Genomic DNA, 72,089 nt, shown 5'->3' with positions numbered 1-72,089 from the left:
TAAAAATATTTAGTAATTTCATTCACCTTCTAGTTACAAAGTTCATTTATATCAACATTACACATATAGGAGTAGATTTGAATTTTTTCTGCCATTTACTTCCTCCCTGTTGAGGTCAGTTAGATAGATAGATATGGAATAATTACCAAAATCAGGATTTCAAAATTCGATTTGGCTGCTTCGCTGAATTTTACAAAATAATTTGCTTTGTGACTAATTACTATGTCACAAAGTGCATTTTTTTTTCTAGGTAGCGGGTGCAATGACAGGGAACTGCGATATCGCCGCCCCCATCATTATACCCCTCAGATGCCGCGATCATACATGATCGCGCATCTTAGTTTAAAAACAGTGTAAAATTAACAATAAAAAAAACTATTACATCAAAATGACCGCCTCCATTTGCTCGCGACGCCAGCTGCCGCCATCTTGCTTGAAGATCTCGACCGAAATCCCGTGCGACACGAGATTATGTCATCACGCCGGCTGGCGTGGTGAAGTATGACGTCATCACGCCGGCTGGCGTGATGATGTAATCTCGAGCCGAATGGGATTTCGGCCGAGATCTTCAAGCAAGATGGAGGCTGGTGGCCCGTCGCAAGCGAATGGAGGTGGTCAGTTAGAATTTATTTTGTTTTTTTATACTATTTCAGGATCAATCGATTCGCTGACACGAAGCACGAGGAAATTCGGCTTCTAGGCGAATCAAATTTATCCTGAAATTCTGATCGATTTCCACTTTGTGGGATTTGATTCGCTCATCTCTATAAACTACATTAAAAGATGTTGAAGACTATGACCAAGATCATTGTTTCCTTTGAAATCGTGTTTGTAAAATACTTGAACTGTTCTCTGTGGAGATAAGCTAGTCTGTACAAACCAACTTTGAATTTGCTGAATGATTAATCACAACAATAAAATTGTGCGTTTGTTTTCCTAAATTGATTTTTCACTCAGACCTGGCATTGAAAACTGATATATGTAGATTAATTTATTCCACAGAGAACTTTTGCAGTGTTCCTGGGAGATATTAAAGGGATATTGTTTTTATTTTGATGCAAGTAACCAGAGCTCAAAGTACATACCAAAAGAATATCAAAAGCCATTACAATAGTCTAAGGAAATATTTTAACTTTGGTTTCACTGTAAAATAAAACAGAGAGGTGAGAATGCCACTTGTTACACTCTTCCATACTTACAATATGGGGACAGGAGGGAAAAATGTAAAGATAACCTGCTGGAAAGCCCTTTAAAGGATTCAATTTTCTCAGAATACAAAATGGATGCAATCTTGAACCTTCCAGTAAAAAAGTATACGTTACATGTGAGCCTATAGTGATGGATGGCCAATGGATGGTAATCATTGGATGTAGTGTTGAGAGAATCGAAGGACTTCGATCCAAATTTCAGGGAAAATTCTATTCACCGCAAAGCAATGTCGGTAAAAAAAATTCATACATACCTCATGCATTTGATCACGACAAGTCATCTGGCGCCATGTTGATTGAATATCTCTTCCAAAATCCCATGCACAATGACGTAGGATGTCATCACGCCGGCTGACGTCATCACGGGCTGCCCAAAATTTTGCGCTACATCTTTAATCAAGATGGCAGCGGCTGGTTTGTCGCAGTCAAATGGATGAGGTAAGTATGATTTAATTAATTCATTTTTTTTTATTTTATACTGTGTTATTACTGTCAGATAAGGGATACAATGACAGGGAGCAGAACAATCACCGCTCTTTGTCATTGCACCCGCTACTTACAAAGAAATGCATTTTGTGACAAAGTAATTTATCACAAAGTGAATTTTTGATTTTAATTCAGCGAAGCAGCCAAATTTTATAATACTTAGGTCATCACTAATTGGATTATACATTCTTGTTTTCATCTTGTGCAACACATCTTGGGATAGAGTATGTCAAGTCAAAGGGTTTGTTGTACATATTGATGACCTCCTCTGCCGATTGGCCATTTTAAGAGGAGGTGGCTCTCCTATGAACACTGCTTCCTCTTCATGGTTACATTGCGCATCATCTCTGAAGTCTTGGCGGTCCAGTGTAATTACAAATGTCTGATCCTTTCATTTGAATGGAATAAGCACTTGTAATAACTCTGAGCTGCTGTAAGCGAGACAACGCACAGTGTAATCTGGAAGAGGAAACAACGCTCGAAGGAGCACTGTCTAATTTGGAAACAGTTGATCAGAGTCTGTGCCAGGAGTGGTTCCCCCACCAATGGGATATTGACTGGCTGCACAACCCCTTTAAGGGAGGACACATCTGTATTTGTTCATTACTTTGATGGTAGCGGTGAATGGAGAGGTGGCTATGCTTCCATTCACTGCTATAGGACTTCTGAAAATAGCTGAACACTCTCTCTCGTCTATTTTCACATCGCTCATAGTGATAAATGGAGAGCAGGTGGTGAATGCGCGATGTGCTCTTCTTCACTTCAGGAGTCCCTTTCACTAGATAAGTGCCACCTCTAGGACTTACTCCTATCTCACATGGAGGGCATATTCTAGCTATATGCAATCAATGACCAAGATGGGCCAACCCCTTTAAGGCAGTTGTCTAGAATTTTTCAAATTGATGGCTTATCCCCAGGTTAGGCCATGAATATCAGATCAGCATGTGTCTGCAACTCTGCACCCACCAGCTATTTGGGAGTTTGGGCAGTGGAACTATTCAACTCCATCCATTGTTTTGTAGACACATCTGGTTACTGCAGCTATTCTGAAGTTAGGCCATCATTATCAAAATACTGGACAACCACCCCTAATTCGAGCTGTACACTAAATCTGTATGCAATGATCTCCCAGTGACAGCTGAAGGTAGCCATCATGATGTCAAGGCAAGAAGGAGGATTTGTTGAGTACCCCAACCCGCAGAGATTTTTTTAAACCCAGACAGAAAGACAGAAAGAAAAATAATAAGCAGTACTAATTTAAACAGTATCTCAAATGTAATATGAGAAAAGCATTTAATACATAAATTACATAAATAAAAATATAATTTTTGAGACCAAAGTCCCACAAAGCCATACTAATTAAACAGAAAAACATGTTAATTAAAAAGATATGGAAGTGAAAACATAAGCATCTGTACCAGTGGACAGTGCTAATGAAAATATGTAGACACTGTTTAATGTAATATCTATTGAAGCCCTGCGATTATAGACTATATTTATGAAATGGTAACTTAATTAACTGCCTGCCAAGATGAGGATATTTTGGATCTTCAGTCATCAGTGGCAAATTATTTTCAGGTTCCATAGCATGCCTGCAAACCATGACAGCTTAGGCCAATCTTGACCCTGCTGCTGCAGAGGTGAAGCAAATTAAGACACCCTATGCTGTAAAATGCTGAAAACAGGTGGAGTGCTAAGTGGAGAGATAAAGGGAATGGGGCTCACTCCTTCACCCCATCAGCCCACACTATACAATTAAGGGGTACTGAGGGCTTGTCATGGCAGCTTGGGGCCTAAAAATTTCAGGGCCTAATAGGCATTATGTCAAATATACTATACAGCATTTGATACACTACATACATACATGGGTGATCATAGGATCACAGGTTCAAGTCAATACTGGGAGTGAGAAAAAAGAAGTCTAGGGAACTGGTGGCCATAACTCCTTGCTCATAGTTTGCTCTTCCATAAACAGTTCATGAACCTATGCCAGTGAGTCTCGTGAGGTGCGGCATGTTGCTCCATCTTGTTGGAAAAAGCAGGACAATTTTTTCTTCTGGCATTAGTTGGTTGTGAAACTGTTAAAAAATGTCCAGGTAAATTGCGGTATTCACAGTTGATTTGAAGAAAATTATTCTGATTGGTTGTTATGGACAACTAAGCCAGATTTAGTATGAGGCGGATTAACTTTTTTGTGGGCCACCCTGTATATATATAGCGACTTACCTGCTGGGTTTTTAATTAGCACCAAGATCTTACGAATTACTACTAAAGATATGTTGGTTTTAAATCTGACTTACAATTAGAGTAAACAAGAAATGGGTAATATTAGCAGAATAGGTGAAAAGTTTGAATTAGAAGCAAATACTTTTATTTATTTTATCAGTTTATCATTCAGTTACCAATAACATATGTAAAAATTATTTTACATGCCATTGGGTATCCAATTATCGTTGTTCCGCAAATTTCAAAACGCGCGCGGACGCCATCCGTGTTTTGCAGAACCGCAATTTTGCGGACCGCAAAACACACCACGATTGTGTGCATGTAGCCTAACCCACATTTTATTCAGGATTTTCTTAGTATTGTAAGGTTTATATACTTTGTGTTGTTGTCACAGGTGTTTCATGAAATTGTGACCTGATGGGGTGACTTGAGGACTAGAGTTAAAAAACGGTGTAGGGTATAGGCAGGCTGCTTCAAGTTTTTGAATTCTTAATGCTAGTTAGTCTTATAAATCTTCTCTAAGTGTTATCTAAAGATTGTAGTAAATTGGATACGTAGCGACAATTATACACAAACTAGTGTATAAAAAGTGTTTTTTCAAATATCTAATTCCCAGCATACTTAGGATTTCCATTAAAGTAAATTACTCAAGACATTGAAACCCCAACAAGGAGTAGGCACGGGGCTCATATTTTCAATCATTTATCCTCATTTATGCTCCAAATCCCATATCTTCCATTAGAAATATTTGTCTGAGACCAGAAGTGACCATGAGTCTTTGCCAAATTGCTAAACACATTCAGAATCAAACAGCTTTGCAGTCTTTTGCAAATAGAATGTCTTTTTGATTCAATCAGACATTTGCTTTTTTGTTTCCAAGATTGTATCCAAGCTATTATGTATCTCACTCAAAGTATAAATCAGGAACCTAAGAATGAAAAATGGTATTTTGTGCTGTGATCTGGCAGGAGTTTCTCGTTGGTTAGAATTTAACCTTGAAAACTGCTGGGAAAAAAGCTTGATACAAAGCATAAAAATAAGTAATGCATGAAAACTTTATGGGCTTGACTTCAGATGAAACCTAAATCTTATTATGAAGATGTGGCCTTTATTACTGACACCTCTTTATCTGGGACCAAATAAACAGTATGGCTAATGGAGATGTTGCTGCAGGTACCTGCAAAAATAATGTTCTCTCACAACGTGCTCCTTTAAATGTCACACTGAACACGTAGACCAGACGTTGTTTCATCTAGTAGTACTTCTTCAACAAACTTTTATGTGAGGGGGTATGGGGACACTATCCATTGAACATACTCTCAGTAATAAAACTAGAAGGAATCGATTCCTGCTAAGATCTCACAAAAGTTAAAGCTTTGCTCTACATTGTTTTCCAAGATGTCTCCATTGGAATTGGCCATGGACAAGTAATTGTAAGGTTCACAGTACTATATTCAACCGAGGTGATCAACGTTGTAAGGTAGGTTCTAGAGATGCTGCCCAAATACAAAAAAATAGGTTGAGTATAAAGCAGAAAAGATAGAAACAGAGTAAAAGTATATAAGGTATGCAATCTAAGTTGTGCAAAATTACATTTCAGTAGAAACTACATTTTTGGGTTATGCTCTTGGTAATACTAATAGGGTTGGACTGTTGTTGATTAAAAAAGATGTCCCATGAAAAATATTCTGCAGCTTTCAAACCAGCACCTGGATCAGAATAGTTTTTTAGTTGCATGTAATTAAAAATTTGAGGTTGGCATTGCAAACATTGTTATAAGGCTGCCATTATGGCACTGCTATAATTTTTATCCGCACTGGCATGGGAGTTTAACCAAGACTGATTGAGAACTCATAAGCTTAACATTCAAAATTGGTTCTTACTAGTGTTACGCGAATCGAAGTTCAAGATGTAGATTTCGAACCGAATTTCAGGAAAAATTTGATTTGCAGCAAAGCCGAATTTCTTCATGGTTACGGGTAATAAATACATTTTCCCTAAAATGGCGGTAAAAAAATTATACTCACCTCATCCATTTGCGTGCAAAGAGTCTGCCATAGCCATCTTGATTTATGATCCCATGCAAACACTTGTGTGTGGTGATGACGTCACCAGACCCGCCAGTGTGATGATGTCATCATGCATCTTGCAAGATTTTGTGCTAGAGGGCTGCAAAAGGAAGCAAAATAAGGTAAAAGCAGGACAATTGCACTGCAAACAAATGTGGATAGGGAAATGAATTAAAATAACATAGAATAAGAAAGAAAAGTAAAAAAATAATTATCTTGAAGTAGGAGGCGGAGGTCAAAGTTGAGTAGGAGGTTGAGGAGGTGGTGAACATGGCGGTGTAGGTGGAAACGGTGGTGGAGGAGGAGGAGGTAGCCAACACTATTTTTGTAGTTTTTTTCTTTTTCTTTATTTTTCTTTTTTTTATAAATTTGGGATAACCCCAAAACATTGGGAAATATAAAAAAGAAAACAAAGAGAATGTGCGCTGGGGTACAACAATGGCTGAGTACAGCCGGTATACTTGTCTATTCTGCACAAGGTACAGACCAGTCTTGTGTTAATCATCCCTGGTTCATTTTAATAAATGGGATCTTGTCCACATTGGCTGTGGACAGGCGGCTGCGCTTGTCTGTGATCACTCCCCTTGCCGTGCTAAACACATGTTGGGACAATACACTGGCCGCAGGGCAGGCCAGCACCTCCAAGGCGTAAAGGGCAAGCTCCGGCTATGTGCCCAATTTGGAGACCCAGAAGTTGAATGGGGCAGACCCATTAGTCAGTATGTGTAGGTGTGTGCACACATACTGTTCAACAATGTTGCTGAAATGCTGCCTCCTGCTAAGACGTTCCATACATATCAGCTGGTGGTGCTGGTTGTTGTGGCGTGCTGACAAAGCTTTTCCACATTTCGGCCATGCTAAACCTCCATTCTGAGGTGCTGGCGGTGCCCCAGCTGCGCTGGCGACTTCTTCCTCCTCCCCTACCTTTGTCTTGTGCTTCAACTGAGCCCCCGGTGTCAGGTGGGAATGCCTTCAGCAGCGAGTCTACCAGCGTATGCTTGTACTTGCGCATCTTCCGATCACGCTTCAGTGATGGAATTAAGGATGACATGCTGTCCTTGTAGCGGCGATCCAGCAGGGTGGACACCCAGTAATCAGCACTGGTTAGAATGTGGGCAAGTTGGCGGTCGTTGCGCAGGCACTGCAGCATGTAGTCGCTCATGTGTGCCAGGCTGCCCAGAGGCAATGACATGCTGTGAGAGGTGTATCATCTGTGTCCTCTGTATCCCCCCAGCCCCGCTCCAGTGATGCCCATGAGCTGCTTTGGGTGCCACCCTGCTGTGAACACAGTACCTCATCATCATCCTCCTCCTCATCATCCTCAGAACTGTGCCGTGGCTGGACAATTGTGTATCTGGCCTATGTTGGTTCAGGAACCCACCCTCCGAGCCACTTGAATGACTGGCCTGATAACCGTAGAAATGATCTCTCTTCCTCCTCCTCTTCCTCCTGTGCCACATCCAATTCCATCATCGCCCAAAGCATTTTTCCAAGGAGACTTAGAAGTGGGATAGTAACGCTGAGGACTGTGTCATCGGCACTGGCCATGTTGGTGGAGTACTCGAAACAGCGCAATGCGGCACACGCGTCCCGCATGGAGGCCCACTCGTTGGTAGTGAAGTGGTGCTGTTCCGCAGAGCAACTCACCCATGCGTGCTGCAAGTGAAACTCCACTATCGCCTGCTGCTGCTCGCATTTTCTCTCCAGCATATGCAAGGTGAAATTCCACCTTGTAGACATGTCGCATATGAGGCAGTGAGCGGGAAGGCCGAAGTCACGCTGCAGCGCAGACAGACGAGCAGCAGCAGGGTGAGAACACCGAAGCGGGCACAGAAGGACCGCACTTTCTGCAGCAGCTCTGACATATTGGGGAAATATTTCAGGAACCTCTGCACCATTAAATTCAGCACATGCGCCAGGCAAGGGATGTGCGTCAAACTAACTAGGCCCAGAGCTGCTACGAGATTTTGCCAATTATCGCACACCACCAGGCCGGGCTTGAGGCTCAGTGGCACCAACCACTCATCGGTCTGTTGTTCCATGCCCGTCCGCAGCTCTTGTGTGGTGTGGGGTTTTTCCCCTAAACAGATGAGTTTCAAAACAGCCTGCTGTAATTTCCCCCTGGCTGTGCTGAAGTTGGTGGTGAAGGTGTTACGCTGACCAGATGAGGAGGTGAAAGAGGAGGAAGCGGAGGAGGAGGAAGAGGCAACAGGAGGCAAAGAGAAATGTCCTGCAATCCTTGGTGGCGGAAGGACATGTGCCAAACTGCTATCAGTCTCAATCCCAGCCACCACTGCATTCATTCAGTGTGCAGTTAGGGAGATATAACATCCCTGCCCGTGCTAACTAGTCCACGTATTGGTGTTTATGTGGACCTTGCCACAGATGGCATTGCGCAGTGCACACCTAATTTTGTCCACCACTTGGTTGTGTAGGGCGGGCATGACTTGCCTGGAAAAGTAGTGGCGGCTGGGAACCACATACTGTGGGACAGCCACCGCCATATGTTTTTTAAAAATCTCTGTCTCCACCAGACGGAATGACAGCATTTCAAAGGCCAGGAATTTTGAAATGCTGGCATTCAGGACCAGGGATCGCTGGTGGGTAGGTTGTCAGTCAGACTACCATCACCCTCACTGATCAGCTGATTTAAGAAGCCATGGTTACCCATTACGTTTTGCATTCCATTTATTGTTTACCTTGCTCCATACTTTTCCTACTGGCTAGACCTGGTATTACAGCTCTCTGCAACTTCCTCATATTCATGTGCTGTAATAAACTTACCTCTTTAGTAATAGGATGCAATGCTCTGTTTCTCCCTGCAGTGGGTGTGTGCTGGGGGAGATGCAGTGAGCTGATTAGCTGAGCTGCTCTAGTACTTTGTACTAGTGTTTCTGACTAATGGAGTGCCGAGCCATAGACCTACTGTATCAGGTTCTGATCCAGGGACTCAGCACTCTATTTAAATCCCACCCTGGCCATATACCAGTGATATTCCCTGTTCCTGCATTTGCTTTCTGATTTAGCTGTACTTCTTACCCCCACTTGTCTTCTGAACACTCTCTGTCTCTTGCTTGCTACTGCGTAGCCCGTCTGGTTCTGACCCATTGCCAGGGGCGGGCTGGGCCGGGAGGCAATTGCCCCCCAGGCCACCCTAAAAAAACGGCTTCGCTGCTGATGGAGGTAAGTATTAGTGTTTTTTTTTTTCTTTGCGGGGGGAGCTGGCACTATGGGGGGATGGCACTATAGGGAGGCTGGCACTATGGGGGTAGCTTGCACTATGGGGGGTAGCTGGCACTATGGGGGGCTGGCACTATGGGTGGAGCTGGCACTATGGGTGGAGCTGGCACTATGGGGGAGGTGGCACTATGGGGGAGCTGGCACTATGGGGGGCTGGCACTATGGGGAGAGCTGGCACTATAGGGGGTCTGGGACTATGGGGGGGAGCTTGCACTATGAGGGGCGCTTGAACTATGGGAGGAGCTGGCACTATGGGGGCATTTCTTACTGGCACATTATGGGGGGCACCATGGGGAAAAGGAGCACTATGTGGGTATCTGGGGGCTCTAAAGGGGCTTTTTTAAATTATTGGCACATTATTGGGGGCACTATAGGGGAGAGCGGCACTATGGGGCATCTGGTGTTACTATTTGGGCATTATTTGGGGGCACTATGGGGAAGTGGGGCCTCTAAAGGGGCCTTTTGTATTGGCACATTATGGGGGCACTATGGCATTTGGTGGCACTAAGGGGGAATTTTTTACTGGCACATTATGGGAGGCACTATAGGGGAGAGCGGCACTTTGGGGCATTATTTGGGGGCACTATGGGGGAGTGGAGCACTATTAGGGCATATGGTGGAACTAAGAAGGGGCATTTTTTACTGGCACATTGTGGGGGAGAGGAGCACTATAGAGGCATCTTCTGGGGGCACTAGGAAGGAGAATTTTTTTACTGGCATATTATGGGGGACACTATGGGGAAGGGGGAGAGAAGCACTATGATGGCATTTACTGGGGCACTATATAGGGGTATTTTATACTGGCATACATTATGGGGACATTAGCCCAACTGCAGGCACTAAGCGGGGGTATTTCATGTACTGTCATATTATAGGGAGAATTAGTACTACTAGGGGGTATTATGTGGAGCTTTACTACTACTGGGGCGCTATGAGGAACATGATTACTAGGGCACTATAGGGGCATTATTACTACTAAGTGTGCTCTGGCAGAGAATTATTACTATTGGTGGGATTTTAGGGAGCACTGTTACTTTGGGGGCACCCTGGCATAGTATCAGCTCAGCACAATTATTTTTGGGGGACATTATCTTTATACTATTAGTATCTGGGTACAGTTAGTTTTTAGAGCACTGTGTGCCAATAATTGTTTAAGGGGGAACTATCTGTGTGGTAGTAGTAGTATTAGTGGGACTGTTTCTGCAGTATAGTATTGGGGGCACAGCGGGCACAGTATTGGGGACACTGTCTGTGTGGTAGTAGTATTTTCAGGGGGACTGTTTCTGCAGTATAGTATTGGGGGCACAGTGGGCACAGTATTGGGGGCACTATCTGTGTGGTTGTAGTATTTCCAGGGGGACTATTTCTGCAGTATAGTATTGGGGGTGGCAGGAAAGGGTGTTCAGAAGATGCGAAGATGATGGAAATGTGGGAAACTAATGTCTGTTTCTCAATCTCTGCAGAGACAGGAGATGGCAGAAAAATAATTATGGCGGTCTGGTCTGAATGGAGAAGATAAATAAAGAGAACGTCTACAACAAAGGTGACATCACTGGATGTAAGAGGTATGTGGGGGTATGTAGGAGAGGAGATGCTCCGGCTTCTCCTCCTGCCATTTGCAGAAGGAGGATTCAAAGCTGGGTGAGGACGGCGAAAGGGGGCAACAGGCCACGGGCGGGTGGCAGATGGTGGGGGGAACCACAGGCCTTGAGCAGGATCTGGGGAGGCAGGAGAGCAGAGGAGCTTCCTGGCTGTAGCCTGCTGTTGCTTATTGTATAATGTGAAGCAGGCAGTGAGGCCAGGCCTCCCCTCTCTGTATGATGTGTAGAGACAGGCCTCAACTATAGAATTTCAGCTGTAAAGTGTTTGTTGGGAGTGGCCTATTATATGTAGGAGGGGCTTTTAATAATGGGCATGGCTAAAATGGGCCACTTGACTGGATTTGCCCCCCAGGAATAAGGCTGCCAGCCCTCCCCTGCCCGTTGCTGTGCGACTCTGCTTTATTGTTTGTTGTCTGTTGGTGTTTGTCTATCTCTGCACCTTTTTAGAACAGGGACTGTCATTCAGTTGAGGTTCTGCCAAGTAGGGCTTATACTGTAAGTAGGTAGAAAAAGAGGGCTGGGTTCTAGGTTAGGGCTCACTGTTCTTGTCTGTTCCTACCTACAGGCGTTACATGTGCATTAAAAAAAAAGACAAATGTTTAAAAAAAAACGATAGTGAGTGCAGATTCACATTAGTGTTGGGTGTGAATATTCGAATCGGCAATATTAATTGCGAATATCAGCACTTCGAGAATTCGTGAATATTTTGAATATAGTGATATATATTCATAATTTCGAATATTCTCCATTTTTTTCATCAGTAACCTCCCTTTTTGCTTGTGGCCCAATGAGAAGGATGCAATGTATTTGTCTGAGCTTAGCAACATCCCTAGCAACCAATAGGAAAGTTGTCTACCCCTTACTATATAAGAACCTCCCCAGCAGCCATTTTCTGTAGTTTTTTAATGTTCTAAGAGAGAGAGAGAGAGAGAGAGAGCAGTGACATTGATGTGCTCTGTGCTTTCCACACTGCATTAGATAGTTAGATAGCTTATATATATATATATATATATATATATATATATACAGTACAGACCAAAGGTTTGGACACACCTTCTCATTCAAAGAGTTTTCTTTATTTTCATGACTATGAAAATTGTAGATTTACACTGAAGGCATCAAAACTATGAATTAACACATGTGGAATTATATACATAACAAAAAAGTGTGAAACAACTGAAAATATGTAATATTCTAGGTTCTTCAAAGTAGCCACCTTTTGCTTTGATTACTGCTTTGCACACTCTTGGCATTCTCTTGATGAGCTTCAAGAGGTAGTCACCTGAAATGGTTTCCACTTCACAGGTGTGCCCTGTCAGGTTTAATAAGTGGGATTTGTTGCCTTAGAAATGGGGTTGGGACCATCAGTTGCGTTGTAGAGAAGTCAGGTGAATACACAGCTGATAGTCCTACTGAATAGACTGTTAGAATTTGTATTATGGCAAGAAAAAGGCAGCTAAGTAAAGAAAAACGAGTGGCCATCATGACTTTAAATAATGAAGGTCAGTCAGTCCGAAAAATTGGGAAAACTTTGAAAGTGTCCCCAAGTGCAGTCACAAAAACCATCAAGCGCTACAAAGAAACTGGCTCACATGCAGACCGCCCCAGGAAAGGAAGACCAAGAGTCACCTCTGCTGCGGAGGATAAGTTCATCCGAGTCACCAGCTTTAGAAATCGCTGGTTAACAGCAGCTCAGATTAGAGGCCAGGTCAATGCCACACAGAGTTCTAGCAGCAGACAGATCTCTAGAAAAACTGTTAAGAGGAGACTGTGTGAATCAGGCCTTCATGGTAGAATATCTGCTAGGAAACCACTGCTAAGGACAGGCAACAAGCATAAGAGACTTGTTTGGGCTAAAGAACACAAGGAATGGACATTAGACCAGTGGAAATCTGTGCTTTGGTCTGATGAGTCCAAATTTGAGATCTTTGGTTCCAACCACCGTCTCTTTGTGCAACGCAGAAAAGGTGAATGGATGGACTCTAAATGCCTGGTTCCCACCATGAAGCATGGAGGAGGAGGTGTGATGGTGTGGGGGTGATTTGCTGGTGACACTGTTGGGGATTTATTCAAAATTGAAGGCATACTGAACCAGCATGGCTACCACAGCATCTTGCAGTGGCATGCTATTCCATCCGGTTTGCGTTTAGTTGGACCATCATTTATTTTTCAACAGGACAATGACCCCAAACACACCTCCAGGCTGTGTAAGGGCTATTTGACCATGAAGGAGAGTGATGGGGTGCTGCGCCAGATGACCTGGCCTCCACAGTCACCGGACCTGAACCCAATCAAGATGGTTTGGGGTGAGCTGGACCGCAGAGTGAAGGCAAAAGGGCCAACAAGTGCTAAGCATCTCTGGGAACTCCTTCAAGACTGTTGGAAGACCATTTCAGGTGATAACCTCTTGAAGCTCATCAAGAGAATGCCAAGAGTGTGCAAAGCAGTAATCAAAGCAAAATGTGGCTACTTTGAAGAACCTAGAATATGACATATTTTCAGTTGTTTCACACTTTTTTGTTATGTATATAATTCCACATGTGTTAATTGATAGTTTTGATGCCTTCAGTGTGAATCTACAATTTTCATAGTCATGAAAATAAAGAAAACTCTTTGAATGAGAAGGTGTGTCTGTACTGTGTCTGTACTGTATATATATATATATATATATATATATATATATATTACAGATAGTCAGTGTAGGTTATATCCTGATATAATGTAGCTGTTGCAGTGCAGGGTGTTAGGTAGTGTGATAGGTTCTGCTGTCCATACATAAATGCAGACCTGCTAAAATGTGAAGTTTCATGTATTTCGCCAAAATATTTGCATCAATAGTGCCGATTAGCGCAATTGCGAATATATTGGAGCACTTTAACTGCATATAAAGCTATTGTAATGTTCTGCCGCGCCAACCATTTTCTCCAGTCTCAGGAAACTTCTAGCAGCTGACAAAATGTAGCAAAAGTGACCCACGCCTGTATTTTGCGCACATTACGCGAATATTACATTGTCGATTTTTCGCAATCAAGAAGATAATCTCGAATTTGAGAATATGTGATGAATATTAACCCAAATATATGACAAATATTCGCCCAAATATTTGTGAAATATCGCAAATTCGAATACAGCCCCTGCCCCTCATCGCTAATACACATAAAGTAAAAATAACCAAAGCTCTCCAAGATGATTCAAATATTGTGAGGGAATCAACTCATTAACTACTTACTCCACTATAGGTGAAAGTGATACAAGATCCACTTACCCATTTCCCTGCCCCTGACAAAAATATGGTACAGCATTTAGGATCTTAAATTTTTTTGGTATTTCCTAGAGAAATTTTAAAAATTAAAATTTGATTCTGGTCCAATTTGGCCCAATCATCCTTCCAATTCTACTGGGGTCTGAACAAGTTTAACCTGAATCTAAGCTGCTCTGGTTGCCTGGAGAAGGCTCTCTCTTTTGTGTCCCTATTTTTGCAGAAAATACATTTAGTAAAGGCTAGAGATGAGCACATTTTTTTAAAATTCAAATCCAAACTGATTAGGCCAAATTTACAATTTGATTTAAATTGGGTCAGAAAATTTTGACCTAAATCAAAGTGTTCTGTTTGCCTGGAAAAGTCTGTCCCTCGCTCCACATTTTTATGACTTGCTCTCTTTCTCTCAACCAAATTGACTCACACAAAATTCAGGTTCATCAGAAATTTTTGAACAATTCAGGTCAAATTTTTGAATTTGTCAACTGATTTTCTCATCTCTACTTTTATCAATAGGTGAAAGATTTGAACCAGCAATATTAGCTGGCTGATCTGTGTTTTCCATGGCCACCGTGGAGAGCAGGGTTATTCTTATGAGCATATCATAGAATCCTGCCCTAATTGTATTACTATGGGTGGATAGGGAGGGGGGTGCTTGCTCTGGTCACAGTGATGGTCTGATTGAGAAAGTTAAATGGGTTATCTGGTAATTAGTATTGATGACTGCTGATCAGCTGTTATAAGAGGCCTGCACTCCATGAGCACAGCGGCCTCTTCCTTGGCCATGTGACATCACCGTACATTGGTCACATGGCCTAGTTGCACCTCAGCCCCATTGAATAGAATGGGGCTGAGATGCAATACATGCACAACTGCTGTACAATGTATGGCGCTGTGCTTAGAAGGCTGCCAGGGGCCAGCTGCGTTCACCAGAGCTCTAGTGAGCACGGCTGCTCCCTGTAATAGCAGATCGGCGGGATGCCGGGACTTGGACCCCTGCCGAATCTGATAATGATGACCTATCCTGAGGATAGATCATCATTATATTTACCAGGATAAGCCCTCTCAGCGACACTGTCTAATAGTCCAACTCCAAACAAAGAGGACTTTAAAGAGCCAGGACAAGAAGCAGTAAAATATATGGGACGACTTCAAAAAATTATTTCCAGAAACCATCCACCCATTTTTTATTTTAAAAAGGACATAGAATATTCATATATGGGCTGTTGATATTTGATAAAAATAATTTGTTGGAAGTGTCCCTTTAAAATTATAAGAAGCTTGCTCCAAGCCGGAGCCTGCTAAGCAAAGCATGAGTCTTTGATAGCGTTCCAAAAATGCTTCTGAATTCCTCATATGGCGACAGGAATAAACTGTGGATAATGGGATACTTGTTAGCATTGTTAGGAAAAGAAGAATAACATTAATATCTTGTAAACAGAATGAAAGTCATGGACACAGGTGATCAATCTCTGGTAGAATGCAGTTAATGCCGGGGTGCAGATGGTCCTCTATTTGAAAACATAATTGACTTTGCATTCAGAAGCTTTGTACGCAAACATAACCTGAAGAAGAAGAGCTGGAAGCAGAAAAGAAAGCTAGCCAGCATAAACAGCGGTAATCAGACTTTTTAATTTTTATTCAATATTGGAATTAGATAGGCAATGAAGGTTAAAGGGATAGCAAATAAAGGAGGGTGAAGTAACTTTTATAGCATAGTATACAATTGCAGAAATGGATTATAAAGTCTATATCAAGAATGTTGTAGTATAATATAAGGCAGCGTTCCTCATTGTCGGACTGGGATTCCTAGGGCCTACCTGTAAAATGTATTATGGGGCCCAATTTAAAGCTACATGCAAATACTATCTGCTCTAACAGCGGTAGGCAGGATCAAGGCTCTCAAGATAATTGATTATGGGAATCCTGCAGTGACTTCAAAAAGGCAGGTCCCTGGGGAAAGGTAATGTCTTGCCTCTGTGACTCGAAGTCTTCTCCACCACCCGATGTGCCTATAATAAACTGGGTAGTCTATTAAATGATGTACATATTTTTTTTTTTGGTCTTTCCCCATCAGTGAGTCAGGAGGCACATGTGGCTCTCAGGAACCTTTCATGTGGCCAAATGCTTGTTGGCAACTACTGTTGTGTTTTCTAATATCTACATAGATTCCTAACATGACCTTCAGCATAGAACTGTGATGGACCAGGGATCTGGTAGGCAATGGGGCATTAGGTTGTTGAAAGGGATTGTCCCATTAACACATCTTATCCCCTATCCACAGAATGGGGGATGTGTCTGATCCGTGGGGGTCCCCATTGATCATGAGAACAGGGGATCTTGCTTCTCCCATTTAAATAGTGCTGCAGTCAAGCATGTGCGCTGCTGCTCAATGTAAAGCTATGGGACTGACGGTGCAAAGTGCAGACCCATAGAGTTGAATGAAGTGGCGAAAATGCATGTGAGTTTGCCGCACCATTCAAACTCAGAGCACAGGCCACCATTCTTCTGATCAGCGGCGGGACCAAGTGGTTGGAACTCCCGCCAAACAGACACATATCCCCTACTCTATGGATAAGGAATGAGTGTTGCAATGGGACAATCACTTTTACCCCAGCAGAGGAAAAATACAGTACACACGGGTATACAGGCTGACAAAAAACTAAAATAACATGGCACTAGTCTATGGGTACAACCACAAGGTCAGGTTTCTGCATGCAGTTTTGGAAGCCAAAGCAGGAATGAATAAAAAATAAAAGAGAAGTTGTATCTGTCCTTTTATACTTTATCTCCTTTCATGATCTACTTCTGATTTTGACTTTCAAACCTGTATCAGGAAACCTGACCGTATGTCCGCACCCTAATGGCAGAAAACAAACAATACAACAGCGCTCTGCAAACACTAAAAACAAAGTAAATACAACAGTTCCATACTCACTATGGAAAATGTACTAATGCTAATGCTGCATAATAAATGTGAGATTCTTGGCAAATACATTTTGTACAAAATTATTTGTGCCTGTCTGCCAATGACAAGGTGATCTCTTTAGGACAGTATACTAAATACCACATTCACTGGTGCCATACCGGCCTTTATTAAATTAAGGAAATGCAGGCTCCACATGCATGCTGAGCTCACACAATATTTTACCCCTTGAGGTATCATTCCAGAGGCACATACATTTGGCAGTTGCTGTAAAGAGGCACAAAGCTCAGTCGGCCATGTTTAATCATTTATTTTTAAGGTGTTCATCTGATGGGGTGAATCATGTGATATCATTATAGAGCTGGTCGATACAGATGGGGTGATACCTAATATGTCTATTTTTAATTTTTTCCCTATTTTTTACAATTTTATATGACTTCATTATGGGAAAGGGTGCTCTTTTTTACTTGGAACTATTTTTATTATGTAAGACTTTTTTTAAAAAAAAACACTTTTTTTCTATTTTTGTCCCAATGTGAGACTTCAACTTTTAGGGATGTGATCCCCTCTGTGATCCCCTCTGCAATGCATTACAATGCATTGGCTGTCAGTGTATTACCAGTGTCATTCACTGACAGCCTGCATGGGAAACCCAGCCAGGGGCCTGTGTATCACAGGCTTCGTTAGACCAGTGTTTCCCAACCAGTGAGCCTCCAGCTGTTGCAAAACTACACCTCCCAGCATGCCCGCACAGCCAAAGGCTGTCCAGGCATGCTGGGAGTTGTAGTTTTGCAACAGCTGGAGGCACACTGGTTGGGAAAAACTGCGTTAGATGACTAGCCACCATGCTTATTAAGGCATCGGGCTTCCTTCACAGCCATCAGGTGTCTGTCACTGCAGCATGGGGACCCGATGAGGACTCGTACCCTTCGCAAATACCTTCTATGTCATAGTCAGTGCTGACTGCAGAATAGAAAGGGTTAATCTGCCGGCATCTGTTTTTATAGCAATGCCAGTAGATATAGCAGGGCCCGGCTGTGCCTGCCCGATCACTATGACGTACTATTACTTCAAATTGCGGGAAGTTACTTCTAGCTATGACTAGTGTTGGGTGCGAATATTCGAATCACAAATATTCATCGCGAATATCAGCACTTCGAGAATTCGCAAATATTATGGAATATTGTGATATATATTTGTAATTTTGAATATTCTAGATTTTCTTTCATCAGTAACCGCCCTTCTTGCTTGTGGGCCAATGAGAAGGCTGCAATGTCTTTGTCTGAGCTTAGCAACATCCCTAGCAACCAATAGGAAAGTTGCCTCCCCCTTACTATATAAGAACCTCCCCAGCAGCCCTTGTATGCAGTATTTTGTTCTGTTGTCCATACATACATGCAGTCCTGCTAAAATGAAAATTTTCACGTATTTCGCCAAAATATTTGCATCATTAGTGCCAATTTCGCAATCGCGAATATATTGGAGCACTCTATCTGCATATTAAGCTATTGTAATGTTCTGCCGTGCCAACCATTTTCTCCAGTCTCAGGAAACTTCTAGCAGCTTGAAAAATTTAGCTATAGTGACCCACGCCTGTGTTTAGCACGCATTACATGAATATTACATTGCCGATTTTTCGCAATCAAGAAAATAATCTCAAATTTGTGAACTCGTGAATATATGACAAATATTCTACCAAATATTTGCGAAATATCGCAAATTTGAATATTGCCCCTGCCGCTCATCACTAGCTATGACGTAATAGTACTTTATGTGTCGGAAAGGGGTTAATAAAACTATATCCAGTCTATGATCTAAATCCAATCTCTATTCTGCCCTGATAGTTTTCTGCAGTGTACCGGTGAAAGGAAAATATATCAACCCTGTTTAGCCTACAAAAGATTGAGTAGACTCAATACGACCGATGGTTTGGGTACTGTATGATATTTGCATGGATTTTCAACCTCTGGATGCAAGTGTTTCCATTCACTGAAAGTAAGCAGAGGGATGGAAATGTTGAGTATATTATGGTTAAACTTTATTTACATAAAACTTGTAAATCTCCTGTAGAGACCTTTGGTAAGGTGTGCAAGCCTACACGTCCTATAGAAATATCTTTATTGATACAGTTGTTTACCTGTTATTAAGAAGTAAAAGCATAAAAAATATCATAAAAATTGTAACAAACATTTTTCCTAAAGGTGTTTTTACATTAAGAAAATGTATTGCCTTCCTCACTTCATTTTCTGATTGCAGATATATAATTTATTCTTGGATATTATATCATTTTACGGTGTAGCAATGTAGCAGGAGACTTTAAAAAAAATATATATATTATTGGAACGCTTTTGTAAATACACAGACGGGAAATAATGGATAACAATTATGACTTGGTAGCCAGGGGTCAAACATTCTGCCTGTAATACATTTCTGGTATATATAAATATACAGTAAACACGATTTTTTATTTTTCTTTTTTTATGTTATTCTTTAGCTCAAGGAAAGAATCTCGTCTTTCTACAGATTGTATGACCGTAGTAATAAACATAAAATGGTAGATTTATACTTGACACATATTGATGGTTTATAGTAGGAGGCCTGCATGCATCTCTGCCACCATAGGGGGTAAACTAGTTCTGAAATCATACGCTGAATTTAGCCGTCTGGTCAATATCAGCATTTCATTTAAGTTCTTCTGATAGGAGACACCTCGCTCTCTGTTGGGAAGGACTAGGCTCTTTTTCATAGAAATGAGTAATTTTCAGCTTCACCAAGCACTTATCCCTTTGGGGAACAATGCGCTCTCTTCTCAGTGGCCTTTTATTTTATTTATTTTGTCAAATAGCCTACGTAAGCATACAGTTAATATTATTTTATACACGCTCATGGGGATTTCTAAAAGGAATTATATGTGCATTATGAGGCTTATAATGAAGCCCAGAAACATTATCCCAAGAGACAACCTCTTGAAAAAGATCACCTCTTTATTTAGACCAGATTCTCTGTGGCAACTTTTTAGTTTTATCTAGATTTTTTTTAAAGACCCACAGCATGGAAGTACCCACAATGATAATCATACTTACCTGTTCCCTGGGTTTGGGCTTCATCACTCCCCTACCGGTTCTGCAGATCCTGGATCTCCCCCGTCAACATCCCATTTGATGCTAGGTTATATAACCACTGCAACTAATGCCTGTCCGCTGCACTGACAAATCTGATATTGACAGGGGAGACCCAGAACCTTCAAAGCAGATTGGAGAGCAATGAAGCCAGAACCCAGGAGAGGTGATCAAGTAAGTACTGTATGATTAACACCATAGATCAGGCCATGCCCTTTGGTCTGTAAAAAAGGTTTACAAAGGTTAATAACCCCTGTAAACTACTCATATAGGCCATATTTTTTTATACGCTCAACCCTCTAGAAGACAATTTTTGTTTATATTATGGGTGATTGTCTCAAAGAAGTTTCACTATTCTTCATGAAAGCATGACATTTAGGGTCTGACTGGGGTTCTGTGGGCACACCAGATGGAATTATTCTCAGGGTCCAAGCCTCATATCATCAATAAAGTCTAAAATATTTTAATTCAACAGAATAAGAACTTTGTGGTCTACTATGCTATTAGATCCTCTGGTATTCTGGTGGGCCAGTCAAATGCTGATGCCATTTGTGCCTTTAGGGTCTAGGAGCTTGGACAATGCAGTCACGTGACTGTCAGTTGACCATTTAGATTTCATATCAGAGGTAATTATGGTGAATCAGGTGCAAAATTTGCACTTGAATTATATTGATAGTTGTCTTCATTATAATCTCTATCAATGTTTAAGTGGGGTTCCTTGGACCCATCAAAAGTCATGATACTGCACATTAGAAGTAACCTGCATACTGCACTTTTGAAATGTGCACATAAGAAATAACCTTGGTTACAGTCAACTTCAAATGGAGTTGTCTTCTGCTGGATATTTGAGGCATTTTATTGGGTCATAGCCTGAGTTCTATCCCAAGCTCAATCGACATATTACAGTTAATTTTTTTCATCTTTAATATTTCTAATAACTTGTTTTATGGGTGATTTCACCCAATGTTGTTTTTTTTTTTTTTAATGTTGCATTTTTTGCTGCATTTTATGACCAAAAAAATCCAGGTCAGATGTTAATGTTGGCCAATAAGAAATGATACATTCCTTACAAGCATTTTTATAGTGCAGTTATAATACAGTGTCCTGTCAGTTTTTTTTGTTTGCTTATTTTTTCCTGGAACTATTGAAGAACTGGAAAACATTTGCAGTAAGGAATATTAAAATTATTTGCAGGTGCAGGAATGGTTTGGTGGAAGTGATTTCTGCTAAAGGAGGATCTACAGATTTTTTTGGGTTGACTTATTTGTCTACTCAGAGTGCCCAATAAAATTCAGGACTTGATTTTTCTTTTAGATTATTATTTATTTTAATTTTACTCAGACATCAATTCAGTAATCTACAAAAGGTTCAGCCTATAGATGTCATCTTTCTTGTAAAAAAAAAAAAAACACCCAAGAGAGATCCATGTGGATAAATTGAACATGCAGTGACCCAGATAGAACCGAGACTGCACAATTTGACAAATACATGGATGAACCTATACATTATGTATCATTATCTCTTTACCAAGAACATTTTGTTGCCCATGAACAACAATTGTTTGTTTGGAAACAAGTCATCCCCATAGTCTATGATCTCGTGTTCTTTGAGCGTATAATTACCTGGCACTGTTATAATGATAGCATTAATATTTGGAATGTTTTTCCTTTAACGGTTGTATTTGATGATTTCTACAGTAACTTAGAGATCTATAAAAAAGTAAAATTATTTATAATTCAAAGGCTACATAGAGGATGTCTGAGATTAAAAAAAGAGGATTTTTTTTTTGTTTTTTTCCGAAGCAACATCACTCTTGTCCAAAAGTTATACATTGTATTGCAATTTAACCCATTCAAATGAGGTTGAGCTGCAAACAGACACAATCTATGGACAAGTGTGGTGCTGTTTCTGACAATATTATTTTTTCTCAACCGACTTGATAAAAATATTACTGGCTACTACCATGACTTGACTTGCTTTACCATTACTTACTCTTACACCTCTTCTGGAAATAAAAGGCCTAATTCACTACCTAATACTTGTAATATGGCATATCTGAATACTTTTTGTGTTCTTCTTATGTTTTTTTTTGTGGCAGCTGATTTTTATGGTGAGTAGCACTACTTTTTCTTCATCTCTTCCCACTTTGGGAAGTGTTGGCACATAAAAATTATTCTTGTTCTAAAAACTCCAGATTGCAATTAGCGGTCACCCACTATCTTCATCAATCTTAACTCAGTGCACTTCCCATCTTCTTTATCACAACATCTGAATGCTTATGAACAGTCTGTTTTTAAAAAATTGCATGCACTAAAGAGAGAGATAGACCTGGACCATGTGCTTGACAACAGCTATGATAATCAAACAGTTATATGATGGCGTATGATTTACAATGCAAAAGGAAGAAGAGCTTACCCTGTTCGGAATTAGCAAATAAGGACTTAAATAAAAATTCACTGCAAAAATTCAAAAGCTTGGGTTTGGAATCATCATCTTCCTCTTCATAAAAAAGAAAAAAGAACAAAGTTATGGAAACACCTTTATTACAATATCAAGGTAAACACCAGATGGGAAAATGGAGGATCTATCTATGGGAGTAAAGGATTGGAGCAACATGTAGGCACTGTGTATCTCACAATATGAGGCCCTCCCATTAGAGATGAGTAAAGATATCAAAATTTTGATTCAGCTGCTTTGCCTAATTACAGAAAAAAATGCTATTAATTATGAATGACTTTGTCACGTTTCGCATTCCATTGTATGTAGCCGCTGCAATGATGAGGAACGGCGGTGAAGCTGCCCCCCATCATTGAACCCCTCAGATGCTGCGTTTAACGCTGATCGTGGCATCTGACAGTCACATTAAAGCCTTTCAGGGGTTAATCAGGGGTAAAAAAAAATACATACCTCATCCATTTGCTTACGGAGAGGTCGTCACAGCCATCTTGAATGAAGAAGACGCGCAAAATGAAGGGCCAGGAAATTTGGCTTAATGGCGAATCAAATCTTTCCTGAAATTTGGATCAAAGTCAATTCATTTCACTTCAATTCACTCAACACTAATAGTGATGGTTGGGTACCTCTTTAAATGTAGTCTGATATAACTTTTGACTCAAAGCACTATATTGCTATAAATATATATATATATATATATATATATATAATGAATAAATAAAATAATAAAATGAATTTTATATATATATATATATATATATATATATATATCTTTTTTTTTTTTGTAATTTAGTTTCTCATTTGATGAAGCCCGAGGATGAATATTTACTTTCCATTTTATACAGGAAAAATGAGGTTGAAATAATCATCCAAACCACAGTTATAAGGCATGTCAGCAGGAAAATGGATTCATCCTTAACCAATTCAAGTAGAGCGGTAGGTGGTCTGTGTCTAATCCCATATGAATTTTGTGCAGCATTATGCCAGTTGAAGATATGTGAAAGCATGGAGGCAATCATCCCTGTTTTATTCTTACTTACAGCAAGTCACTGTTAGTCAAGCAGAATATAATAAGGATCAGGTCGAAATACATCTTCAATATATGCCACTAAATAGAGCACAAATAGACTGCTCACATTTTTAGATCAGGCAGAGAAAATGAGCCATCTTTCATTCTAAATATGAAACACAGATTGTACGTCTTCTGGACGGTAAGGCAACTTTATGGGCATTTTCCAGGGTAAATTGGGATGATTGGCTGACTATGTAATGTCTAAGGAGATCTTCTGACTTTACCCGATAGCAGATGTCTTTGGAAAAAAATTGGATTTAAACATGCTGATCTTTTGCTGAGATAGGTCACCAATGGCCAGTGATTGGTTGAATGAGTATCTCCTGTAATTTTCTTAGTGTCAAGTGGTGACCAGGAAGCAGAGACCAACATAAACTATGTTAGAATAGAGGCAATGTGGGTGATCATTATTAAAATAAAAATTAACCTGCTTGAAGACTCCTCCATCTTGCTGGATCCGAAGGATTCGTGGACTCGAATCCTGACCTCATTTACAAAATTTTAATCTGACGAATCTCGGGCATAGTCATCTGTATCGCTGTCCTCAGGACTGCAACAGGAGAGGGAGATGAGTGTCTGCTGGACTCGAACCCAAAACCTTCTGTATCAGAGGCAAGGCACTTACCCACACAGCTATAAGAGCTGGATAGCTACTGACTGAAAAAATATGAGACTTCTACTGTAGACTCGGTTAGCTGTTATAGCCAGTGTACATCTATACACATGACAGCTGCCCCAACACACCCAGCTCTGCTATATCTCTATATGACAGCTGCCCCAGCACACTCAGCTCTGCTATATCTCTATATGACAGCTGCCCCAGCACACTCAGCTCTGCTATATCTTTATATATGATAGCTGCCCCAGCACACTCAGCTCTGCTATCTCTCTCTCTCTCTCTATATATATATATATATATATATATATATATGACAGCTGCCCCAGCACACTCAGCTCTGCTATATCTTTATTAAAGAGAGGCACTTGATACTGGCACATCGGGAGGGGGGGAGATGGCACTATGATACTGGCACATTGGGGGGGTGGCACTATGATACTGGCACATTGGGGGGAGATGGCACAATGATACTGGCACATGGGGAGGTGGGTGGGAAGGAGAGAGGCACTTGATACTGGCACATTAAGGGGGAGATGGCACTATGACACTGGCACATAGGGGGGGGAAGGAGAGAGGCACTTGATACTGGCGCTTTTGGGGGGCGAGATGGTGCTATGATACTGGGACATAGGGGTGGAAGGAGAGAGGCACTTGAAACTGGCGCATGGGGGGGGTTGGCACTTGATACTGGCACATGGGGGGGCTTCTATGGGGACACTTACTGGCACATTATTAGGGGGCATTATGGGGGTTCCTTTTTACTGGCACATTATTGGGGGAAACTATGGGGGCATCTACTGAGGCCACAAAGAAGGGGAATTTTATATGAGGGGCTCTGTGTGGTACTAGTATTATCAGGGGGTTTATTTGTTTATGCAGTATTGTATTGGGGAGCACAGCGGCACAGTATTGTGGTAGGATGATTTGTCCAAAAGATGCGAGAATGATGGAAAAGTAGTAAACTAAGATTTTTTTTGTCAAACTGCAGAGACGAAAAATGTCTGAAAACTGGACGTCTGATTTGAAGGTCTGAAAGGAGAAGATGAGGAAAGAGAACATCTACGTCAAAGAGACATAACTGGATGTAAGAGGTATGTGCGCTGTATTACCCTGTATTTCCAATTTTTTTCGAATCCAAATCCGAATACTTTGTTAAAAAAAGTAATGACTCTTTATTTTTTCATATTAAAAGAATATGGAGTTTGGATCACTTTGTTACTTACACCGTTCACACAATTCTTATGTACAGAATTCGTAGGATTCGAGATTCAAAAGATTCGAGAGATTCGAGAACCTTTTCGGATTCGGATTCTGAAAACATTGGATTTGTCCGACCTCTAATTTTTTGTAATATGTTTCCTATAGAGATTAGCAACTTTCTTAAAATGTGTTTTGTTTCACATTTGGTGAATTTTTATAACTTAAATCTGCTGGGATTGGACAGGCTTAGTTCTTATTTTCTTTTTTTATTTGGAGGAAAACTAGTTTGCATACTTTCCCAAAAAAAAATATAAAAAAAAACAAGAACACTAAGCCTATCAGAGCAATGTTGGATGGACTACAATAATCCTCATGCATACTTGTTGGTCTTCTTAATTAAAAAATAACATTCCAAGAGTGCCCCAAAGGCCACTCGGCTTAACAGAGCAATTTTCTCTTTTGAAACCCAGTCATCTTGTTCTTTTGGAAGCAGAATTGGCTTGAATGTTTCAGTTAGAGAAGTGTAATACTGGGACATCCAGTCTTTTTGTAAGGAGAACTGACTTGCACATCTTATTTCCAGTGGAGTATTAGAGAAGTGTAATACTTGGACATCCAGTCTTTTTGTAAGGAGAACTGACTTGCACATCTTATTTCCAGTGGAGTATTACACATGGGCGTCTCTGATTCGCTTGAAATATATCATAAGAATTTCAAGTTTGTTAGAATCCAAAGTTCTAAAATCAGTTTGCTCATCTCTAGTTCCCATTCAAAATATTGCACTTTTTGTCTTCCGCAGCTTCTATGCTTCATAGTACATTGCAGTTGCAGAAAACCACGATAAATCCGTCACAGCACTTGCCAAACTGCTCATACTCCTTTCTCTCTCTGAACTCTCTTAAACAAACTTCTAAACTGATTTATGCACAATCATGTAAAGACAGAAAGGAACGGAAACTTATTGTCATTTCTGCACTGTTGAGCTGTTTTACTTTTCATGTTAGAAGAGCTGTTTTACAATGACTTGAAACATGTTATTGCTAAATTTTGAACACAAATCAGCTTTTCTTACAGAACATCTTGCTCGGCTAAATAAGGAAGCACACACATACATACCATACATGCATACATCTCAATGCATGTCAAAAGTTAAAGCAGCAAAGTCTTGATTTGCTGAATAAATGTTTGCTTGTTGTGTGGCTGTTAAATGTCACCCACAGCAGTGGTATAAAATGTTCCATTCTGTCACTTCCATTACCTTGATTGTGTTAACATTTCTGCTATCCAGTCGGGTATACATGACCTATATCAAAAGAAACAGAAGGTTAAATGGTTGTGTTTTTTGCCCATGGATCAAAACTATGTATTGGTTATACACACATCTATGATATCCTATGCACTGGTTAATTGTGGTTCTTACAAATTAGCCAATTAGGTGAAAGGATTCACTCATCTCTGTAAAAGACATATGAACATTCAATGATGACAATGAAGGGTTATTCCCATCTCAGCCATTCATTACTGAGATTAAAAAAAAACTGTCCCACACTGTATGCTGTCCAGAGGTGGCCATAGCCACTATACTGTGCAGTGCACTAGCGCTTAGAGAGAGATGAGTCTAATAAAGCACTCTGCCCTAACCTTCCCTTACCTCCAGACGATGACTGACCATTTTCTCTCCTGTTTTGCGTAGGAAAAAAAAACACTGTTAAAGATCATCCAGAGGGTTGAGAGGGTTAGGGCAGCAGTGCTAGGAGTGCTGCAGAGTTTAGAAGGCTAGTTTAGTAAAATTGCTTAAAGGGCTTTTCTCATCTCAGACAATGGGGGCATATCGCTAGGATATGCCCCCATTGTCTTATAGGTGCGGGTCCCACACTTATGTCGAGAACGGAGCCCCGAAAGTGAAGGAGAGCACTGCGCATGCGCAGCTGCCCTCTATTCATTTCTATGGGGCTGCCGAAAATAGCCGAGCGCTGGCTCGGCTATTGAGGTCTGCCCCATAGAAATGAATGGGAGCATGGGCCGCGCATGCTCCCATTCACTTCTATGGAAGAGGCGGGGATTAGCACTTGTTGTTGGACGGACGCCAGGAAATCTGGGGTCCTCCAGCCACAGCGCTCCCCGCTCTGTTCTCGATATAGGTGCAGGTCCCACCTATCAGACAATAGGGGCATATCCTAGCAATATGCCCCTATTGTCTAATATGGGAATACCCCTTTAAAGAGGTTTTCATCCAGTGTGGCCAGACCTGCGGTGGTATTTATACTTACCTCATCCCCACTGCTGGGTTCCTGCTCCATTGCTGCCCAGCTGGCTCTGGAGGTCTTAGGTCTCATTGCAACAACATCTTGACATGGACCACTTTAGCCAAAGACTGGCTGTAGTTTTTCTCCATCTGAATTGCGGTGGCGATTAATTTTTTATTTTTCATGGATGTGGCTGTCTGGGATGTTATTTTGAGTGGGAAAAAAATATTTTTTTCAATGTTTGGGACACATATAAATTGTTTCATGGTGCAAATATAGAAGACACAATTTTAACATTGTTTATCCTTATACTGTTTATTTTTTACACTAAATAGCCTGTTTTTTGCCTGTTTTTATGACCTGGACTCTTGTTAAGGCTAGTTTCACATATGCAGTAAGAGACTCGGCAGGCTGTTCCATTGCAGAGAGCATGCAGTGTTTTTTTTCCGACCTATTCTCAGTATATTTGCTGGGTAGTGGCTGGATCTCCACCAGACCCCATTATAGATAATGGAGCCGGCGGGTATTCGGATACCTTCTGGCAATGCTAAATCCAAAGAGCTTTGGCATTTTATTATCTGCCAGAACATCCTGCCGAATCTCTTACTGCATATGTGAAACTATCCGAAGGCAACTCTAAGTGTGTCCTAATAGTAGCCTTGGGGCCTCCCCGTTTCCTGTTCATGTAATTGGGAAACTTGGTAACTCAATCAAAGAGAGGATTCCCATTTGATTATGCAGCTGTCATGCTGGATAATGACTATTAAAGGGTTAAATGGCCTGGAATAAAGGTTACACACACAGCTTGAGATTGTCTGTCATTATACCTGTTCCTTGGTGGCACAGGTTACCCATACAGATCTTATTCTAAAGTGCTAAAATATCTTCATCAGTCAATAAGCCTGGAAAACAGTTATGGTTCATTCAGATGGCCGTATGTGTCTTGTGGTCTACAACTTGCGGACCGGAAAACACAGATACAGGCCCGTGTGCGTTTCCCAATTAGCGGACCGCACATGGAAAAATGCCTATTCTTGTCCAGAATTGCGGACAAGAATAGGACATGCTCAATATTTTTTGCGGGGCTGCGGAATGGAACAATGGATGCGGACTGGCACACGGTGTGCTGTCCGCATCTTTTACTGTCCTATTGAAGTGTATGGGTCAGCACCCGTTCCGCAAAAAATGCGGAACGGGTGCAGAACAAAACATACGGTCGTCTGAATGAGCCCTTATGTATATTTTTTCAAGTTGTCGTGTTCTGTTTTATAGTGGCAAAGATTTGAAGAAATACTTTTTTTGAATTTTTATTTTTTTATATGAATTTATCAACTATAATATATATTTTTTAAATATGTATCAGTGTCTTCTGCCCGTCAACCGTTCTTACCTTGCAATTTGTCAGCTACCCAAACATTATTTGTAAAATGCTGAATTTCTTTGTATAAAGTCCCGGTAGAGGCCGGTGATTCTCCCGAGTGCATGTTTTTCAATATTTACCATGTTGTTATTAACATTTCACACATGAGTATATTTGGACATTAGAAAATGTCAGCCAGAGTGATAAGAGCATATTTTTCATTTTCCAAATGTAAAAGGTTTGCGACCTTTCATCTTTCTTCAATCAAAGGCACAACCCCAGAAGCGTCCATAAGCTCGCTTTATCATTTTATTTTAATCTTTATGATTTTCAAAGACATAAAGATCAAGTATGGCAAAAAATATTTATTTCAAAATGAGTTAATTTGTATTCATTTTTTTTCTGTTTTCTACAGATCCATTCTGTAATGATCTACCAGATGTATATTAACATCTCACCCTTTACCAACTCAGTCATTTCTCATAATCCCTTTAGGCTGACAAAGCAAATTATCAGATGACTCTTCTAATTATTGCTGCAGATGATTCATGGATATTGTGCATTCCAGGAAATGGGGGGATTATGGAAGATTTAATAAATCAGGTGTTAATATTTATCAGGTGGATTTATGCTCTACTAGGTTCAGCATACAGGCAGCGCTGTTTTAATACACTGGTGGTACCATCCGCAAAGCTTTCGTGGTTAGCCTCCTTCCACAGACGAAAAAAGGAAACTGCTATTGCAGAGAGGTATATTAGATCATGGATGGGAGAAAATATGCAATATTTACTAATATTGTCTAATTTTTAAACAATGTAAATTTAGGGGAGTTGAGTATGAAACCCATTACACAAAAAAGTGGAGTTTATTTGCTGTTTTGTAGGTGATATAGCTTCTGCAAAAATTGTATGAACTGAATGTGCACTTTTTATGTGGTTTGTGCCATGTCTGGTATTTAGAATTTATTAAGGGCAGGCAAATGTTTTGTGTGCATGGTAATTTTTTTTGCTAGATATACCATTTGCAAAAATAAGTGACAAGTCCACTTGGAGTAGAAACTGATAGCACCTTAGTAATGAATAGAATTAGACGTTAGACTGAAAATCACCAGGTAATATGTGCTACAAATTTAACATATGGCATGCAGCATTTGGTAAATTTGTTGCAAAAAGTTGATTGAAATAGAAGGTACCCTATAAATACTAGACAGTATAAAAATCTGCCCCATTTTTCACAAAGGCTGATGTTGGGTGATAAATCTGGTGCATCTTTAAACTGTATAGTCTAAGGATATAATATATTAAGATGCAACCTTTTGACTTTTTTGTAGTGTCTGCTTGGTTTGAAGCCACTTTTTGGGAAAAACTTTCAAAATGTTGCATGCACTTTGCTATACACTCACCTAAAGAATTATTAGGAACACCTGTTCTATTTCTCATTAATGTGATTATCTAGTCAACCAATCACATGGCAGTTGCTTCAATGCATGTAGGGTTGTGGTCCTGGTCAAGACAATCTCCTGATCTCCAAACTGAATGTCAGAATCGGAAAGAAAGGTGATTTAAGCAATTTTGAGCGTGGCATGGTTGTTGGTTCCAGACGGGCCGGTCTGAGTATTTCACAATCTGCTCAGTTACTGGGATTTTCACACACAACCATTTCTAGGGTTTACAAAGAAGGGTGTGAAAAGGGAAAAACATCCAGTATGCAGCAGTCCTGTGGGCGAAAATGCCTTGTTGATGCTAGAGGTCAGAGGAGAATGGGCCGACTGATTCAAGCTGATAGAAGAGCAACGTTGACTGAAATAACCACTCGTTACAACTGAGGTATGCAGCAAAGCATTTGTGAAGCCACAACACGCACAACCTTGAGGCGGATGGGCTACAACAGCAGAAGACCTCACCGGGTACCACTCATCTCCACTACAAATAGTAAAAAGAGGCTACAATTTGCACAAGCTCACCAAAATTGGACTGTTGAAGACTGGAAAAATGGTTTCTTAAACATGACAATGAGTTCACTGTACTAAAATGGCCCCCACCGTCACCAGATCTCAACCCAATAGAGCATCTTTGGGATGGGGTGGAATCCCTCAAATCTCCATCAACTCCAAGATGCTATCCTATCAATATAGGTCAACATTTCTAAATAATGCTATCAGCACCTTGTTGAATCAATGCCACGTAGAATTAAGGCAGTTCTGAAGGCAAAAGGAGGTTCAGCACTGTATTAGTATTGTGTTCCTAATAATTCTTTAGGTGAGTGTATATCTTTTTACAAATCACCGGTATACATAGTTAAATTTGCTGTCAAAATGCTAATCTTATTACAAAGGTGTTTTCAGTTTGCATTCCACCAGGCGATTGCAGGACACATCCAAATGTGTGTGACTTTTTGCTTAAAGTTGCAATGATAAATCTGAGTAAAAATGTAGTTCTACCCACAAAACATCTGGGTGACACTTATGTAAATGTGAAAAACAAGGTAAGACCAGCACCTTCTGACATGCAAAATCAAACACTATATGTAGTAGCATACTGCTCCATTTAAGGACACACTCAAACATGGGTTATTATGAATATCATTACTGCTATACTTAATATACGTGAAAATTAGAAGCTTTTAGCACATATTTTTGATCAAAATTGTGAAGGCCATCTGTAGATGGATGTACCTGGGTCCCACTGGTTTCTGCCAGTTCTGAGCTCATGGCACTGCTGGATATCTTCTGATTTCAAAGGGAAGAAAGTATGATGTGCCTTTTTATCTGCTACACTAAGTTTTCTGCTAATAGAGTTTTGGATGTGATCAGGATTAATGGTGGCCTCAATGCTGAGAAATACAGACAGATATTTATTCATCACGCAATACAATAAGGGAGGCATCTGATTAGCTCCAAATTTAATTTGTAGCAGGACAACGACCACAAACATCCAGCCAATGCTATTGAAAACTAACTTCAGCATAAAGAAGAACTAGGAGTCCTGGATGAGATGATATGGCCCCCACAGAGCCCTGGTATGAACATCAACAAATCTGTCTGGGATTACATGAAGAGACAGAAGGATCTGAGCAGGCCTACATCCATAGAAGATCTGTGATTAGTTCTCCAAGATGTTTGGAATAACCTCTTTCATAAACCTAAACTTCATAAAATTTGTGTGCAAATGTACCAAGAAGGGATATTTCAAAGGCAAATATTGATTTGATTTAGATTTTTCTATTGTTCGGTCACTTTGCATTTTGTTAATCGATGAAAAATGATTTATTATTTGTGAAAGCATTCTTACGTTCAGATTTTTTCCACACCTGTCTAAAAATTTTGTACAGTACTATAGATGTTCTTAAACACTGGCTAAGCACCAGATGCCCCCAAACATATCCTCAGATTCCCATGACTTATATGATCTATGTTATATTTGCCCTAAAGAATGCATGTCTAGATACCCCTCACAGTGCATGCCACTGATTCCCTTAGATTACAGGTGAACCAATCCCCCATTACATCTCAGTTTTTTCTCTTTTCAGAACCAGAGTGTTCCTGATTATTAGTCAGTGTAAACATGGCGGTAACCAGCCTACAACTGACCAACAGTAAACTGCATGGGACTGAACGAACATATTAGCAATGGTTTATCCCAGCACAGTTTTCATCGCCCGATGTAGAAGGCTCCTAACCACCAGTTAACATACAAGGGACACCTTCCACATATGAAGAGGCATAACTTGAAGTTCATGTTCCCCAATTCCAAATTTGGAACAAAATCTTAGTTTTCTTACAGTGCATAGCAGAGGGACCTTTGGGTGCAACTTCCACATCTATTGCCGTGTAGATAATTCACTGGATGATACTCTTGTCAGTCCCAAGTGCTACTCCTATTGTTCCCCTCCACAATGAAGTTTTAGGACCTGGATCTTTGAATATTTTATATTTTTTTCCAGGCATATTCATGATTGAAAACTCGGACTAGAAGCTTAGCTAATATGATTGGCAGATAAGTGTAAGTCCTAGGCTTTAAACGGTTCATGAAGATGGATAGGAAAACCAATGAGGCAATAAAAATATTATTTGACTAGTCCATCTCTGCCCATCAATCAGAATATGTCCTTGAAAAGAAACCTGCCGAGTTTTATGTCAATCCCACTCCGCGTTAATGTAATACTACCCAGTCTTGTCAGAATCTAGGAACATTATGTATATTATGGTAAGTGTGTCTTTGCAATGTTTTTATTATTGAATTTTATACCGTTTTATTTCACCATAGATTTTAAATAAGGGCCAATTAAAAAAGAAATTTGACATTTTTGTTACGATAGTAGTATAATAACATTCCATGTGAAACATATAATCATGAAATGTTTCAATTTATTTACAGATCTATTAGCGCAGCAGCATAAATTTCCCCAGCATTGTGTTTCTTGGGTATAATATAAATTAATTTTAATTTACTGTACTTCTTTAGTATTCATGTGAAAAGAGAACTTTAAAATGCTTCAGCTTTCTTTTCCTTCTATAAAACATTTGCAAATTTTCTGATCTTTTTTCATATTATATATTATTTGATGTTTTATTATTCCTTATTAGAGATGAGGGAATTTTTCAAAAATTTGCTGTTTTTTTGAAAAAATGTGGTTAGTTCAGAATATATTTGCGGCGAATCGTGTTTAAAACAGTTATTTCCTGGCTGCAGAGAGCCATTATAGTGGTGTAGAACACTGTGCTTTGCAGTAACACGCATAGGGAGTCTGTTTTGGTAGTGAAATAATACTGTCAGTCCGTATGATATGCAGATGACAGGTGTCGCTCTTAGAATCACTGCACACTTTGCTTATATGGGCAGTCACGGGGCCAAAACTGACAAATAACTTAAGTATGAACTCAGCATTACAGGTCGATGTTAGCACCAAGAAGAAGGGCACTCATGTTACACCGTCGTCAGCTGATTCCACATAAATATCTACAAAACCTGAGTGAAGAGGGTGTCAGCAGTACGTTTGTGTTGACGTCACTGATTATTTTGCCATTCCTCTTATCCGTCAGAACAATAACCCACAAAAAAAGGAACCTGTCTGTTCAGCATCTGCCTTTACTCGGTCAGCAGTTTTTTCAGTAATCCATCAGTATTGCTAATTCCCAAAAAACAGAAGTGGATGTAAGACAGAGATAACATGTGAATAGAATATTTGCATGTCTTCTGTGTTTTGTACACACTCCTGCTTTTGGCTACCAAATCACAAGCCAATTCTGATGATACCATACAGGCCTTACAGTCACTACACAGACCGGATCCGTTGTGCATCTCATTTTTCCTTCCTTATGACAGATCAAAAGAAGAGTCAAATAAATGATGATGTCAGCCAGGCTGAAAGGCAAAATAGTGGTCCAGTCATAAAGTGGGGAGGGTGGGAATAGCATGAAAAGTCCACACAGTGGCCCTATGACATAGTGGTGAGGTGGTAGCGGCATGAGGAGGCCACAGAGTGGCACAATGACAGAGTGTGGAGGTGCCAGCAGCATGAGGAGACCACAGAGTGGCACAATGACAGAGTGTGGAGGTGGCAGCAACATGAGGAAACCACGGAGTTGCACATTGACAGAGTGTGGCGGGGGCAGCAACAAGAGGAAACCACAGAGTTGCTAAAGGACAGAGTCTGGAGGTGGCGGCAGCATTAGTAGGCCACAGAGTGGCAAAATTACAGAGATAGTGGAGAAGGAAGCAGCATTAGGGGACCACAGAGTGGCACAATGACACTGGCAGTGGCAGCACCTATATCCAATTCTTATTTTTCTCTTCTATATAACGACTCCTCACTAACCTATCTTTTAGAGTGTGGTTTCTTCTAAAGGATATTAACGGTCTTTGCTCTACATATTCTGATAAACTGGCCTCGTCTTTTAATATGTCTCAATTGTTCTATACTGCTTTTTTTACAAGTTCTGCTGCCGGGCTGAATTTGAAAGAGAATGCAAACCTTCCTTTATTTTTATCATATTTTTTTTAAATAATTAGCTCTGTTTATGCTCTCTTGCTTTTGCCATAGCTTTCTCCAAGAATCTCTCTGGATAAACCCTATTTAGAAGGCGTTCCTTCAGATCTAAGGCTTGTTTACTATAACCCTCTTCAGTGTTGTTAGTTCTCCTTAATCTCACAAATTGTCCATATGGTACTGATTCCTTTACATTATGGTGATGGAAGCTGTTGTAGTGCAGTAAGGAGTTGGTCGCCGTGAGCTAAAGATAGACCTCCGTGACCAGCCCCCCATCAGTCACCAGGACAGCTACATCTAAAAATTCAAGGGTAGTGCCCCCAAAGTTCATGGTGAACTTCATATTTATGTTTTTGTGTTCGTTTAGATACGTGACAAATTCCTCATATTGAGACCTTGTGCCAGACCATACTATAAAGATGTTATCCACATAGCACAGGAAAAGTTGGGTATAACAAAGGTAAGGATTACCGGTGGAGAAGTTGAATCTATCCTCAAATCTCGCCAAGTAGATATTTGCAAATGTGCAAGATACCGGGGTCCCCATGCAGTACCATGTCTCTGCCTATACCACCTGTCCCCAAACCTAAATACATTGTTGGTTAAAATAAAATACAAAGCCAAATCTTTCAATGCCAAGAGGAAGTCATTAGTATCACTTAAATAGGCAGGAGCACTTGCAAGAAGTGGCTTTAACAGCCAGTCTACATATTTGGATAAGGGTTCAGTGACTGACCCAATCCCCACCACAATAGAGAGGCCGGGGGCTGGGTCAGTGACTTGTGTACTTTGGGCAAAAAGTGCCACAATGGTTTAGTGGGGAATGGAGGTACAAGTTTATCAATCATGTGACTAGGAAGAAATTCTTCCATCCCATATTTGCTTAATAATTCTTTAAGCAGAGACTGTGTACCCCACGGGGTCCCCAGGTAATCTTTCATACACACTGGTATCCCATAATTGTCTAAGAGATTCCTGCACATAATATTCTCTGGTCATGAGTGCCGCAATGCCCCCCTTGTCTGCTGGTTTCACCACAACGTCTTTATGTGAACGAATCCACTCAAGAGCAATTTTTTATTTTATACTGATATTTTCCTTAATGCTAGGATACATGAGAGCCCTTATATCTTTTAATACTTAATGATAAAAGATGCCTATGCTACTCCCAGCATGCGAGGGGGGACAGAACCTAGATCCAACTCCACCACCAAATTTGCCACCCACATATCCCTCCTCCTTCTCACCAGTAAGATCCGTTTTAGCAAGGAGCTCCAAACATGAGATCTCAGCTTCACTGAACCTCTCTGAGATGTTAAAGCTCAGTGGGTCAGTGAAAACTGGAATCTCACCCTGTTTTACAGGTTGGGCCTCAATGGGGGTTTAATTAAACATTTTACGTAAATGTAGTTTGCATCCAGATTTAAACAGATCTAGCACAAATCCCACCATGTCGAACTGTTCTACCAGACTATATCCCAATCCCTTGTTCAGGGCAGCGATACAGTCTGGTGACAAGTTGTACCCATTGAGGTTGATAACAATGTCACTTCCAGATTAAGTAGCTGAGAGACATATTATTGTCTCCATGAGACCTGTTCCTTTTTGCGAATAGATTTTCTCAAGCTTCTTGGTTTTTCTTCTAACCCTTCTGATGTTTCTCCTAAAGAGTCTTTTTTCGATGACTGATCTCCATGGTTATTAGGATCGTCCGAAACACTAGAGTCTGAATCAGTTCAGTAATCGCTTCTATTGCGACGCTGAGACCATTTCTTATATTGTTTCTTCTTATTCCAGTCAAAGATCTTTCCAGTATCATAATCATGTTTGTCCCTTAAAAATGTCTCTCTCTTTGACCTCTGTCTGTGTGATCACAAATTTTGTTCCTCCTTCACTTTATTTAACGTTCACTGTGGTATATTCCAATTCTTCTCTTTTCAAGACCGTTTCTAGAATATTAATTTAAAATTCTGCATGTAGCTTCTGCCATTCTGTTACAAGAGTTGTATCATCATTATATTGCAGTGAATCTTTATAAACGCGGAGTCCCCTAGGCACTCTTTTACTCTCTCTATAAGACATAAGAGAATTTACAGTCCATAATAAACAGACCTCTTTGTCCGCTAAATGTACAATCCTTATTTCCAGGGCCTTTGTACTCAAGGTCTGTAGAGTGTCTTTCGAATTGCATTGCATATCACACAGCACTTGCACCCTAATAAGAACAACTTGCTGGAATTACAGAGCTGTATAATGGCAATTTGGATGCCCAGTCAGTGCTGCAAGGTGTAATAGGATTGTTCCTATTACCCAGGCTGTTACCTCCCCTACTGAACCCTGTCCAACATAAATGCTGTGGAATTATTCCTCCCTATCTTTCCCTACACCTTGAATAATCTTCTTTTTTAGCACAATGACGTTTTTTCTATCACTGTCCCTAGCGCCTGCAAACATCTCTCCCTGCACTAAGTACATTAGTAAATGGCAGAATCTAAGATTGCTGCCGCTATTCATAAGGCTGTGACATCACAGGGCTGTCTGGCTGCTGATTGGCTGCATGCATGGCATTATGGATGATCCCGTCTTCCCAGAGTTCCTTTCTCCATGTCCTCACACGTGCAGCAGCCATTTTAGAAAGAAAATCGATTTGTTACCATGAAGCGCGAAGAAATTCACCTTCGGTGCAAATCAAATTTTTCCTGAAATTCTGAACAAATTCCACTTCGTCAGCTTCGATTCGCCCATTTCTATTCCTTATATTTTATTTTAAGTTATAATTAAAAATGAAAGATAATAATGTCAAGTGTATGGGAACAAAGACGCCAAAAATAATAAGGGGTCAACCTCCATTCATAGGTAACTGGCAGTTAGCAATGGATATGGATGATGAAGGGCATTCTGAATAGTACCCTATTCTATGTTTTGGTTTGGAGTCCGATTGTAATGCTTCTGTGTGAATTGTTCCTCTGTTGTGGTATCACATAGTTTTTTTTTCTATACTGTAATGTCACTCCATGCATGCAGACATTATAAGCATGTTATTCTTGTCCCTGTGAAATATTTTTTAGCATTACACCTGTACTGTCAAATTGCTGCAAGCATAATATTCCTATGCTGGAACTGTACTGGGTAGATATTACTATGTGCATTATTCTGGTGTGCAATACCACTTTGGTTATTATCCCTGTACTGTGACATCACTGTGTTTATTATCTCTGTACTCTGATATCCCTGTGATTATTATCTCTGTATGGTGACATAACTGTGTTTACAGTCTCGTACTGTGATATCAGTGGGTGTATTATCCCTGTACGGTGACATCAGTGTGTTTATTATCCCTGTACGATGACATCACTGTGTTTATTATCCCTATGCTGTGACATCAATGTATTTATTATCCCTGTACTGTGACATCCGTGTGTTTATTATCCCCGTACTGTGACATCACTGTGTTTATTATGCCGGTACTCTGAAAACACTGTGTATATTATCCCTGTGCTGTGACATCACAGTGTTTATTATCCCTGTGCTGTGACATCACAGTGTTTATTATCCCTGTGCTGTGACATCACTGTGTTTATTATCTCTGTACTGTGACATCACTGTGTTTATTATCTCTGTACTGTGACATCACTGTGTTTATTATCCCTGTACTGTGATATCAGTGGGTGTATTATCCCTGTACGGTGACATCAGTGTGTTTATTATCCCTGTACGATGACATCACTGTGTTTATTATCCCTATGCTGTGACATCAATGTATTTATTATCCCTGTACTGTGACATCCGTGTGTTTATTATCCCCGTACTGTGACATCACTGTGTTTATTATGCCGGTACTCTGAAAACACTGTGTATATTATCCCTGTACGATGACATCACTGTGTATATTATCCCTATGCTGTGACATCACAGTGTTTATTATCCCTGTGCTGTGACATCACTGTGTGTATTATCCCTGTACTGTGACATCACTGTGTTTATTATCCCTGTACTGTGACATCACTGTGTTTATTATCCCTGTACTGTGACATCACTGTGTTTATTATCCCTGTACTGTGACATCACTGTGTGTATTATCCCTGTACTGTGACATCACTGTGTGTATTATCTCTGTACTGTGACATCAGTGTGTTTATTATCCCTGTACTGTGACATCACTGTGTTTATTATCCCTGTACTGTGACTTCAGTGTGTTTATTATCCCTGTACTGTGACATCACTGTGTTTATTATCCCTGTACTGTGACATCACTGTGTTTATTATCCCTGTACTGTGACATCACTGTGTTTATTATGCCGGTACTCTGAAAACACTGTGTGTATTATCCCTGTACTGTGACATCACTGTGTTTATTATCCCTGTGCTGTGACATTGCTGTGTTTATTATCCCTGTGCTGTGACATCACTGTGTTTATTATCTCTGTACTGTGACATCACTGTGTTTATTATCTCTGTACTGTGACATCACTGTGTTTATTATTCCTGTACTGTGACATCCGTGTGTTTATTATCCCTGTACTGTGACATCACTGTGTTTATTATCCCTGTACTGTGACATCACTGTGTTTATTATTCCTGTACTGTGACATCACTGTGTTTATTATCCCTGTACTGTGACATCACTGTGTTTATTATCCCTGTACTGTGACATCTTTGTGTTTATTATCCTTGTACTATGATATTACTGTGTTTATAATTAGTGTTGAGAGAACTGATCCGAATTTTAGGGAAAATTTGATTTGCCATGCAGCTGAATTTCCTCGTGCTTCGTGGTAACTAATTGATTTTCCCTGAAATGGGCTAAAAAATAATCTTACTTACCTCATCCATTTAAGCGTGAAGAGCCTGCCGCCGCCATCTTGAATGAAGATTGATTAAAGATTGAAGATCCCGTACAAAATCCCATGCTTCGGATACTTCGATTTGCTCAACACTACCATTTATTTTTATGGCAGTTCTGGAGATTTGTTTAATACCCCTGTATTTTGATAACAAGCAACTCTGATAAACTAAATTAGGGTTAATTTCTGATATATTGTACATTTTACCCCTGTAACCCGTGTCATCTTCTGCACCCATTTTTTAGGGCATTACTTATTGAGACTCCCTTTGCTTACTTTATTCAAGAGGTTTTCGGCACAAGTTAAAAAAGAGTAGCTTGTCATTGGGCAGCACAGACTAGATTATTAAACAAGAGACAACCCCTTTAAGGCTGCAGGAAAGGCTTCCATCCCCTTGCTCCCCAGTCTGTAGGTTGCCAATGGTCTGCCTATGGATTTAAGAAGTAGAGGTAGGGATTTGAAATTCTTTTAGATTCTGTATGGGTAAGTATAGGGGCCAAAAAAGGGTTCCAACAATTATGCTATTTGGGAGGACTGAGGTTTGAATAGTTATGTAGTTGCATAGTATGTTATATAAAATGACTTCAAAGTAAATATTCAATCCAAAAGGATAAAAAAAGATAAAAATACACATAACAAGAAATGACAAATAACTAATATAAATAATAATAATAATAAAATAATAATTTTGCAAAATAACAATATTGTAGGATTTATTATAGTGTTTAACTGCAGGGCAATGCTGTGGACAGCTTCAATTTACCATGTTATAGGATGCCAGAAAATCACTGGCAATAAATGTGATCTAAATAAATCAATAGATAATTAGAGATGACACCATGATCAATGAATTCTGTGTGATATCTAGATGGCTCTGCAGGGCATGGGGTGGCTGATGGAATATGTGCATGAATTTGTTGCATTTTATGGCATAGCTTTCATTTTATCTGCTTTAATTACAAATATAACATTTTCCTTTATATCAACAGGGGAAATATGGGGATGTATTGAGTTTAATGATCTGTTGTAGCCACTTGGGCCATATAATAGCTTTCAGAGGATTTCATTTAATCATCGCTGCCTTTGGGTGCAATGGGGACCGTGAATCTGGACTTACTAAAGGAGGAAGCTCATAATGATCTTCTTGTCATTCAGGAGACACGGTTTCACTATTCATTGAGATTAAAATGTACCTGTGAGAACAGAACAAATCTGTTTTTTTCATACCCTAGTGGAAATTTACTTCTACAGGTAGCCAGCTGTTATGGAAAATGTACCGTTTAGAGAGTTACTGTAGAAATCAACTTAGCCATTGCTCATTTCTAATTGAACACCAATGTAGGCTCTTTTTATATGTTATGAACACGGTAAGCATTTTCTAAAAATACTGTGAAGTTCTATTAATCTAGAATCTGACAATCCAGAACTCTTGCTATTAGCAAAAATAATCCCAGTTTGCCAGGAAATTGCTTTTATGACTCAATATTAATCTTGTCAAGAAGGCTAGGAGGAGAGCTTGGGTAGCTGCCTTCTTACCAGCAAAGCTTGTTCTGAGGACCAGTAATGCAGAGGACTGGCAGTGGGTCATTCCCACCTGCCAGTATATATATTTTGCTCCAACAAGAACTGAATCTTTACCCCGATGAAGGAAATTCTTGATTCCACTCATCAGAACTCATATGTGAGGAAATAACCTAGAATGTCTATCTATCTACACGTAACAAGTGTCATACTCTACCAGTGTGGGATTCTGTCATGCATGTAAAAAAAATATTAAAAAAATTCTGAATGAGACAGATTGAACATTTGTCAATGGAGTTACCCCATGATTAAAATGAAAATCATACATAATCACTAGAATAACATAACAACCACTTTCTAACAAAGCTGGAACCAGTCCTGTACCTCATATGGATACAGAGATCTCCCCATTCATTGCTCCGATTGTTCTGCTAGTTTTATCTAATGCTGTCAGCTTAGAACGTCTAAAGTGGAAGAAAGGAGCATCTCTCGACGCAAGGAACCAACCAGATGTGAATGGTGTATCTTCAGAAGTATTTATGGCAAACTCACTACGCGTTTCGGGGACAAAATCCCCTTCATCAGGTGAATAATGTTGCATAACAATTGAACAGACATACTGGGTATATATACACACAAATGGTCACATGCAAACAAGTTCAAAGGGGAGGTGGGCGTTATCCCTAAACCACCCCAAAATTGGGTCATAAAAACAATTGTACAAATAGGTATAATGAAACATATATGCATATGTACTGCCACATTAGGCTTCACCCTATAGTGCGCCCTGTTTTTCTTTTTATACAGCAAACACCACACTTGTTCATTTAGCTTAGGAGGTGTATCCTTTCTCGGCAGGGGGGGTCCTTTCTGCTGTAGCTGTTTGAAGTTGACAGATGGAACTCAGCATGTGCTTCTGTTTCAGTAAGCAGGCAGAAGAAGGGTCAAACAAATGATGATGTCATTCAGGCTGAAAGGCAAAATAATGGTCCAGTCATGAAGTAGGGAGGTTGGGAACAGCATGAGGAGACCACAGAGTGGCCCAATGACAGGGTCTGGAGGTTTCGGCAGCATTAGGAGGCCACATAATGGCACAATGACACAGTCTGGAGGTGGTGGCAGCATGAGGAGACCACAGAGTGGCACAATGACAGTGTCGAGGTGGCGGCAGAATCAGGATGCCACATAGTGGCACAAAGACAGAGTCTGGAGGTGGCTGCAGCAGCAGTAGCAGCATCAGGAGAAGGCCACCGAGTGGCACATTGACAGAGTCTGGTCTGGAGGTGGCATCAGTATGAGGAGGCCAATGAGTGTCATGATGACAGAGTCTGGAGGTGGAGGCAGCATCAGTAGGAGGCCACAGACTGGCACAATGACAGAGTGTGGAGGTGGTGACAACAGCAGCATCAGGAGTAGTCAACTGGGTGGCACAATGACAGAATGTGGAGGTGGCAGCAGCATCAGGAGGAGGTCACAGGGTAGCACAATGACCAAGTGTGGAGGTGGTGGCAGCATCAGGAGGCCACAGAGTGGCAAGGTGACATAGTGTGGAGGTGGCAGCAGCATGAGGAGGCCACAGCATGACGGGGCCAGAGAGTGGCACGACGACAAGAGGTTGCAACAGCATGACGGGGTCAGAGAGTGGCACAATGACAGAGTCTGGAGGTGGCAGCAACATTAGGAGGCCACAGAGTGGCCGCTTCGTCTATTCATTTATAGGGAATATGGAACAGAACAAAAGTTACAAATTTCTTAACTCTATAAAGTGTTGCTTAAAACACGATTTAATAATACACGTTCTCCGGCACAAAAGGCTTGGCAAATAGATTGTCTGTTAATTTCCCTCGAAGATTGGAATAATATATTGGCAAATTTAAGTTTACTTTCTTAATCAATTTAACAATACAAATTAAGTGTTGTCTAAGACAGGAGAGAATCCGCCAGTCTTCTGTTTATTCAGCGACGTGGTTTCGATTAAGAAAGCATTCATAAAACTATTTCTGTCCACCTGGAGACGAATCCTGTCAAGAATGATGCAAGTGCGGTATCGGCTGCCCATTGACCCAGATACTTCTGGGGCAACCTGCCTGGCATGAACAGGCCTTTACTAGCTACAGACAATGAGAAGACAAAGCGTCAAGATAGCTTTGAGCCTGGAAAAGTCGCAAAGTTCATTGAGATACGTCACTAAAGATTTTACTGCATATAACTGCAGTGCTGAACGCTGAATAAATTTGGTTTCTCAACCAAAATACTTAATAAAGATTTTACTGCATATAACCGGTCATGATTTTAAGACAACCACAACGCTGAACGCTAAACAAAATTAGTTTTTCGACCGAAATACGTCAATAAAGATTTTACCGCATATAATTGCAGCGCTGAACGCTGAATATATTTAGTTTTTCGACCGAAATACGTCAATAGAGGTTTTGCCACATATAATTGCAAAAGTGAATGCTGAATATATTTTGTTTTGTACTGAAATAATAGTAATTGCTGAAGTGAAATGCGTATATATTTTTCTTTTTGTACAGAAAAAGGCCAGTAAACGCTTTTAGCAAAAATAAATGCACCAGTGAAGTGTGTATATTTTATTCATTTTTGTACTGAAATAGGACACTGAACGCTTTCACCACATATACATAACTGCAGAAGTGAAATGTGTATATATTTTTCCTTTTTGTACTGAAATAGGCCACTAAACGCTTTCAAGACATATAATCGCCTCCGATGTGAACTGAGAATATATTTTTCTGTTTGTACTGAAATAGGCCACTAAACGCCTTCAAGACAAATAACTGCCGAAGTGAACTGAGAATATATTTTTCTTTTTGTACTGAAATACAAAATAACACATAACCGCCGCACTGACTGACTGCTACCGCCGCTACTTCAGTAAACCCCTGCACCACTACTTCCTGGGCAGGTAGGCTGCTGCAAAGCAGGTGGTCTACCGCGGGAACGTCTGGCTCCCGACCTTCCACTGCTACCACCCTGCTGACTCCCAGCCATGCTTTCAACACATATAACCGCCAACGTGAACTGAGAATATATTTTTCTTTTTGTACTGAAATAGGCCAGTAAACGCTTTTAGCTGAAATAAATGCACCAGTGAAGTGCATATATATTTTTCTTTCTGTACTGAAATAGGCCACTAATTGTTTTTGCAACAAATAAGTGCACCAGTGAAGTGTGTATATTTTTTCTTTCTGTACGCTTTCAACACATATAACCGCCGACATGAACTGAAAATATATATTTTTTTTGTACTGAAATACGGCAGTAAACGCTTTTAGCAGAAATAAATAGTGAAGTGCGTATATATTTTTTCTTTAATAAAATAGGCCACTAAATGCTTTTATCACAAATAACTGCACCAGTGAAGTGCGTATGTATTTTTCTTTCTGTACTAAAATAGGCCACTAAACGCTTTTGCCACAAAAACTGTACCAGTGAAGTGCGTATATATTTTTTCTTTCTTTAATGAAATAGGCCACTAAACTCTTTTGCCACAAATAAGTGTACCAGTGAAGTGCGTACATTTTTTTATTTCTGTACGCTTTCAACACATATAACTGCAGAAGTGAACTGCGTATATAATTTTCTTATTTGAAAAGATATAAGCCACTAAAGGCTTTTCAACATAGCACTTGCAGCCCAAAAACAAATTGCTGGAATGACAGAGCTATATAATGGCTATTTGGATCCCCAAATAATCTTTTCCTGCACTTGTAAATCACTTTTTTAGCACTGTCCTTAGTGCCTTCTGACGTCTCTCCCTGCACTAAGATGCTGTGAAATGATTCCTCCCTATCCTTTCCCTGCACTTATAAATCGTTTTTACAGTTCATTTTTCACAATCAGGTTTTTCCAATTGCTGTCCTTAACGCCTTCTCAGGCCTGGAGGCCCTACACTCAGAATGCTTGAAAATGTCTGACTCTAAGATGGCCGCCATATTTATAGGGCTGTGACATCACAGGGCTGGCTGGCTGCTGATTGGCTTAATGCATTGCATTTTGGGTCAGGCCGCCTTCCCAGAGTTTCTGCCCCATGTCCTCACACGTTTAGCCGCCATTTTAGGAAAAATTGCGATTTGTTACCACGAAGCTCGAGGATATTGGCATTCATTGCGAATAAAAATTTTCCTGAAATTCAGATCTAATTCCACTTCGTCTGACTCGATTCGCTCATCTCTAGTTGTCTCACTTCAGCAAATGGCATTTATCATGTTGAGAAAGTTAATACATGGCACTTACTAATGTATTGTGATTGTCCATATTGCCTCCTTTGCTGGGATTCATTCTCATCATATTATACGCTGCTCGTTTCCAAGGTTATGACCACCCTGCAATCCAGCAGCGGTGGTCATGCTTGCACATTATAGCAAAAAATGCCAGCCTATGTACACTCCCACGGTCCCGGCCACCAGAGAGGCCAGCACTGTTCCTTATAGTGTGAAAGCACGACCACTGCTGCTGGATTGCAGGGTGGCAGTAGCCTCTAGAAATGAGTAGTGTAAATGTGATGGTACAATAAATCCCAGCAAAGGAGGCAATATGGACAATCACAGTACATTAGTAAGTGCCTTGTATTCACTTTATCTACATGATAAATGTCATTTGCTGAAGATAGACAACACCTTTAACTAATGAACAGATCACTAGGCCATACATGAATATATTTTACCTACCATTGTGCAGCAGAAAACTGGCTGTAGATATAAATTCTTGCAGATTTTAATCCCATGCCGTTGGGCCATCCCAATTAGGAACAAACAGGGAGATAGTGGTACAACATGTTGACTTGTTAACCTGCCCAATCCTTTGATCTCCCAGAGGTAAGTGGTACCAGGGGATTGTTTGGCCAATAGCTAGCTTATGCCTATGGCCAGATAAAATACCTCTCATGAAGACAAAACCATTTTAAAAAGACTCTTTTCTAACTTCTGGCAATCAGCTCTCATCACCGGGAAAAGACACAGACAACCACTAATTTCACCTGTGGGATAACACCATTTATGCATTTGATGTGTACATTCACAATTCTGTAGGCTTCATAGCTGAACTCTCTATTTCCCTATAAACGTGAATATTCGAATCGTAAATTTGAATCGCTAATATTGCCACTTCGAGAAAATTCACAAAATATAGCAAATTTGAATATTGCCTATACCGCTCGTCACTAATAACCGTCTATATCTACATAAAACTTGCTCTAGGGATTTGAACTCTAGGAATAATATAGAAATTCAGCTGTAAGGTTAGGAACGCATATTACGCCAAGCTTCTTGATCGTTTCCAATAACAACCAGCTGAATTGTGAAAGCAGTTCTGGGCACAAAATACACGATTGCAGTAATATTTATGAACTCCAATTATTCTGTAAATTAGAATCTGGACAATTTTATCCAATGCTGAAAGTGCTAAACCAATAACCAATGGGTTGTCACAAACACTGTGAAAAATCTGTGTGGTACTATTATTACATATCCCAAAATAAAACAACGAAGACCACACTTAGCCACATGTTATATATGTAAGGGATCGCTCTCTCTCAAGGGGTCGCAATCACAGACTTCTCCTCTGACAACGGGGTTCATGTCCAAAAGATGCTTTATTTTGGCACTTTAGTACCATCACAAACATCGAAAATAAACACCTGCCTGTCTGTGCTCTACCTAATAGACGTGTTGTCTCTACCTCACCTATAGAGCACCATTCACACACAGGATTAGATCCAGCTTCCTCAGCCATATACGGTCCAGCAGCCTCCAGGCTGTAACCACATCAGCACTGTTGGGGGTGGAGATGGTCCAGAAGTCCTCTCAACTCTGACTGTGTGACCCTCTTTCCATAGGCGTCACTGGGCCCCCTAAACTTCAGGCTTTACAAAGCCTCATGGCCCCCTCAGCCCTCCTGGCTGAGACCACACAGAGCCTCTCAGGCTTCCTCAGCGCTTGGACTGGACTGCCATTTACCACAATGTCACACACTTTTGTCATAGTCTCTTAACACCTACCGGCTCGGCACATAGCGACTGCCCCCGGCTCACACCACAGTTCATGGCTTCTGAGGTAGTAGGGCACTGGTCAGCAACATGCTCAACCTCCAGAGCCTTGCTCACTATCACATTTTCCGTCACACACACCATAGCAGGAGCACTCTTACTCACAGGCCTTGAATCCAGTCTTCCTTCTCAAGCCGACGAGTCACGCACTCTGCTGAAGACTTTTCCTTGGATTCTCCAACCGCACAATTTGAAGCACTTTCTCCCCTCCATAGCTGCCAAAACAATGGAAAGTATCTTCACAGTATAGATTCCACCTCCAGGGTCTCACATTTCAAGAGCTCCAACTGTACAGAGCCATAGACGTTACAAAGGTGAGAGACACAGTGGTATCTGTCTCTGGGCCCTCTCTTCAGAAAGTCCAGAACGTTGGGCATCACCCAAGGCACTTGTTGGTGGGAATCTAGAATGACCCCCAGCGGGATTCCCCCAATCACCAACTCGTAGAATCTCGCACATATTTTGTCAGATCTCTTGATCAAACGATCCTCCATTGCATCCTCCAGCTGACAACACTCCCAGCAATACTTTGTTGCACCTGATGAGCTCCACCAGGCCGCAGCAAATTCCACATAGGATTTCATAGTGACAAAAAAAAAATGTTCTCCACAGGTCAGACTCTCTTGGGCTTCCGGCCCTTTAAATTTCTCCAATATAACCTTCAGCAGCACATGCTCTTTTGTCATACCGTCGCCCCTAGCAACACTTTGCCTTTTAACTTTGCCCATAGCAACAACATTGTGCCCTTTTAGCATGGACACATGCCCTTAGCAACCTGCTGTAGCCCTTTTTGCATGGACACTGCACGCATCCTCGGCCAATTGCAAGGGATCGCTCTCTCTCAGGGGGTCACAATCACAGACTTCTCCTCTGACAATGGGTTTGAAGTCCAAAAGGTGCTTTATTTTGGCACTTCAGCACCATCACACACAAACATCAAAAATAAACACCTTCCCGCCTGGGCTCTACCTAATACAGGTGTTGTCTCTACCTGACCTATAGAGCACCGGTCACACAAGGAATTAGGTCCGGCTTCCTCAGCCTTATATGGTCCAGGAGCCTTCAGGCTGTGACCACACCAGCACCCTTAGGGGGGAGATGGTCCAGAAGTCCTCCCGACTCTGACCGTGCGTAGGCATCATTGGGCCCCCCAAACTTCAGGCTTTACAAAGCCTTGTGGCCCGTCAGCCCTCCTGGCTGAGACCACACAGAGCCTCTCAGGCCCCCCTCTCTCTCAAGCTTCCTCAGCCTTTCTCCCTCCAAGTCATACACAGAGGGTTGTTTTATCCCTCCTTGATCTTTTTCCTGATCAGTCAAAAAGACTGAACTGAAGACATCCTGAATAGTGTTGAGCTCGAATATTCGAATATCGAATTTTTTTCCGCGAATATCGGCACTTCGCTAATTCGCGAATATTTCGAATATAGTGATATAAATTCGATATTTCGAATATTCTTTTTTTTTTTTATTGTTATATTTTTTTCTTTCCCACTTCCCTAAAGTTGTTCTTACCTGTCCTTTGGATTCCTGGCTTCCTGGCTGCTCCAGTCAGTGCCCGTTGCCGCTTCTGACGACTTCCGTGCTCATAGAGCGTCCCCATCACCATGGGAACGTCTCCATATGCTAGAATGTACTGTCGGATTTGAGAATTACGTTGAAATCGCAATTCGATTTTTTCAAGTTATAATAATCGAATTTCGATTTTAACTTAAAGGCTACTCTCCTATTGAAATAGCAATGCAATTAATTCAAGTTATAATAATCGAATTTCGATTTTAACTTAGCACTGCTATATTCCATATTAGTTAATTCTAGCCTAATATGGAATATAGCAGTGCTAAGTTAAAATCGAAATTCGATTATTATAACTTGAATTAATCGAATTGCGATTTCAACTTGGACCTGGTTTACTATGGTTGGCTTGGTAGAATTAGCGAATATGACGAATGTATTCATCATATTCCACAAAACGAATATAACGAATGTATTCGTCATATTCCACAAAACGAAGATAACGAGGTATTCTGCATCTTCGTTTTAGCTACCTATTCATCAACTTCGCTAATTCTAGCAATCATATAGGAAAGTTTACTATAGAGACAGCTAAGTTTAATTCACTATGCGATTATATTACTTTGCTTTTTTTTTATAAATAGAATAATTATAATAATTATCAGGTATTATAATTATTCTATTTATTTATTTTTTTAAAAGCAGTCATATAATCGCATAGCGAATTAAACTTAGCTGTCTCTATAGTAAACTTTCCTATATGATTGCTAGAATTAGCGAAGTTGATGAATAGGTAGCTAAAACGAAGATGCAGAATACTTCGTTATCTTCGTTTTGTGGAATATAACGAATATATTCGTCATATTCGCTAATTCTACCAAGCCAACCATAGTAAAACAGGTCCAAGTTGAAATCGCAATTCGATTATTTCAAGTTATAATAATCGAATTTCGATTTTAACTTAAAGGCTACTCTCCTATTGAAATAGCAATGCGATTAATTCAAGTTATAATAATCGAATTTCGATTTTAACTTAGCACTGCTATATTCCATATTAGGCTAGAATTAACGAATATGGAATATAGCAGTGCTAAGTTAAAATCGAAATTCGATTATTATAACTTGAATTAATCGCATTGCTATTTCAATGGGAGAGTAGCCTTTAAGTTAAAATCGAAATTTGATTATTTAAATCGCATATTAATCGTGATAACAAGAATAATGACGAATATTCGATTTCGACGAATATAAAACGAATATTCTATCGAATATTCGCGAATTTCGTCGAAATCGAATATGGCACCTGCCGCTCATCACTAATCCTGAAGACATTCTGATGCATCCTGATGCACTCCATTCAGAGTGCATGGGGATAAAACTGATCAGTTCCTTTCCGGCATAGAGCCCCTAGGACGGAACTCTATGCCGGAAAAGAAAAACGCAAGTGTGAAAGTACCCTAAACCATAGATTCACAATGTCATCAAAAATCACAAAATCAAAACAATTTGCATGCAAGTAACATGAGTTAGATTACAGACCAGAGTGGTGGCACAATGAGAACCTCGATGTACCTGTCACAATCTAGAAAATGTCTATTTATGAGGAATATGTGGAGTTATGATTTAATGTCTGCCCATTTGCTTATAGTGAGGGGTGGTTGGGCAGAGGAAACAGGCTCCACAGGTGGCCCTACCTCAAAGCAGATCAAGTGTTTACAGTTCACACTCCCATCGGCCAAGCTGGAAGCAAGCTCCATTGACAGGACGACAGCCTGCTGGGGGGCCGTGCTGCTCTTCTAGAACAAAAAAACTCCCAGACATCATGGAACTAGAAATTATGAACTGATGGTATATTTCGGAAATACACTCTTTACTTCTTTGAGACCCTGGAAAGGAGACGGACGTTCTCCCGGTCTTCATTTGCTTATAGGACGCAGACAAGGGGAGATATGGAGAACTCTTAGAAAGAACCAAATACCAGCACCATGTTTGGTCAGCAAATTCACCCGTAGTCCAGGCAGATCCATTGGTGCCAGAACCATCTCCCTATGATCTTCCAGTGAGGAGCTATGATCCTTAATGGGTTTGTGGATTTTTGGCTACCAGAACCAAAGGGAGGGGAGGGGAGGGGAGGGGAGTGTGATCCTCCCAGGGGGATGGAAGGTCTTAATTGACTAAGGGTTAAAGTACCCATGCCAGGCACTGGCCATTGTCTTTTCTGAATGGAGGTCAGACCGGGTATCATGTTTGGTGAGACCTGGAAATCATGCTTACGTCACCACCTTCCGTCTGACTGTAGCATCCAACCATACAAGATTGCAGATTTAAAGGGTACATACATATCCAGTAACTGACTTTTAGCTTTCAAATTTGATTGTAATATCATCTTTGCCTATCGGACTATTGTATACAATCTGTGCATATATAGTTGTGTCTAGTGCACCCTTATGGCAATTAAATATATAATTAAATCTTGCTCTGTTGCTTATCTCGATACACGAATCCACACTTCCCCATCTCGGTATTACACTACATGCTACTTGAGTTGCTATCTGGCCCAATATAATCCTGCTAACAAACCGGGCTTATATCTAATAAGGAACTGGTGGCAGTCTACTGGGCTGGCAGGGCTCTGTTTCCCAGATTGTCAGGGTTCTGAGCGAGTGTTGTGCCACACCGGAGATTGCTTGGACTATCCTCTCTCACTCCCTGTGCCTCCCCGTGCTCGTGTGGACAGGGGGTGTCGGTGTAAAACTGTGCCAAGTTGACCTTACGTACTCCCAGGGAGGGTGTAGCGTCATGTCTTGGTAACCAGTTACAAAACCATGCTGATTGATCCCGATGTATGTGATGTCGGACTCGGCTGTGAGGCGCAGTTTGTCACATATTCTAAAAAATGTCTAACTCTTTGCATTCCAATAATTTATAAATGGAGTCCACAACTCAAAGTCAAAAGAGGATGTGCACCTGCTATAAGATTAATACATCACATGTTCACATTGTCATCCCCTGAGCAGTTGTACTGCACAGTATCCAAATAAGTAAAGGCTACTTCTGGTATGTAAACCCACATAATAATCTAACCACTACAATACGATTAGCACAAAGTGCATATTAAAAGAGCATTTAAATCCAAAAATCTAGTACATAACTAGAAAATAAAAGTGATGGTAAAAATACAAGACAACATTAAAAATACATTTACACAGGAGCCTGTGGTCTTCTAATTATCTACATATACATACTAGCTTAATAATGCAAATGCTAATAATAATATTTATTATCTATGCATCTGACTTTATTTAGCTTTACAATAAAATATTCTACTAGTATTTTAAGTATTTTTTTATTTTATAGTAATATTTTTAAATTCCATATTGGTAAAAATAAAAGGTACAAATACTGAAAGATTTTACAAGGTCCTCTACCTGAAATGCATTTTTTGCAAAGCTAAAATTACAAGCTAGGTTTCAATATTCTGTTGTGTCTCTGGTTCCATGTTTTACAAACCTCTGATGAATACAGCTGGCAAATGTGTTGCATCCTGGATATTATTTTCTTGCAAATCTTTTAGGTTTTATTTCTTACTTATCTTGAACCAAGCATTTCCAGGAGTTGCCCTTGTGAGATACACAGCTTTGTTGCATGGATTGACATTTCTTAGATCTTGTACTCAGAAGCTGGTCTTCTGTGGCATATTAGGGTTCAATTGAAAGCTTAGATTTAGCAAGTTCTTACAGCCGTGGAGTTTGTTAATCCAACTGGGATACTGACATTGTAGAGCACTTTCAAACCAAGATGTTTTCTCCAAATCTAGCCAAGAGAGTTTACTCTGAGCCACGAAAAGACAAATTTTATAGCATTCAATAGGAAAATGGATTTTCTTAACTGCACAACCCTTTAAAGTATACTGTTAATATAAAATTTCTGTATTTTGGTATTTCGTACTTAAAATCATAAGTAAACGGTATGGAGATTGTCAATCAATCCAGGCCTTGGTATCTTATGGGTTAATTACTTCTCTACTGTTTTCGACACCAATACTATTGATTGAACATTATACAGTATTCTGGTACCATATTTCGCAATGGAGCCCTTTTGTTCATAACATTTTAGAATATCTTTTAGGAAATATAAGTCCATTTTGGGAAAATTTGTCTCTCGAAATTGATTCAAACAAGCGGGAACATCAGTGATTATTACTGTTTTGTTTATTTTGTTTTTCCCCAATTTTTCTGTATTTCAGGATTTTGTAACTTCTATCTCCTTTTTCCTCCCCACACACTAATATTTCTGACAAATTTTGCTGTTGGAATTATATTGAAATGCAAAGACCACAAGTGTTTTGTAGATACATGAGCCAAAAACACGAGCAACTAGACTTTTTTCCACATGGGCAAGATAAAGCATTAAATGAAGCAGAAATTTTTTAGATGAGAAAAAACATATGCGCAAAGTGTAATAAAACTTCATCATAGTCGAAACTACATGTAATAAAACAATATATTCTAAACTCTAAATTACAATATCTGCAATTCTGCATGCTGGTTTATGAGAAGTGATTTGTTATTGGAAATAGAGAAGCATAATAATTACAATAAAGTAATGAGGAAGAAGTTGCAGAGAGTGATGAGGAGAAAGCAAAGCTATTAAATATAATTTTTTTCCACTGTTTTCACTGAAGAAAATAAACTGTCAGATGAAATGCAGAATGTAAAAGTAAATTCCCCATTAAAAGTGCCCTGTCTGACCCATTAAGAAGTACAACAGCGACTTAAAAAGATTAAAATAGACAAATCGCCAGGACCAGATGGCATACCCTCCGTATCTTAAAATAATTAAGTAATGTCATAGCCAGACCCTTATTTCTGATATTTACAGACTCTATACTGACAGGGAGTGTTCCACAGGATTGGCGCATAGCAAATGTGGTGTCAATGATCAAAAAGGGTGCAAAAAGAGACCCTGGAAACTACAGGCCGGTAAGTTTAACATCTGTTGTGGGTAAACTGTTTGAAGTTTTTCTAAAAGATGCTATCTTGGAGCACCTCAATGAAAACAAGCAAATAACATCATATCAGGAGCTTCATGAGGGATCGGTCATGTCAAACTAATTTAATCAGTTTCTATGAGGAGGTAAGTTCTAGACTTGACAGTGGCGAATCAGAGGATGTCGTATATCGGGACTTCTCCAAAGCATTTGACACTGTACCACATAAAAGGTTAGTATATAAAATGAAAATGCTCTGACTGGGAGAAAACGTCTGTATGTGGGTAAGTAACTGGCTCAATGATAGAAAACAGAGGGTGGTTATTAACGGTACACCCCCCTACCTCAGGGGTCAGTATTGGGCCCTATTCTCTTCAATACATTTAATAATGATCTTGTAAATTCTGTAAAGTAATTAACACTGAAGAGGACAGTATACTGCTACAGAGGGATCTGGATAGATTGGAGGCTTGGGCAGAGAAGTGGCAGATGAGGTTTAACACTGACAAATGTAAGGTTATGCACATGGGAAGGAATAATGCAAATCACCAGTACATACAAAATGGTAAAAATGGCAATCTACTTGGTAACACTGACATGGAAAAGGACCTAGGAATTTTAATAAACAGCAAACTAAGCAGTAAAAAACAGTGTCAAGCAGCTGCTGCCAAGGCCAATAAGATAATGGGCTGCATCAAAAGGGCAATAGATGCCCTCAGGGGTGGGGAATATTACCTTGTGTATTCCTATATCGTTATGTTGGTTGTCAATGTTTAGTAAAGTTTTATTGATTACTAAGAGCTGGAGTTTGTGTCGCTTTTCTTGTCTGTGACTTTGCTGTATCCTGGGGAGCCCACCCCGGTACACGGCTTACAACCCCATAGTAGTGGCATGGTCTGCATCAATGATTGTGTGCATATGTCTTTTCATGAATGATAAGGTTGCAATGTAACGAGCCCCTTGCTCGTTCTGTTCTGCTCTCCTGGCACTCCCCATACTTCAGACCGCAATGTCTGACTGTTAAGTCATTTGATAATCCAGGATTCAAACTACAGCTATGTGCCATTCAAATCCAGTGGTAATAGCTCAGAACAAACACCAGGCAGGCCATATGTAAGTTCCAACAGGAATCTCTCTTTCATTGAATGCACACAACACATTTTTATAAACAACAGTTTGAATACCCCGTCCAAACAAACCACTTCCTATTAGTCAATTGTAAAGTCCCATCTAGTCCTCACTGAGGTCCTCTTGGCCATGCAAATAAGCACTTGAAACTGGGTCAGCAAAGATTGGTCCGATAGCTTGACTGGGCGGGCAGATATGTGTGGCCATGCAATTGAGGACTTGAAACAGAGAAGTCCCAGGAGATAATTAAATTGCATAAGTAAACAAACAGAACAATGTCTTCCTTCCAGAGCACGGGGCCGTGGAGCGGGTTATCCTAAAGACAAACTGTGAATAATAAAACAACCACAGAGTGATTTGAACCTAAGATAGGGCAGAGGACCCACCATTGTTTAATATAATCACAGAAACATGGTTCAGTATTCCAAGGACCATGACAGTCTGCATCAATGATTGCGTGCATATGTCTTTTCATGGCTGATATGGTTGTGCACCCTGTGACTTCTCCTTATTAATAGATAAAATGCTGTATATGAATAGTATTGACCACACTTTGACCACAGTCCTCGGGCATATGTTAGCAGGACACCTGAATAGAAGGAATACAGGACTATAGGTAATTACTATATATGTTTTCAGTCTGGAGTAAGAGCTGCATGAACTTGCTATACTCTAGCATTATGCTCAAAATGGGTGGTAAAAATAAGTCTACCAATCAATCTAGTAGAGTCTACCAATTTGGAACATATCCTGAATTTCTTGTGACTTGTTTCAGGTGAATCACAGACAAACTTATACACATATTTCTGCATAAGCCAGGTCTCTTCCCAAAAGTTAAATACAATTCTCAACAGGAAAAAAATAACAAAAAAACACACTATCTAGCAGAGTGGGCCTTTTTTTAGGGTAGTCTTTCTCATTAGAGAGACCGCCTAGTATGCATAAGAACTATTGTAGTCCAGCCAATGCTACTCTGCATTTTTGGGAGACAGAAGATAGACAGAAAATTAGCATATCTTACTTTTGCTGGTATCACAGAGATTTAGAGGTTTTTTTTTCGTTTTTAGAACGGAAGCTAATTTGTATACCTTTGGGTTACTAGAAAAGATATTCAAATTAGATTTTGTTCAAAAAAAGAAAAGAACACACCTTGTGCATACTAGGTGGTCTGCCTAATGAAAAAGAGCCGCCAACACCAAAAAGGCCACTCAGTTAACCAGGGCAATTTTCTTGCGAGACACTAATTTTTATTTTCCCATTGGAGAGAGGGGCATTCAGTACTCTTTAATATATTCACTCATTTCTAATTCAGACTTAGGGTTCTTTTACATCAGTGCTGTTCATTTCCCTTCTGCTGTTCCATTACAGGAGCGCATAACTGACAAGGGTAGAGCCTAACAGATCCCTCTGACTATAATGGGATCCATTAGGTTTCCATTCAGGATAACTTTTTGTAGCAGAGAAAAAAAATCCTGCATGCATAAATCAGTTTCAAAGAGTTACAAATTTTTGCAACAACTGGTTAATTCAATAAAAAATGTATATTTTTTATTTTTATTTATTTCCTTTTATGCTTCAAATTTAGTGAAAATTAAACTTGTTAACATTAGCTCAAATTTAATTAACTAAACACAGCAAAGTCTGAATGCCCAGCTGATAATCTAAAAAAAAAAATCTGGTTATTTACCCATGAGGTTTTTAGTTCTATCAAGGAAGCTTACTGACATGTCATGCATCATTTCAAAAAGACATATATAGCCTGGAAACTGCTTTAAGGCAGCTGCGAGCAAGTGTCACTTTGAGTTAAATGCATTATTAAACTGTTGGGAAATTTCACATCATGGGTCATTTATCTATGCTAAATTAGGTCAAAAGCCTCTACACTTGCCTAGATAAATGAATAGGGAGTGCAGGTTCTCTCTTGGGATAGCATTCATTGACAGGTTAGCACTATGTATTTCTTCATGTTTTGTCGATGGTAGATAAAAATGTGCATAATAAACAATAATGACCAAAGGAAGGAGCCGTCTCTAAAAATCGAATCCATTGAAACATTCATGTGAAAGGCTTAAAACCAGTCAACCGGCTTCATAGTAAATGCCAGGTTTTTCAGTGAAAGGCAAAATTATCCCTTAAGCTTTGCTTGCTACATTTTGTCGTGCTGTTTTTGCCTGGCTGTGCTTGTAATTGTAACACTGCTCATTAAACACATGCAAGAGAATCTTACAAAAGTCTTCAATGAAAGAATGACTAAATAAAAAGAAATCTTGAAGCTGTATATGAAAAGATTGTTCCTTTGACCTAACAAAAATCATTTTCATTTCTTAGGCAGCTGTGGGCTGTATGTAAAAGGGGGAAGCTGCACCTTTAACCCCTTCTCTACATCCAGCGTACATGTACGGTGTAAGTCAAGTATTTAACCCCTTAAAGACTAGGTCTATTTATATTTTTTATTATTCTTCCTCATTTTCAAAGCGCCATATTTTTTTATTTCTCTGTTCACATAGCCATATGAGGGCTTATTTTTTTTTTGCATAACAAGTTGAATTATTTAATGGCACCATTTAATTTACCATGTCTTGTATTGGTAAGGTTTTTGGGGTGTTCACTGTGCGCCAAAAAGGACATGGCCTTCTTATTCTGCAGCTCAATATGATTATAGCAATAGCAAACTTGTATAGTTTTTATATTGTTTTATTACTTAAAAAGAAAAAATCCTTATTTTTTTTATTTACATCACCATTTTCTGACAGCCATAATGTTTTTAAAACTTCAGTCTACAGAACTGCATGAGGGCTTTTTTTTCAGAACAAACTGTAGTTTTTTACTAGTACGATCTTTGATGTATATATGACTTTTTGATCACTGTTATTCCATTTGATGGTATGATGGTAGTTGGGGTGCTGTGATATTAGGTGTCTGTATGGGTGTAAGGCAGGGTATGTGAAGTGCAATGTCTGGCTTAAGGTGCAGGAGTCAGTAACCAGGCCAGATTGCAAAATAAGAGTTGTAATTCAATAATAGCAAAACACAGTTTCAACATTACACAATACAATTCTTCCCAAATAATGAGGCATGTATTTAAGCATGGGTGGGAATTATAGCCTTTTTTCTTCTCTATCTTGCTAAAGTATCTCTTAGCAGAAAATATGTCAAGCAATAGTAACTGTGCAGCAATGACTATAGTTTCCACTGTGGGATACATGGTTTTGAAGGCATGTCTAGCCAGGATATGTATAGGTGTAAATGGTGTCCTAACAATTTCCCTCACAGCAGTAAAGTCTTAGCAGCTTTTAGTAACAGGTTATCTTACTACGTACAATTTTTGATCATTTAATTTCTATGTTTTTCAATTCTTTCTTTTATCTTTCTCCTCTAGACAAAGCAGAGATCAGTGAGTCTCTGTAGTACTGTTGAGCGAAGCGAAGCATTCAAAGCAGAATTCTGTCCAAAGTTTAAGAAAACTTTGATTTGCAACAAATCTAAATTTTCACGCGCTTTGTAGTAACTAAACATGTTAAAAAGTGAAAGTAAGAAGCCCAGAAACGCAATATTACACGTAATACTGCAAAGACAGCCAATCTGCAGATAGCCATCCCCTGTGATGTCACTGCCCCATAAAACCTTCACCCTGGGTCGTCTCCATTGTCCTGTGAGCTGAGCATAAGGAGAGACGTGGCAAACTCTATGGACAGTGTTGCTGAAAACCATTAATATTGGAGAGGGAGACTGCAGTGAGCGTGTATTGCTGTGTGCATCACGTTCTAGTGCACTGACATTTAGAGCTAATATGTTATTTTAGTGATACAATTAGTGTGCCTCAGTATTAAAGGCAGATTTAATATATGGCCGTTTGCATCATGTTCTAGTGCACCAACATTCAGAGTTAATCCGTTATTTTAGTGATACAATTAGTGTGCCTCATTATTAACGATAGGTTAAATATATCACGTTGTGCATCATGTTCTAGTGCACCGATAATCAGAGTTAATCTGTTATTTTAGGGATAAAGTTACTGTACACTATGGCCAACAGACAGTTTCCTGGGCAGTGTCAAAATTTTTGCTGTAGCCAGCACAAGCATCAGCAGAAGAAGGGTGGTAGAAGCAGCGGTCATGTTCTGACCAGTAATCCAGCTATACTGGAATGGTTGACTTGCTTTTCAGCATCATCTCAAGTGACAACAGATACACACAACCAGGAATCACTGGGTTCCTCTAACACCACGCTCAGTTGGCATGGCCCAGAAACTGCCTCTATGCCCTCACCTGTCCTAAACCTGCTTCTTGCTTTTGCTGCTTCCTCTGATAGCCAAGTAATGATAGACCCCGACTCTACTTTGCTTTTCAGCAATCATGAACTTTGTGAGAACAGTCAGCAGTTACAGGCTAGCCCAGACTTGGAGGAGAAGTCCGCTAATGACTCTTCTAGGTGTGCAACTAACAATGATGACAGTCGAGTGGGAGCACATGCTGAGAGACATCAGGGACATGCTCAAGAGACAGGTGAGGGTGACAAGTGATGAGCAAACATTTGTAGATGATGATATAGCCAATCGCACATGGAAGCCAGGTAAAGTGGGGGCATCGTCATCATCAGGGGGGGAGGGTGGCAGCATTCCCGTGAGACAGCAGGGTGGCAGCAGTTGGAATCTTGAAGCTAAAAGCAATAGGGGTACACAGTCTGCTACTGGGGAGACCGGGAGAGTACCTGTGAGAAACACACTAGCAGTGCAGGGGTTCATAAAAGCAGCGGCAGGCATCACGCAGTGGAAGAGAGAAAATTCCATCAGCAGTGTGGGAATTTTTCAATAAGTCACTGGTAGATGGTAGCGTGGTGGTATACAGGATGTGTGGGCAGAAAGGGAGGTGTGGCCAAGATGCTAATGATGGCACAATGGCCCTGTGTCAACACATGGAGCATCACCACAAAGTGTTACAGCCTGATGCAGCAACCACTGCATGTCCCACCATCCGGCACACCCTCTCCAGCAGTCAGGGCTCGTCAATGTCAGAAGAAGGAAGCTGTCTTTCTTTCCTATCGACTTTAACGTCTTCTATATCTTCTGATGCTTCTCCTCCTCCTTGTCACTTGTTTTGACAGCAATTGATCACCGAGTCGATTGCAAAAAGACAACCGTATATTTGCACTTATCCAGTGGTGCAGAAGTCGAACGTGCAGGAGCAGCACCTGCTCCATATGCAGCAACTTCAGTCTAGAGTCTATGATGAGCAGTTTTCTTCTGCCACCTATTGAAGAAACCACCCAGCAGCAGGACATGCAGCAGAACCTCAACCAGCAAGTGTAGGCATACTTGGACTGCACCCTGATACAAGAATCCCTGGACTATTGGACATGTAAACTTGAAGTGTAGCCAAGTTTGCCAATGGCATGCTTTCCTGCCTGGCCAGTGGTGTGGCATCAGAGCAGGTATTCCATTCTGCTGCAAGCATGGTTACCCCTAGGAGAACAAACCTTTCCTCCCAAAATGTTCAGACACTAACCTTTATAAAGATGAATCAGGCATGTATCAACCAGGATTTCCAGACAGTGGTGGCTGATGCAACAGAATAGATCATTCTGCCACAAATGACCATACTGTAGTGTGCTGGCACACTGGAATATTGGGCGAAATGGCCATGTGCTGCTGCCACCAGTCTGATGCTACCAGCCACCTCATGCCACCCCCTGCTGCCTCTACTGCCATTCCTACAAAGGGGCTTCCTGGCCTACTGATATATAAATGGTATTTTTTTTTTTTAAAGATATGCTTGCCACTGCGACTTGCTATTACACTGCTGTTGTTGGGTTCTGCTACTACTATGATCTGCCAGCCAACATCTTGTGCTGTATGCCACTGCTGTGGCCCCTCTCCCCACTCTGTTTTGGGGACACTATTGTTCCTGTTTGTCTGTGTTGACATCATAGTTTATTTTTCCCTTCTTCTAAAATGTCAGAAGAACAGAAAAAAGGATACCGTATCTTGAGCATCCGTATGGCCGTAAGGATTTGGTCAGTATTTGAACAGAATTTGTAAGCCAAAAGTAGAAGTGGGTCCAAAACACATATGCTAATAATTCCATTACATTTTATCTCTGTTTTGGACCCACTAATTTTTGTTGGCTTACAAATACTGATCAAAAACTGATGTAAAACACTGACAAAATACTGACTGTCTGAAAGAGGCTTTATGAATACAGGATTAGTTTTTTTGTTTTTAGTTTTCTCTTCTTCTGACGGGTCAGTAGAACGTAAAAATAAACAGTGATGTTAACACAACATTACTGGCACTGCTGATGCCCCCCTCCCCACTCTGTCGTGGGGCCACTACTTTCACTGTCACTTCCACCTTCCCCACTCTGCCATGGTGCCACTACTGCTACTTCCACTGTCCCCACTCTGTCATGGGGCAGATACTGTCATTGCCACCTTCCTCACTCTGTCATGGGGACACAACTGCCACTGCTGCTGCCGCCACCCTCCGCGCTCTATCATGGGGTATCTACTTGAACCTTGACGCTAACATTTACCTGTAATACTGATGCACAGTGACTCGAGAGCTAACAGAAGGGATTAAAAAGCATGGGTTTGGACTGCCACAACATTCACAGCTAAATTTTGTTCCACTAAGGAGCCATTTGAACATAGCTTTACCGAAGGGTGCTGTATGCTTTTCTTTTTGTTTAACAGAAGGGATTGGCTATGAATATTTGTGCTCACTGTTACTGCCACCCTTGCGGGCAACTTGAATCTTGGTGCACTGCACAGTTAAGTCCAAGGCGATAAATTAGACCTGCCGCTTATATTGACCTGTAATACTGACGTACAGTAATTTGACAGCTAACAGAAGGGATTAGCTATGGATCTTGGTGCCCTGCATAGTGATATAGACAATGATAAATTACAACTGCCTTTAATACTGACGGCACAGTACCAACAGACTGGATTAAGTATGATTGTGGGTGTACTAGGACGTAATGCACACTCCCCCTGCACTTTCCCTGCAGTCTTCCTACACTCCCTGAAGTTTATGTTCCAAGCCTTCACACTGAGATTGGGCCATCAAATTGGATGAATATGATTAGATTTATAACGATTTGTGACAAATTAATTTGTAACAAATCAAATTTGTTGACAAAGTTCAACAAATTGTCAGAATTTTTCAAAATTTTGCTCATCTCTAGTTATTACCTTATGGCAAATGGCAGAGAATGCAAGAGATTAAATATTTTTTAGTATAAAGTTCCTGAACTAATCATTGCTCTCTAACTTCTATCAAGTACAAGCATCTTTAATTAGTCCTCTGATTTACTCTGTGATACGTTGATGTAATATCTCCTTCAGCTTATGTATCTATTGATTGCTTGAAAATTATTTTAAAATACTGCACACATAATGAGATTGTGCTTTCTGAAAACATGTTGTGAAATATTTTTTTAAGACTAGTCTGCAAAAGCATTTTGTTTTGTGTGTTTTTTTTTTCCTTCTCGGAAAAAAAAGCTCAAGGACACCTGCAAAATAATTTACCCATTTATAATTAGCTTGCCATTTTTTTTCCCTACAAAATTCAAAACACACAGTGGTTACAAAGATATTATCTATAGTAACAGGCACAACATATCCTCCTGTACAGGCATACATTAAAATTTGCACAAAAAAAGTAAACCAGACAGTAGACATTTTTATACTTAATACTAAGGATGGAGAGCCCATGGTACACCAAGTATGAGTGCGCAGTATTGTTGGCCAGAAGGTGCTCCTACTATGCCAAGTACATGTGTGGATTATTGTAGGCAAAGTAATGTGTCTGCTATGTTGAGTACGTGTGCACTGTATTGTAGACCAAGTGATGCCCCTCTCGGTTTCTGGGAAAGATATTCAAATTAGCCTTCCTAAACCTATCTGATGCCAGCAGATTTTAGACATGATAATTTGCATATATTTTTACACAGAAATCCAAAGGAGTGTTGTCTCAGATGCAATAGTAGTCACTAGGGATGAGCGAATTGACTTCGGATGAAACATCCGAAGTCGATTCACATAAAATTTTGTTTTAATACTGTACGGAGCAGGATTTCCGTACTGTTTTAGAATGTACTGGCTCCGATGAGCCGAAGTTATTACTTTGCGAAGTCTCGCGAGACTTCGCACAATAACTTTATAACATAGAATGTGTCGGCAGATAAGAACCATTTGGCCCATCTAGTCTGCCCATCTAGTACTGTAAAAAAACATTTTCCTGAACTCGGGTCCGGTTCTAAGGTACCACCTGCTCCGTCCAGTATTAGAACAAAGTTTTATGCGAATCGACTTCTGATGTTTCATCCGAATCGACTTCTGATGTTTCATTCGAAGTTGATTCACTCATCTCTAGTCGTCACATGTATCAACTGGTCTCCATAATAGAAATAATACCCACCTAGAGGTTTTCCTTGCAACTGTAAATGTTGTTGTCATCTGCTTTTTTCTGATTAAGGACTTTTGTCTATAAAGATATAGTTGCAGATGTGATGCTGGCATAGCTTATTTTTCTAGTTTTAGGAAAGCTAATTGAAATATTTTATCCCAGCAACCCAGGAGGGCATTCCTGGCCTACAATACTGAGCACATTTACTTGGCTACTCTGCATACTAAGGTCATCGTCTGGCCTACAATACTGTGCATACTTATTCGGTGTACCATGGCCTTTATGTAATGAAAATATTGTTGAGAAACACACATTTGTATACTGGGTTATCTCTCTCTCTCTCTGACCCATAGGGTTCTATTCACAGCAATGTGGCACCCTTTGTTGCCCACGGAATAAATAGTACCATACAGCAAGATATAACCCAGTATGCCATATGTCCTATTGATGGTAGCACTCTAGCTTTTACTCATCATATGGAAGTTAAGAATGCTTATCATCTGTTTATCAGTTTTTTCTGAAATCCTGTAACATAAAATCTGTGGAATAAATGATATAACTCGAGCGAGCCCTATCCGTTCTTATTTACTACCAGTTCCTATGTAACAAAATAAGCAAACAATTTGAATAATTTTGTATTCACCTGTATAATTACATTCTTTATTTTTATGGCATAAACACACTTATTATTAATGATTTTAATTATAGCAATTCAATGTTCTTCATCTTGGATTTGCATTTCCCATTTCAATACATTTAATCTGAACAAGTTTGTAGTCAGAAATATATTTAAAACCTCCATTACAAAACCAGCATGAAACATAAAGTATAAAAAGCAATACCGAGAACAAAACCCTCTTAATCTATCATAATGCGCAATATAATCTTTGCAAAGTTAAAGATTTCAGTCAGTCACTGAATATACGACAACATTTTATAAATCGATACATCGTTATAATAAAGCCACCAGAAGAAACATTCATATTTTAATCTAGGCTAATACATGCAAAGTTCTTCCATTCGTTCTCTGGGGAAAAGTAATTCCTGTAGTTAGTTATAAAAGTACACTCAGACCAGCAGCTACTGCAAGCTCCTACATTAATAGTTTATGAATATATATATATATATATATATATATATATATATGTTAGAGATGAGTGAACCACTCGAGATTCCTTTCAGGTTCGGTTTGCAGAATTTTTGAAAAAGTTAGGTTCGGACCCGAATCGGGAATCGGTTTGGGCGAAACCAAAGTTGCTCCAACTGCCCTGAAAGTAGGTATATATATATATCCCCTCCCCAAGCTCCAGGACGCAATGACAGCAAGATGTCTGAGTGACAATGACATACATAGCTATGTTTAAAAACACACCCCGCTGGTACATATGTTATGCTTCTTCATATTCCAAAGCTTCCAAAAATTGTCCCTTATCGGGGACAGATGATGTTTAAACAAACACGGTGGCTCGGGGAACCAAGCATCTAAAAATGATGCCTTTACAGGGTCAGAAGGCATGCCCGTACGACATGCATAAGTGTTTAGGGCGGGTTCGCATTTGCGTTATAAAGTCAGTTATAGGTTTCCATTATAACAGAGTTATAATGGAATATAACGGAATTTTAGGACGGAATACAAAACTGAAACCTGTCGGCAGGCCTTTTTTTCCCGTCATGAATAATGGAAAAAATTAAACCGTTATGTGCCCTTCGACATGTATTAGGATGGAGCAAAACGGAATGCCTCTTAAAGGCTTCCGTTTTCCATTCCATCCTAAAATTCTATTATATTCCGTTATAACTCTCTTATAACAGAACCCTATAACAGAATTTATAACACAAATGTGAATCCAAGTGGCTCGTTGTGAAAGAACCAAGAAAAATTCTCCTTTTAATTGGGCGCAGCAGTAGTGTGAATGTGAAAAGGGTACCGTACGAATATAGTGGCATGCAACCGCAATAGTAGCTGCAGCAGAAGCAGCATAGCATGTAATATACAAGACTGTCTATGGGTAGCTGTAACAATAATAGTTATGATAGTGGTGGCAGATGCTTTGCATTAAAGAGGTGGCAGTAGGGGATTAGCAATGAGGAGCAGCAGCCATGTGGTACATGTTGGCAGAAAGGCAGCAGCATGGTGAAGGCCGCAGCAGCCTTACGGGAGATGATGGGTGGCAGGTCACAGCAGTGATATGATGACTGAGGTGACATTCGGGAGACGGAGGTAGCAGCAGCAGTACAGAACGTGATGGTAGACAAGTTCCCGCAGTGGCATTACACAGGTGGCATCACCAGCCATGCAAAACGTGAAGTCAGTGTCACTCTTGCTGTCATTGAGTTAAAGAGCTTAAAAAGGGAAGAGGGAGAGAGGAAAAGCAAAAATTTAAAAAAATAAAAAAATTGAGAAAAATATGGGTCATAGGAGACCTCAGAGTGCACTATACCAACTTTCAGGTAGAGTAGAATTGACTCAGACACTTTTTCAGACCTGGCTTGAGCCGGAAAAAGTCACAGATTGTGGGGCAAATAACCTAATATGAGCGTGTTTCGGGATAGTAAATGACCCCATAGTTTCATAGCCAATTATGCCACTTTTCACAGTTCATTTCATTAAGAACCAGTGTTTTAATTATATGTTTAATATACAGAACATTTGCATGAAAAATCGTATCTCCGACAAGATCTCGCCTTAAAGGATCCCCTACCCCATCTTAAGCTGTTGTGCATGCACTTACGGCTTTAACAGAAGATCATTAATTGTGCTGGGTTGTAGGGGGTGAATATACAATGCTAGAGTGATAGATAGCATGGGTTAGCTTAGTTCATTTTGAACAATGTTCCTTTAGGGTTTAGTCACACAAAATAATAGGGTATATCTGAGATTAAAAAATAAAAAATAAATCCAGAAGGAGAGTCATATTTATCCCTTGGCTGTGTCTGCTATTGCAGCCCAGCATTATTCATTTAAATGGTACTAAACTGCAGTACCAGATATAGCCCATGAAAGGATTGGTGCTTTTATCTGGGATTAGCCTTTTTTCTAATATTACATTTCATTATGAACATACAGCCTATATGTGAATATTCAATGTATTTTTTTATTTTTTACAAAAATTGGATGGATAGTTTTCTGGATATACTTTTTGGAAGTCACGTCATAAATTCTATTTCCTGTCCTACCTCTTTAACATCACAGCACAAGTCCTGCTTGACGTTCTCAGTGAGACCATCTTTAAAACCAGAGAGAGATTCCATTAGAGTGCTAAACATTACTCTAATTGATGCAATGCGTTTCAGATTATATATTTAGGTAGGCCTATAAATTAAACAACAGAGTTGTCATACTGTTATCCCAATTCTACACCTACTATCACAATGAGGTCTTCAAATGACATATTACCTTCACACTAGCATTAAACTGACAATGGATTACTTGTTAGGGATACTAAGGTCAATGTTAGGACAACAGCTAGTGCCAGGGCTGTCTTTAATATTGATTGGATCCTGGGCAAAAATTTACTTGGGCCCCCTGGATCCCGCCTTCCCACACCTTAGCATGCAATCACGCCCTCCACCACAACACACACACAAGAAATCCACACATCTGGTAGAGTACAGTGAATGACTGTAAATACTTCCAGTTCTGAAGACTCCAGCGGCACAGGAACAGTGGGCACCGCTCTGCAGGAAGGAGACCAGGGCTCGACTCACCCTAGTGTTACAGTGCAACCCAGCACCCCACAGTATGCAGTATAGCACCCTATAGTATACAACAACCCACAGTATGCAGTAAATCAATGTATTATTTCTCTGTGAAATAATCGCAGTTGCAAGCCAATGAGTGACTGTCTGGCCCACAGACTGTACTGTGTGCACACCATTCATACAGGGTGTCACAGACAATACCTTGCAGATAAAAAAAATTCAATTTATTATTTCTCTGTGATATAATCGCAGTTGCAAGCCAGTGAGTGTCTGGCCCACAGACTGTACTGTGGCCACTGGCTAGGCCACCACTCATACCGTTACAGGGTGTCAAAATACCTTGCAGATAAAAAAGTCTAATTATTATTTCTCTGTGATATAATCGCAGTTGCAAGCCAGTGAGTGTCTGGCCCACAGACTGTACTGTGGCCACTGGCTAGGCCACCACTCATACCATTACAGGGTGTCACTGACAAATCACAATACCTTGCAGATATAAAAAAATTCAATGTATTATTTCTCTGTGATATAATCGCAGTTGCAAGCCAGTGAGTGACTGTCTGGCCCACAGACTGTACTGTGTGCACACCATTCATACAGGGTGTCACAGACAATACCTTGCAGATAAAAAAAATAAAATGTATTATTTCTCTGTGATATAATCGCAGTTGCAAGCCAGTGTGTGTCAGGCCCACACAGACTGTACTGTGCCCACTGGCCAGGCCACCACTCATACCATTACAGGGTGTCACAATACCTTGCAGATAAAAAAAAGTCTAATTATTTTTTCACTGTGATATAATTGCAGTTGCAAGCCAGTGTGTTAGGCCCAAACAGACTGTACTGTGCCCACTGCCCACCACTTATATAGGGTGGCACAGTACCTTGCACGCATAGTCCCTACCACTTATTAAAAAACAAACTGACAGGCAGAGGCAGGCCACCCCGAAGGGACCGTCGTGGTCGTGGTGCTGTGATTTCCACTGGCCCTGGAATAATGCCCAGTGTTCAGAGGCCACGTACCCTGAACCCGAAAAGTTGAGAACATAGTTGACTGGCTTACACAGGACACCCAATCTTCAACAGCTTCCGCTAAGAACCTTGATGCACCATCCTCCTCCAGCTCAGCTTTGGTCACCTGCTCTCAAGTTACCACTCTCCCGCCCGCTGCCACCACCACCACTACCACCACAGCCACCACAACCGCTTCACTTTATCCCTCAGAAGAGTTATTTACACATCAGTTGGATGAAATTAGTGATGCGCAACCATTATTGCCAGAGGATGTAGATAACAGGGATATGTCTCAGTCAGGCAGCATTACACAGATGGACGTACAGTGTGATGATGATGATGATGATGTTGTACCCGCTGCTGCTTCCTTTGCTGAGGTGTCAGATACAAGTGAAGCGGTTGATGATGACGATGTGTCCGTGGATGCCACGTGGGTGCCTGCTCGAAGAGAAGAAGAAGAGGGGGAAAGTTCAGAAGGGGAGACAGAGAGAAGGAGGAGACGAGTTGGAAGCAGGGGGAGGTCGTCGCAAGGAGCTCCTTGGCTGAGTCCTCTTCTGCTGCGGCATCTGGCTGCACATCAACTGAATTCCCCCAGCTCCCCAGGGGCTATTCCACATCCCGGATACGACAGTGTCACGCTGTCTTGGGGTTGACTTGCCTGAAAGCAGTGAGCCACACCAGACCAGCAGTCCTGTCCGCCCTGAACGCACAGGTGGATTAGTGGCTGACCCCGCACCAACTGGAGATCGGCAAAGTGGTGTGTGACAATGGAAGCAATTTGTTGGCGGCATTGAATTTGGGCAAGTTGTTACATGTGCCGTGCATGGCACATGTGTTGAATCTTATTGTACAACGCTTTGTGTCTAAGTACCCAGGCTTACAGGACATCCTCAAGCAGGCCAGGATGGTGTGTGGCCATTTCAGGTGTTCCTACACGGCCATGGCGCACTTTTCAGACATTCAGTGCAGAAACAACATGCCGGTGAGGCGCTTGATTTGCAACATCCCGACACGTTGGAATTCTACACTCCTAATGTTCGACCGCCTGCTCCAACAAGAAAAAGCTGTCAACAAGTATTTGTATGACCGGACAGCCTTTGCGGAGCTGGGAATTTTTTTGCCACGTTACTGGACGCTCATGCGCAATGCCTGTAGGCTCATGTGTCCTTTTGAGGAGGTGACAAACCGAGTCAGTCGCACCGAAGGCACCATCAGCGACCATCCCATTTGTTTTCTTCCTGGAGCGTGCCCTGCAAAGAGTGCTGGATCAGGCTGTAGATGAGCGTGAAGAGGAAGAGTTGTGGTCACCATCACCACCAGAAACAATCTTGTCATCATCGCTTGCTGGACCTGCGGCAACGCTGCAAGAGGAGTATGAGGAAGAGGAGTCAGAGGAGGAATGTGGCTTTGAGGAGGAGGAAGACCAACCACAGCAGGCATCCCAGGGTGCTCGTTGTTGTCACCTATCTGGGACCCATGGTGTTGTACATGGCTGGGGGGAAGAACAGACCGTCAATGACATCAGTGAGGACGAGGAATGGGAAATGAGTAGCTCGGCATCCAACCATGTGCAAATGGGTTCTTTCATGCTGTCATGTCTGTTAAGGGACCCTCGTATAAAAAGGATGAAGGAGAACGACCTGTACTGGGTGGCCACGCTACTAGACTCCCGGTATAAGCAGAAAGTGGTGGAAATGTTACCAAATTACCGACAGTCAGAAAGGATGCAGCAGTTCAAAACCAAACTAAAAAATATGCTTTACACAGCTTATAAGGGGGATGTCACAGCACAACAGGAATCTAACTGGGGAAGAGGTGAAAGTAATCCTCCTCCTACCACGACCACGGCGGCAAGGACAGAACGCTTTACAGATGTGTTGTAGGACATGCAGAGCTTTTTCAGTCCTACACATCGCCACAGCCCTTCGGGATCCAGCCTCAGAGAGCGACTCGACCGACAGGTAGCAGACTACTTCGCCTTAACTGCAGATATCGACACTCTGAGGAGCGATGAACCCCTTGACTACTGGGTGTGCAGGCTTGACCTGTGGCCTGAGCTATCCCAGTTTGCGATAGAACTTCGGCCTGCCCCGCTTCAAGTGTCCTGTCAGAAAGGACCTTCAGTGCAGCAGGAGGCATTGTCACTAACAAAAGAAGTCGCCTCTGTCAAAAAAGTGTTGATTACCTCACGTTCATTAACCACCTCCGGACCGCCTAACGCACATGTGCGTTCCGGAGGTGGCAGGCTGGCGCACAGTCACGCATATATGCGTCATCTCGCGAGACGCGAGATTTCCTGTGAACGCGCGCACACAGGCGCGCGCGCTCACAGGAACGGAAGGTAAGCGAGTGGATCTCCAGCATGCCAGCGGCGATCGTTCGCTGGCAGGCTGGAGATCCGAATTTTTTAACCCCTAACAGGTATATTAGACGCTGTTTTCATAACAGCGTCTAATATACCTCCTACCTGGTCCTCTGGTGGTCCCTTTTGTTAGGATCGACCACCAGAGGACTCAGGTAGGTCAGTACAGTCGCACCAAACACCACACTACACTACACTACACTACACCCCCCCCCCGTCACTTATTAACCCCTTATAAACCCCTGATCACCCATGATCACCCCATATAAACTCCCTGATCACCCCCCTGTCATTGATCACCGCCCTGTCATTGATCACCCCCCTGTCAGGCTCCGTTCAGACGTCCGTATGATTTTTACGGATCCACGGATACATGGATCGGATCCGCAAAACGCATACGGACGTCTAAATGGAGCCTTACAGGGGGGTGATCAATGACAGGCGGGTGATCACCCATATACACTCCCTGATCACCCCCTGTCATTGATCACCCCCCTGTCATTGATCACCCCCCTGTAAGGCTCCATTCAGACGTCCGCATGATTTTTACGGATCCATGGATACATGGATTGGATCCGCAAAACGCATACGGACGTCTAAATGGAGCCTTACAGGGGGGTGATCAATGACAGGCGGGTGATCACCCATATACACTCCCTGATCACCCCCTGTCATTGATCACCCCCCTGTCATTGATCACCCCCCTGTAAGGCTCCATTCAGACGACCGCATGATTTTTACGGATCCATGGATACATGGATCGGATCCGCAAAACGCATACGGACGTCTAAATGGAGCCTTACAGGGGGGTGATCAATGACAGGCGGGTGATCACCCATATACACTCCCTGATCACCCCCTGTCATTGATCACCCCCCTGTCATTGATCACCCCCCTGTAAGGCTCCATTCAGACGTCCGCATGATTTTTACGGATACATGGATACATGGATCGGATCCGCAAAACACATGCGGACGTCTGAATGGAGCCTTACAGGGGGTGATCAATGACAGGCGGGTGATCACCCATATACACTCCCTGATCACCCCCCTGTAAGGCTCCATTCAGACGTCCGCATGTGTTTTGTGGATCCGATCCATGTATCCATGGATCCGTAAAAAATCATGCGGATGTCTGAATGGAGCCTTACAGGGGGGGTGATCAGTGACAGGGGGGTGATCACCCTGATCACCCTGATCACCCCCTGTCATTGATAACCCCCCTGTAAGGCTCCATTCAGACGTCCGCATGTGTTTTGTGGATCCGATCCATGTATCCATGGATCCGTAAAAAATCATGCGGATGTCTGAATGGAGCCTTACAGGGGGGGTGATCAGTGACAGGGGGGTGATCACCCTGATCACCCTGATCACCCCCTGTCATTGATAACCCCCCTGTAAGGCTCCATTCAGACGTCCGCATGTGTTTTGTGGATCCGATCCATGTATCCATGGATCCGTAAAAAA

This window comes from Bufo gargarizans, chromosome 10, assembly GCF_014858855.1.
Source record: "Bufo gargarizans isolate SCDJY-AF-19 chromosome 10, ASM1485885v1, whole genome shotgun sequence".
Classification (NCBI taxonomy): Eukaryota; Metazoa; Chordata; class Amphibia; order Anura; family Bufonidae; genus Bufo; species Bufo gargarizans.
Note: the sequence above shows the minus strand (reverse complement) of the source record.